Source organism: Orcinus orca, chromosome 1, assembly GCF_937001465.1.
Source record: "Orcinus orca chromosome 1, mOrcOrc1.1, whole genome shotgun sequence".
NCBI classification, from domain to species: Eukaryota; Metazoa; Chordata; class Mammalia; order Artiodactyla; family Delphinidae; genus Orcinus; species Orcinus orca.
This window is the reverse complement of record NC_064559.1, coordinates 26,219,870-26,291,958: the sequence shown is the minus strand read 5'-3', so window position 1 is coordinate 26,291,958 and position 72,089 is coordinate 26,219,870. Positions and strand designations below refer to the sequence as shown.

At 38.2% G+C, this 72,089-nt stretch overlaps 1 long non-coding RNA gene across 1 annotated transcript; it reads right to left on the bottom strand.

The window, feature by feature from the left end:
• Positions 1 to 41,278: 41,278 nt before the first annotated feature.
• On the bottom strand, positions 41,279 to 59,256 carry LOC117198497 (uncharacterized). The gene is made up of 8 exons (XR_004479699.2): positions 58,128 to 59,256; positions 56,556 to 56,626; positions 54,262 to 56,087; positions 53,568 to 53,592; positions 49,032 to 49,079; positions 44,135 to 44,187; positions 43,592 to 43,702; positions 41,279 to 42,078 (listed from the first exon to the last, which is right to left on the bottom strand). It is a non-coding gene; the product is annotated as an uncharacterized LOC117198497 (long non-coding RNA).
• Between the last annotated feature and the right edge of the window lie 12,833 nt (positions 59,257 to 72,089).

Here is a 72,089-nt window from a genome sequence, read left to right as displayed (position 1 = left end):
GGGATAAGGAAATTTTTAATAATTGTACTACAGCATTACAAAATTTAAATTGATTTGACTTCAGGGTGAGGGCTAAAAGCATATTCAATGTATTAAAATGCACAAATCTACATTCTAGTTTTCAACACACTGTTATTACTACTAGTACATCATTTTCCCTTCAGACTTACACTGTGGAAAGTTTTAAGAAAATGATTGCAATCAATCCTTTAACCTGAGTGTAGTTCTTCTAACGTCTAATACCTACAGCTGAGGGAAAGAGCGTTAGCCGTTCTTTGCCTCAGTTTTCTTATGTAAGTAGATAACAATTTTAATTAAATCACAAGTTCAAACTCTTTTTTTTTTTTTTTCCCCAGCAGTTATACCCTGACCCTCAAAACCAACAAGGGAAGAGGAGCCAGGAGGTGGTAATTTACTAACCTCCTGGCTTGTCATTTCAAACCCAGATGCTCTTGATACTTTTATTTCATTGTAAGTCTGCTTAAGATTTATTGTGAGTACTGGTTTCTGTGAAAAGAAAGAAAAAGAGGAAAGAGGAGGAAAGGAGGACAGCAATTTAAACCAGTAAAATAAATCATTTCTTGATATTTAAGACTGTTATTTAGTTAGTAACAAATTAGCAATTTTAGTTTTATTGTTATTTCCCAAATGAATGCTTTAGTCAACAAAGTACTCTGTGTTCTTTTCTTTTTTCAGCCATTTTTTAAAATTGACGTATGGTTAACTTACAATGTTGTGTTAGTTTCAGGTATACAGTAAAGTGATTCAGTTATATATATGCACATATGTGTATATATATATTCTTTTTCAGATTCTTTTCCATTATAGGTTATTACAAGATATTGAATATAGTTCCCTGTGCTATACAGTGGTTCCTTTGTGCTTATCTATTTTATTTATAGTAGTGTGTATCTGCTGATACCAAACTCCTAATTTATTCCCCCCCACCCCCTGCTATCCCCTTTGGTAACCATAAGTTTGTTTTCTGTAAGTCTATTTCTGTTTTGCAAATAAGTTCATTTGTATCATCATTTTAGATTCCATATATAAGTGATATCATATGATATTTGTCTCTCTCTGTCTAACTTAATACGATAATCTCTAGGTCTATCCATGGTGCTGCAAATGGCGTTATTTAATTCTTTTATGGCCAACAAGTTACTTATTTTTATATATAATTAGATATTATTTTTTTGTTTTTTTTTTTGTTTTTTTTTTTTGCAGTACGCGGGCCTCTCACTACCGTGGCCTCTCCTGTTGCGGAGCACAGGCTCCAGACGCGCAGGTTCAGCGGCCATGGCTCACGGGCCCAGCTGCTCCGCGGCATGTGGGATCCTCCCAGACTGGGGCACGAACCTGCGTCCCCCCGCATTGGCAGGTGGACTCTCAACCACTGCACCACCAAGGAAGCCCTAATTAGAGATTCTTTAAATGATAAAAAATATTTTATATATTTCAGTAATTTATTTTTTTCAGTAATAAAAATATATTTTATTTTTCATTAAAGAAAAGAGTAAATCAATATACATAACCTTTGTTGTAGGTCTTTTATATATTGTGCCTGAGCATAGTGCTTTCTGAGAATTTTTCTGAATCTTAGAGTAATGAATTGATCCCCCCTACCCCCATTATCTGGTATGGTCAGTAGACCAAGTGGAAGACATGAATTTATCTGAGAATAAAACACTGACCATCTCTCACCTTCAAAAAGTGATTGCAATTGCTTAAGGTACTAGCTGTCAAAGGGATTTGAGACATTAAAACAACCTAACAAAAACAAAACAACAATTTTAGTCCTAAATATTTTGTTTGAATGTCTCTGGACTCTTCAGAGATACTGCAGTAACCACCATAGTCCAGGCGTTATTTTTTCCTCTAATTTTTATGTCATTGCTAATTAGATTGAGTTATTTTTCAAATAGTCTCTTCTGGCTTAAATATAGGAAAAAAGAGCTTATTCTCTGTATTTGGAATAAAATTTCCCATGACAATTACAAATTCATAAAAATTCTGAATGGCACATTCAAAAAATTCAATATTTGAATGATATGCATATGTTTGTATATGTAAATAAAGATATATCTAAATATGTTTGCATATGTATAAATATTTATATATACATATATACTAACATAAATTATATACACATAAATTTTGCCATCTCCTCCTCCAGACATGCATGTTATGTGTTTTATTACATTTATATTTTTTATGGGTTAACCTTACTATTTTAATGAATATTCTAGCCCTCTAGGTCTTGTCCCTTCCACTTTAGACTTTATAGATTTATTAATTAATAATCTAAGATTAAGAAGTTGAATGTCTATACTTTTTCACCCCCCACCCCCGTTTTCCCATCTTCTTCTGGGTTAGAATGTGGCATAATTTCTCCTATGATTATCTTTTTTTCAGTCCAACCTCTTATCTAGGCCTTTAAAATTAACAGAATTGCCTTTAAATAGAGGAAAAATTATGATTTGTGTTTTCTAAGCTTAGTCCTTTAAAGCCATCACATTTTATTTCTGCAATCCCCTTGGCCACGCACAATAAGTACATTAGAAGCTGAGCATTGAAGGAAACATAATTTGGGATGGGAGAACAAATAAGTAGAATACATTAATTTATGATTTCTTTTATCAAAATTCTTTTCCTACTTACATCAATATTAATATTCCCTTAGATTTGTGCAATTGCTCTGTGATGGGAACGGGAAGGAAGGGAGATAGCATCTCGGGAAATTGATAGCAAGGTTGAACTATTTCCAGGATGTGTTGAAAGGCAAATTTAAGAGCAGCACGTTGGAGCATTCAGCAAAATTTTTGACTTACCATCACATTTGTTGTAAAGAGCCCTATGATTTTAAAAATATGGTATTAGAAAATATGTTTTCCATGATCATAACTAATATATAGTGGAATATAAATCCCAGTTGAGGAACTAAACTATTTTAATGGACTTAGTGACAATGCCTACGTCTTGCATGTTTAAATTAAGAAATGGGAAAGATGTTTTTTCAACAACTAGATCTGCATTTTAGTAACATCATTTCTAATACTGACACATGATGTGCCATGTGTTTGTTTTCATTTTTTATTAGGATATTATTTATTCTTCATAATCCTTACCAAGATTATATTTTCTTAAATCAGTATTTCAATCTTTTATATTTTTCTAATATAAAATGTTGAATAAATAAATTGAATCACCATGGGTTTTCACTGTAAATGTTAAATTCATATATACTTTATGGAAAATTTTAATATGAATAGACTATTATGAATCATGCTAAGTCAATACTGCATTATGTAATTTTAAATTATACCCTATCATATTTATTTATTTTCCTTTATGCTTGTCTTTTGTGATATAAGCTCCCCAGCTGATTTTTAAAATTCTAAATATTAAGGATCACTTTTGCAATTTTAGTACACATTTTATCCATTTACAGATGTTTATGAAAAATGCACGTTTCTCTTTTTGATATTACTGCCTTTTACCTGCTTGAGAGCAAAGGGTATGTATTTTTCAAATTTGCAAACTGAAGGTGTAGCCCCTGCTGGGTAGTCAATGATGTTTATGGATGAATAAATATTTCTCAAACCTCATTTATAAAAAAAAATGTAAACAGAGCTCCTGTCTTCCAAAATTGTAAAATGCTCTCAAATATAATTTTTCATGAATGTGTGAAAACAATGAGTATTGTACAAAATTATTTATAACATTTTGAATAAAAATAACGCTTTTGATCAGTTTCATAGGGAGGAAAACAAATCACGGTGATAAACCTCACTGTTCTCTAAAATACAAAACGTTTGCTAGAAAGCAGATGTCTGTAGATTAGTAAGTACAAGTGACATTGAACATGCCTTTCAGGGAAGATTATTTTAGAGACCTGGAGTTAGAGAGTTACAGGAATCATTGGGAGGGTATAGTTAAGAGACTTTCTCAGTGAGAAAAACTTCTCTGCCATATTTCACATCACTTTGGAAAGAAAAAAAAAAAGCAATTCAAAGTGTGTTTTCTTCTAAGACTGGGCTAGTTACCTCATCTTTGCATAGGAAGAAAATGAATTTTCCATTAATAACAGAATCACTGAGTAGCAGTGCCTAAAGGTAGAACAACCAGCACTTCAAATCTTTTTTTCTAGTATTCCTAGGCAGATGGATACCAACAAACAAGCAAATGGAACTCGGTAATTAATAAGCATACTGTTCTGAACATCAGGCCATACGTTTCATAAAGTCCATCATTCACTTACTCGTATAATAAATATTTACTTAGCCCCTAATCTTTAACAGGCAGTATGCTAGTTAATAAAAGGAATAAAGACAGGGATATACAATGTGGTGGGAAGACAAACACATATGAAATAATTACAGAAATAAATGCAAAATCAATATCTGAACAGTGACAGACGACAATAATAAGCTGTCATGAACATTTAATAAATGAACAAGAAGATATTATATGATTTACTTAGCCAAAGGTGTCAGAAATAGCCCTGTAAAACCTGGTAGCATAACATGTTTCATTTCTTAAATATGGTAATAGCTATGTTCATTTGCCTGTTAATTTGCTGAGTATTCACCACTCCAAGTACAGCTGAGAAATAAAGATAATTTGAAATACACACAATGCATCAAGTATCACACTGGAGATAAACTTCACTCCTGGAGTTCAGACACATGAGTACACATTGCAAACTGACTGTCATCTTGGTAGGAATCTATCCTCATAAAACAAATTTTGATCCCCAAACAAAGCCTTTGGTATCTCAGGATAATAGTGATTTTGAATGTAATGCCATTCAAGTTTATCTTCAGGCTAAATCTTTAAAAGTATACACAGGAAGGCTGGGAGGAAGTGGAGTGGGAAAAGTGGAGTAGGACAAACAGAGAGAAATATTCTATTAATAACTGTGAAACACCTGAGGCTAAGTGACATTTTATGAGCTCATGTCATACAAACTCAGGGGAGGAAAGGATGCCATGATTTTTCAGTTATCTCTGAAAATTTTAACTATAATGTAAATATAGGGCAGACCTATCAAACATTTAATTTAAATTGCTTAACTGTCTTGCTAGCTCCTCATCCTTTTTCCAAACTTGCATCTTCTCCTGAATTTCCCAGCAAAATTGAGTTGTCCCACTATTCACTCAACTACAGCAACTCAAAACCTGGGCTTCATACTTTGTTTTTCCTTTCTTTTGTTAGTCAAATGTTGATTAAGTTACTGGTTAACTTTCTACGCACTTACACCCCTCCAAATCCCTTACTATGTATAAAAAAATATTCTAGTTGACTTCTGAAATTTTCACCAAGCTCAGTACTTCCCAAACTCTCTGTGGTGAAGGATCAGTCACCCCTCCCAGGGATGGAAAAATAATTTTGTAAAATGTAACAGATATAAAGTACTAGAAAAATAAAATACAAACAATGAAGATATATAAAATGCAAATTCTATTTTTGTTAGATGCAAGAGAGAGAAAATCACATAACAGTAAAAATATTCAGGACAAATATAATATGAGAAGAACAAAGTATAAACATTTTATGTATTGTTCATGGAAATTATGCATACAGGGATTAATATAGATAATTGCTTTTACAATTGATATATTTTGCCCCCTGCAGTCATAAATGAAGAAAACAGTGATTCCTCATATCAAACATCTATGTGCATATATTAAACAAGCCCATTTGTCATAATAAAACTCAAAATATTCATGATCAGTTACTAGAATTACCAAGGTTTCAAACTAAAGCTTAAGGGAAGTTTGGACTTAGGTCAAAGGTATGATGCCTCCCTGTCTGACATTATTCTTACTTTGTTTTGAGGAGAAACCATTGCACACCTCATGTCATGTTAGTGCTGGATACTTCACATCTTCTCCAACAGCTGCATCTCTCCACCCTTGATGAACCTGTTTGGGCTCCCCAAACAACCCTTCAAAGACTGTGTAAGTGGCCTTGCTTTTAGGCTTTCTTGTTACGTTTTCTTCAGTGAAAGGCACTCACAGGAGATGAGAGAGGAGGGTGAGTTTGAGATATTTATCCCCCTGCTTCTAACCTGCAATGTCACCATGGCTACATCGCATCATGGCTCCTGCTAATCACGGCTCTTGTTAAGCAACCGTCTTTATAGAACTTTCTTTTTCTCTATGTTCCAATAATTGCTTCCAACTTTCGCCCCTTCAGGCTGAAAAAATGGTAAAGAAGAAAAATAAAACCCTACTGTGAATATTCCCAGAATAAATACTGCATTCATTCTTGAAGCTTCCCTATACTCTGCCAGCCATGTCTACGTAGTTAAATGCCCCACGAATTCCCTAGTTTCATTCTGCCGTATACACCTTGGCAGGTCACTGACTGATAAAGGAATTACTATGAGGATTGCCTCAGGGGAAAAAAAAATCTCAAAATTGAATTAAGTATGTGGGTTACATACCTGTTTTAAAGTCATACAAATAAATTTCTTATGAATTATTTTAAAGCTATGTTAACACAGTGTGGTATTGGCCCAAGTATAGAAAAACAGATCTATGAGAAAAAGGAGTAAAAAACTGATGAACATCTATACAGTCACCTGACTTATGACGAGGAAGCACTGAAACTCAGTGAGGAAAGAATGGTGTTTACAATATATATTTGACATGAATCACAGGCTCAAATGTGAAGGGATAAAAATAAAGTTTGTATATGAAGAAATTGGAGAATATCATAATGAGCTTTCTGTAGAAAAAATATTTTTACATAGCTCTAAAAATAGTACTATATAGAAATTAAAAGAATACTTGACATTGGTAGAACATAGTTGCAATGCATCAATTAGGATAAAAGACCAATATACACATTTATAAAGAATGTCTCCTAGTTAAAAATATAATGCCTGAATTTGATGGTTCTTTTTATGTATTAACTTGGCTAGGCTATAGTTCTCAGTTATTTATTCTAACACAAACTTAGGTGTTGCCGTAAAGGTGTTTTGTAGATATGGTTAACATCTACAATCAGTTTATTTTAAGTAAAGACTACCCTCAATAATGTGGCGGGCCTCATCCAATCACTTGAAGGGGCTTAGAGCAAAAAATGAGATTCCCCTGAAAATAAGAAATTCTCCCTCAACATTACAGCATCAACTCCTGCTGGAGCTTCCAGTCTGCTTGTTACCGAGTCCAAGCTCATAGAGCTCACCACACGACAGGCCAGTAAATCGAGAGACAAGCTGTTGGGGCAAGAAATAGTGACTTTATTTATAGCTGGCAGACCAAGAAGATGGTGGACTAGTGTCCTAAAGAAATAACTTGCCTGAGTTAGAATTCAGGCTTCTTTTATACTTAAAGGTAAGGGGCAAAGTCAAACATTTCCTGGTTCCTGACACCCTCCAGAGGGGATGTGTTAATTTCTTCCTTCCTGCAGCCATTCACAGGTGGGCCTGGTCAGGGTGTTTCCAGGGAGCCAAACACAGGTATCTGAGCTTCATGCCATTTCCTGGGAGGCAGGGTTCCCAGAGAGGGTCTGTAACGTATAATTTAAGCTTATAGGCAATGTCCCTTTAGGGATTAACTTGAAACAGAATACATGTCCCCTATTACATGCTGATAATACCCTACAAATCTCAAACTTGTCAGCCTCTGCAGACACGGGGGCCAGTTTCTCTGTAGAACCCTGTTTTCCTGGAGACCCCTCTCAAATACAGATTTCGTAGGAGAGATTCAGTATGCTTAACCATGGGCCACACAACCTGAGCTTCCCAACATAAACCAGTTATTGTTGGATACATGGAGACATAAAGTTCAGGATCACAGCAGCATCCATCAACACATGGAAGTGGAAGATACAAGGTCAGGTTCAAGCAGGCTCTGAAGGCACAAGCAAGTTACCTGAGAACGTGGCCAGAATGCCCACAGCCCTGACTCTTGCTATACTGCCTCCTCTCTGCCAGCCTGCACCTCTGGTTACATGGGGGGGTTCCTTACTGTTGACTGGTCTACAGGCGGTTCTGCATGACATCCAGGTACCATTCAATGGTGGACAGCTATCTTCTGGGACATCCCCAAGGACAGAGCTGAACGTCTCAAAACACTTCATGTTACGTAAAGGAGATTACTCTTGATAATATGGGTGGGCCTCAGCAAATCAGTTGAAGGCCTAAAAAGCATAAATGAAGATTTCCTAGAGAAAAAGGAGTTCTGTCTCAAGACTGTAACATAGAAATCCTGCCTAAGTTTCCAGCCTGCCAGACTGTCCTACAGCCTTACAATCACACGAGCCAGCTCCTTAACATAAATCTCTTAATGTGCACGTGCGCACGCACGCATGTGTGTGTGTGTGTGTGTGTGTGTGCGTGTTCTGTCTCTCTGGAGAATCCTGAATGCCATATACATCATCCAAAAGAAAGAGGGGGAAGGTGGGGACAAAAAAACTAAACATAGAAACATAAACAGGCATTTTAGAGAAAAGGATACACAAATGGCGCATAAACACATGAAAATGTGCTCCATCTCATCAGTCATCAGATAAATGCAAACGAAATGCAGTGAAATGTCACTGCGCACACCAACCAGAACATCCAAATTTAAAAAGACAATGGCAAGTGCCTCGAAGGTTTTTGAGTATCCGGAATGTTCATACATCACTGGTGGAAGTAAAAATTACCACATACATTTTGGAGAACGGTTTGGCAGTCTCTGAACATATGTCTATCCCAATGCTTAACCATATTTTTGGTGTCAGGTGCACTAGAATGAACGTGTCTATTCACCAAAAGGCATGTAAAAATGTACTTAGGAGTAGGTTCATTACAGCCAGAGCCACATGATACAACCTAAATGTTTATCAACATGATGTCTGATACATAGATATGTATTATACATATATATATACATATACCTGTATGCAGATATATAGATACACACACATACAGGGAATTCTACATAGTTATTTCAGATAACACACTACTATTAAGTGCAACCAGAGGAAAACAGTGGTAAGCAAAGAATGCCAGTCACCGAAGAATACATACTGCCTAATTCCTCTTACTTGAAGTTCAAAAAGAGGCGAACCCAACTTATGGTGATAGAGTTCAGACAGGTATTATCCCACAGTGATGTTTTAATTGCGGACCATGAGGAATCCTGACACTGTGCTGGGAAAGTTCATATTTTGACTTGAGCCACGTTCACCCTGATTTATTGGGTTGGCCAAAAAGTTAGTTCGGGTTTTTCCATAGCATCTTATGGAAAAACCCAAGCAAACTTTTTGGCCAACCCAATATAAATATGTAAATCTTATCTTATAGATGCCAACCTTTATTTATTTATTTATTTTGCGGTACGTGGGCCTCTCACTGTTGTGGCCTCTCCCATTGCGGAGCACAGGCTCTGGATGCGCAGGCTCAGCGGCCATGGCTCACGGGCCCAGCCGCTCCAAGGCATGTGGGATCTTCCCGGACTGGGGAACGAACCCGTGTCCCCTGCATCGGCAGGCGAACTCTCAACCACTGCGCCACCAGGGAAGCCCGCAACCTTTATTTATTACATGCAAATTTTATCTCAATTTAAAAAAGTAAAATTCAGACTTACCGTCTGACTGTTTGCGTTTGGAAAGTTAGGATTCCCAGAAGGTGTTGAAGAGAGCAGAAGAAGGCGCTCTTGCTATGCATCCCTGCTTCCCACAAGTGGGGTGGCCGTGAGCAGACAGGACCCTTCAAGCAAAGACCACAGCTATGTCAGTTGCCTCTCTTCCTCCACATCTGTCTCCTGTTGCCCAACTTTCAGTCTGAGCAGAATCCTCACCCCACTGCGACTCTCTCTGGGGTACCCAACTACTCTTATACACTTTCCGAACCTTTGTAAATATCTCCTCAATAATCTTTCCTCAGATTAACCAGTTTGAGCGTGCCTTATCTTTTCGACCAGGACACATGATAATATCCAAAGTTTCCCAAGTTTGAGCAGGAGCTTGCGATAGAATATTCCTGTGATAGGTTATTCCATATGCAGCATTCCATTCAAATGAACTAGACTGGCAATCTCACTTTGAATGTTGCCTGGTTTATACTCCACCCTACTTAGTTTTTATCTACTGTTTCAATATTTATCATTCAATATGAGGAATTACTGATTAAAAATTGATTAATAGTGTTAAATTGTTTTGACTGGTGGATGCTTTGCTTTTGAAACGTGGGTAGCTTTGAGGTTGGAAGGAAAAAATCACACATTTTATTAATTGAACTCATCAATGTGGAGGTATTCATTTCCTACATTCTACAAGAAAAAAATGAAGAGGAAAATATCTCCCCTAAATTCAAGTGTTGCTCAACATTGTACTCTTGAAAGTACTGTTTAATGTCTTTAAAGAATTAGCTTTAAGTTTCTACATTATGAAACAGAAGCAAAGATTGTAAGACAATCATTTTATTTTACAATATAAGTGCAAGGTGCATACCAGTTGGAAAACAAAACAAAAAAGATCACAACATTGAGATGTCCCCAGACTACCAAATGCTAGATGCTGAGGCTGAGAATAGACAGTGTGGTCAGCAAGCTTCTTCTCATTGTGACCTGCTACAAATGTTGGCACTAAAGCCATGTGCCTGGGGTGGGTGAGTATGGTGACTTAGTTGTGAAGACCCAGCAAAGGAAGATACCTGAAGTCCTGTCAGTTTTCAGATTTTGACATCACTAAATTAAAAACAGAACTACCATATGAGTCAGCAATCCCACTTCTGGGTATACAGTTGACCCCTGAACAACATAAGTTTGAACTTATACACAGATTATTTTTTCACTAGTAAATACTCCAAGGCTACCAGGTCTGTGGCCGGTTGACTCCTCAGATGCCCGACCTGGAGAGGGGGAAAACGAACCACCTATAAGGAGTTGCCAACTATAAATTTCATGTGGATTTTCCACTGGAGGGAGGGTGGGTGTCCCTAAGGCCTGCATTATTCAAGGTCAACTGTATATCCAAAGGAAAGTAAAGGTGGATCTCAAAGGTGTATCTGCACCCCATTATTCTGGCTTAGAAGGAAGGAAATCCGGTCATGTGAAACAACATGGATGAACCCGGAGGGCACTGTGCTAAGTGAAGTAAGCCAGACCCCGGAAGATAAAGACTGCATGAGCTCACTTACATGTGGAATCTAAAAGAGACTTGAGGAAGCTGAGAGCAGAATGGTGGTTGCCAGGGGGAAATGGGGAGATGCTGGTCTCAGGTACAAAGTTTCAGTTACGCATGATGAATGAGTTCTGGGGATCTAACTTACCTTACACTGACCATAGTTCATACTGAATTGTAAATTTGGAATTTGCTAAGAGGTTCTTAAATCTTTTCCACACACACATACACACACACACACACACATGCACACACACACTAAAAAAGTAACTATGTAGAGATGATAGACATGTTATTTAGCTTGACTGTGATGATCTTTTCACAATGTGTATATACATCAAAACATCAAGCTGTACACCTTAAACATATGCAATTTTTATATGTACAAAAAAAAGACAGCAGCACCACTGTGACTGTCCTTTCTATCCTTCCTACACTCGTCACTTTTATAGTCTCCACTTTTCTCAGAAAAAATGAAAGTGCGTGCATGTGTATGCCTGCGTGTTTGATAGAACCACTTTTTTTAACATCTTCTCTTCAACTTGAATTTAATGGCCACCTAATTTATGGACCAGGCACTCTTAGGCACTTATATTCTGGATACGTCAGGATGAATGAGAAATGATTTCCACCCTGCGCAAACACACAAGGTTCCGATCCTACACCAAGGCTTTGAAAATTCTTGAGCCAATAGAAAAATTAAATTTTCATCGACTGCTTTTAAAATTGCTTTAGAAAGAAAATAAATATGTATAGAACAGCAAACCAATTAACATAATGCAAACTAAGGACGTGCTTAATGCTAATAGTAATAACATTAAAATGATAGTTAAAATTATCTTCCATGTCCCTTAAGTTTGAACCTGTGACTTTTGTCTTCTATTTAAAACCTGGGAACCTTTCATCTGCAGGTCTGCTCTATCTTTGCCGTTAAAATCTTTAAGCTCTAGAGATCTGCTTACAGCACTTTTCCTATAGTCAACAGTAATGTATGACAGACTTAAAAATGTTTTAGGAGGGCAGACCTCATATTAAGAGTTATTACCACAATAAAATAACATTTAAAAATCCCAATTAATAACCTTTGCCTCAGGTCTAAAAATTATAACTTGCTTTTGATGTTATCTAGAAAAAAATAGCTTTAACTGTGTAATGAGATAGCGACCAGCAGCTGTACATATTAATTTTCCTGTTCTTAGTAATAGATCCTAATCTCATGGAAGGCAGTAAAATGCCCAGAAACAACACTTCATTTTCCCGTCTCCCATTTTACCCTGTGGGTATATTCTGACCAATGAGATAAAATAGGTTATGTGCTACTGCTCCTTAAAGGCAGGTATCTTTCTTTCCTTTCCTTGTTTCAGCTGCCTGGGATGTGAAACTGATGGCTGGATCTCAAGCAGATATTTTAATATCACCAGAATATAAGACACACACTAAAGAGAGTGAGATAAAACATAGGCAGTCATGAATATCTGATGTGTGTGGAACACTGCATTACCTGGCACTATAAACAAAGCAAAATTCTTTAAGTCTTTCTTATTATACTTCTTTTTTTAATGAGCTAAGAAAATTAATCTAAACTCATGTACATGTAGTAACCAATTCCACATAAACCTAAGTTTATTCCCCTTTTATCAAAGGATTATTTAATTACTAAAAATTATGTCTCTAGTACTAAATTTATAAAAATATATGAAATCCAAGTAATAAATAAATGAAGATAGTGTAAACTCTCTCCATAAGCTACAAATTCCCTTCTTTATTTGCAAGTGTGCCATTGGAACAAGAAATGAATATAAAGCATATAGCAAGCTGATTAATACATGGCATTTGTTCAATAGCTAGGATATATTATAATAATAAAAAGTGCAATTTAAATATACTGCATAATTAACAGTTATATAAAGGGAAATTCTGATCAATTATCATTCAGGATTGATACATTATATTTTCTTTTCTAGTGCTTTATACAAACTATGTAGTCTGAAAGTGATTATAACTATTGGCAAGGTGGTTCATATATAAATAAGACACCAACATCACAATCTAGTTATGGCCATATCAACATCCTCAAAAGTTTCCTGTGCTCCTTGGTGATTCTCATCCCTTCCTTTCCCTTCCCACCCCCAGGACATCAGTGGTCTGCCTTCTGTCACTGTACATTAGTTTGTATTTTCTAGAAATCTGTATGAATGAAATCGTATAGGATGCATTTATTTTTGTATTTTTCTATTTGTTCACTTTGCTCTTTGCTTTCTTGTTTCTCCTTCCCTGGTTTCTTTATAATTTAGTATTTTTTTCACAATTCCATTTATCTTCTTTTTTTGCTTATTAGCTCTCAGTTTGGGTTTTGCTATTTTAGTGGTTGCTTTAATGTATATAATATACATATTTAACTTACAAATGTTTGCCTTCAAGTAATATTACATTTCTTCACATATAGTAAAATGAGCTCCTTTTCTGGCCATGATGTTACTGCTTTCACACATTTTAGTTCTAATTTGGTTAGAAACCTCACATTTTACTGTTATCATTGTTATTTAAACAGTTAATATTTATTAAAGGATTTTTTTTTTTTTTTTTTGCAGTACGCAGGCCTCTCACTGTTGTAGCCTCTCCCGTTGCGGAGCACAGGCTCCGGACGCGCAGGCTCAGCGGCCATGGCTCACGGGCCCAGCCACTCCGTGGCATGTGGGGTCTTCCCAGACCGGGGCACGAACACGTGTCCCCTGCATCGGCAGGCGGATTCTCAACCACTGTGCCACCAGGGAAGCCCTATTAAAGGATTTTTAATGAAGATACACTAGTATGCATTTACCCACATAGTTAATATTATCATTAACTTTACAACCGAACCATTTCTTTTAACATTATATGAAGTGCAAGTTCGCTGGTTATCAATTCCTTAAGCTTTTATAGATATAAAACAGTTTTTATTTTATCAGACCCTGTGAATTTCACCATGTTGCAGACTGTATATGTCTGTGTCCCATAAATGCCACTGAACTTTTTCTCGAAATGCATTTGGTTTTCTTGGAAACAGTTTTATCCTTTCAGTTCTTGCTTTTAACATTGATTATGCAGAACCATAACAGGATTCGGTCTAAACCTAAACTTATGCCCCACTGCTGAAACCAGACTCTTCTGAGTACTCTACCCAAAGCCAAATGCATTATGAGGTTTTCCAGCCTGGCTGGTGGGAATAGACAGTATTTGCAGCCTTACGTGAATTCCAAGTACCATCTCCTCTCACTCACCTTTGGGATGGTTCTTTCTTCAGCTTGAATGAATACTCGGGTTTTTTGGTTCTTTTTAATTCTTCCAGTTCTATTGAGATACAAATGACATACAGCACAGTATTTTTAAGGTGTACAGCATAATGATTGGACTTATATACATCATGAAATGATTATCACAATAAGTTTAGTGAACACCCATCATCTCATATAGATAAAAAATCAAGGAAAAACAATTTTTCCTTGTGATGAGAATGTTTAGGATTTCCTCTTTTAACAACTTTCATGTATAACATACAGCAGTGTTGTATATTACATCCTTGGTACTTACTTTTCTTATAACTGGAAGTTTGTATATTTTGACTGCCTTCATCCAATTCCACCCGTCAACCCGCCTCTGGTAACCACAAATCTGAACTCTCCTTCTATGAGTTCCTTTGTTTTTGAAGAATAATAGACATAATATTATGAGAGCTGGAGGTGGACCCCACGCAGATCTCTGGTGCCCTCTCACCGTGCAGCTCTTTGGGTTCAGTTCTCTGCCATGTGAAACTAGCCAGGTTGGGCTCCCTGGACCCCCATCTCCATCTCTCAATTCAGGGAGTTCATCAGGTTCCATCTGGGTTTCTCCTCTGGAAGCTCTCAGAGCCATGGGCTGGGCCATCACAGGGCTCATCCCATTTCTCAGCTATCACTGTCCTTCATTGCTTGATACATCAGGTCTTCAAAACCATTGAGTCATAAGTTTTTCTTCATTTTTAAATTATCTCAGATGAGAAGTAAATCAACTCCTGGTTACTCCATCATGGCCAGGAGCAAAAGTCTTATTATTAATATTTGATAGTTCATGTTTTATTTATTAACTTCTTAGGAGACTTCAGTGAGAAAGGTATTAAATATGGGAAAACTAACTTGAAATTCAGTATTCTTTCAAGAGAGTCATAAAATTATTATTATAATGAAAACAGCATGTTAAATACATTATTCATGATACTTAATGTGAATGTCTAACATTAAATATAAATAGAATGTGCTGAACCTTTATGAAAAGCTTTCTAAAATTTTGTCAAAAGACACTGAAGCAAGCCAAATAATTGGAGAGATAATCTATAGTCACAGTTTAGAAAAGTGAATAGCATTAAGATTTAAATTTTCTTAAAATCCAGTCCTAGTTTAATGTAACTCCAATAAAAATTTATACATGGTTTATGAGATCCTTAACCTTATTCTGAAATGTATGTGGGACACTAAAAGTTGAAGTTTAGTCAAAGCATTAAAGGAGAGAAACAAGATGTAGGAAAATGTTTACTAGATATGTGCAATTAAGATAAATAATAACAATTAAGGTAGTGTGTCATCGGCCTACAGATGACCAAATACACCAAGGGAACAAGATAGGAAGCCCAGAAACAGACTCAACATGTACAAAATTTTATTTAAGATTTAATGTGGTACCAGAGAAAATATGGATTTTACAATAACTACTGTAGCAATTGTTTCAAATACCAAGAAAAAACCCAAAACAACAAAACAAATAGACCAACAACAAAAAAACAACCAAAAAACCCAACAACTATCAAGCTGCGGTATCAGTTCATATCATGTATGTACATAGGTGATAAGTAGTTAAGTAGATAGATGATAGATGGATAATATAGAGAATATAGAATATATGTATTATGATATAACATAGATTATATATAATGTAGAAGATACATATAATGTAGATTATATATGATTATATATAACAAATTATACATTACATACAGTCAGCTTAGGTAAACAAAATTTATATTCAAAAGAAAAAATACCTTAGGAAATCATATATGGACATTTACTATCTTTGGATATGAAGGAAAAATGATAACAGACATGCATATCAAAAAGAAAGACAACAGATATGATAAATTTGACTAAATGAAAAGTTTTTATTTATTATCAATAAAAAATTCTATAATAAAAGAAGAAGACACACCCTAACGTGGGAGAATGTATTTGAAAACCACATAACTGACAAAGGCATATATAAAACAAAAGACATATAGCAGTATATATAAACAACCTTTTTAAATTAGAAAATACTGTACAGAGAGAATCCTAAAGGCGCTACCAGAAAACTACTAGAGTTAATCAGTGAATTTAGGAAAGCTGCAGGAAACAAAATTAATACACAAAAATTTCTTCATTCCTATACACTAACAACGAAAGATTAGAAAGAGAAATTAAGGAAACAATCCCATCACCACTGCAACAAAAAGAATAAAATACCTAGGAATAAACCTACCTAAGGAGGCAAAAGACCTGTATGCAGAAAACTATAAGACACTGATGAAAGAAATCAAAGATGACACAAACAAATGGAGAGATATATACCATGTTCTTGGAATGGATGAATCAATATTGTGAAAATGACTATACTATCCAAAGCAATCTACAGATTCAATGCAATCTCTATCAAATTACCAATGGCATTTTTTGCAGAACTAAAACAAAAATTTTACAGTTTTTATGGAAACACAAAAGACCATGAATAGCCAAAGCAATCTTAAGAAAGAAAAATGGAGCTGGGGGAATCAGGCTCCCTGGCTTCAGGTAGCCTGATTACTACAAAGCTACAGTAATCAGAACAGTATGGTACTGGCACAGAAATAGAAATATAGATCAATGGAACAGGATAGAAAGCCCAGAGATAAACCCATGTACCTATGGTCAGCTAATCTATGACAAAGGAGGCCAGAATATACAATGGAGAAAAGACAGCTCTTCAATAAGTAGTGCTGAGAAAACTGAACAGCTACATGTAAAAGAATGAAATTAGAACACTCCCTAACACCATACACAAAAATAAACTCAAAATGGATTAAAGACCTAAATATAAGGCCATATATATAAAACTCTTAGAGGAAAACATAGGCAGAACACTCTTTGACATAAATCACAGCAAGATGTTTTGTGACCCACCTGCTAGAGTAATGGAAATAAAAACAAAAATAAACAAATGGGACCTAATTAAACTTAAAAGCTTTTGCATGGCAAAGGAAACCATAAACAAGATGAAAAGACAACACTCAGAAAGGGAGAAAATATCTGCAAATGAAGCAACTGAAAAAGGCATGAATCTCTAAAATATACAAACATCTCATGCAGCTCAATAGCAAAAAAACAAACAACCCAATCCAAAAATGGGCAGAAGACCTAAATAGACATTTGTCCAACAAAGTCATACAGATGACCAAGAGACACATGAAAAGATGTTCAACATCACTAATTATTAGAGAAATGCAAATCAAAACTACAATGAGGTATCACCTCACACCAGTCAGAATGGCCATCATCAAAAATCTACAAACAATAAATACTGGAGAGGGTGTGGAGAAAAGGGATCCTTTTTGCACTGTTGGTGGGAATGTAAATTGATACAGCCACTATGGAGAACAGTATGGAGGTTCCTAAAAAACTAAAAATGGAACTATTATATGACCCAACAATCCCACTAGGCATATACCCAGAGAAAACCATAATTCTAAAAGATGCATGCACCCCAATGTTCATTGCAGCACTATTTACAATAGCCAGGACATGGAAGCAACCTAAGTGTCCATCAACAGAGGAATGGATGAAGAAGAAGTGGTACATATATACAATGGAATATTACTCAGCAATAAAAAGGAACGAAAATGTGTCATTTGTAGAGACGTGGATGGACCTAGAGTGTGTCATACAGAGTAAAGTAAGTCAGAAAGAGAAAAACAAATATCGTATACTAACACATGTATGTGGAATCTAAAAAAATGATATAGATGATCTTATTTGCAAAGGAGAAATAGAAACACAGACATAGAGAACAAATGTATGGATACCAAGAGGGAAGCAGGGAGTGAGATGAATTGGGAGATTGGGATTGACATACATATACTATTGATACTATGTATAAAATAGATAACTAATGAGAACCTACTGTATAGCACAGGGAACTCTACTCAGTTCTCTGTGGTGACCTAAATGGGAAGGAAATCCAAAACAGAGGGGATATATGTATAGGTATAGCTGATTCACTTTGCTGTACAGCAGAAACTAACACAACAGTGTAAAGCAACTATACTCCAATAAAATTTTTTTTAATTAAAAATAGAAAAATATGGGGAAAACTTAATCAGGGATTTAGGGGAAAATATTTAAAGAATCATTACCATATGAAAAAGTGATTAGTGTCACTAATGATAAGGAACATACAAATTGAAAGCACAGAGAGATATCACTAAGAGATGGCAGGGAAGTAGCGCAACTGTTACACACATCAGTGTTCTGTTGGGTGTATATGGTGGTCCAAGAGATTAAGAAAATAATTTGGCACAATCGAATTTTTAAAAACTGAAAATATTACACTATGATGCAGACATTGGTATTAGTTGTTTGCCCAACTGTTCTTGCACATTTAACACTAGGATATATGTCAAGAAAAACAGAAAAGAAAAACATAAATTCTCTCAATTTATTTGGTAAAGCTTAAATTCATAGCAAACAAATTTTATTTTATTTTTTATTTTTTTATTTTATTTTTTTTTTTTTAGCGTACTGTTTAGCCTCCATGTGTTTGTGCTTTTTACGTTTTTTTCCCTGTAATTGATTTCTAATCTCATAGCGTTGTGGTCAGAAAAGATGCTTGATATGATTTTAATTTTCTTATATTTACTGAGGCTTGATTTGTGACCCAAGGTGTGATCTATCCTGGAGAGTGTTCTGTGCGCACTTGAGAACAAAGTGTAATCTGCTGTTTTTGGATGGAATGTCCTATAAATATCAATTAAATCTATCTGGTCTGTTGTGTCATTTAAAGCTTGTGTTTCCCTATTAATTGTCTGTTTGGATGATCTGTCCATTGGTGTAAGTGAGGTGTTAAAGTCCCTCACTATTATTGTGTTACTGTCAATTTCCTCTTTTATTGCTGTTAGCAGTTGCCTTATGTATTGAGGTGCTCCTATGTTGGGTGCATATATATTTATAATTGTTATATCTCCTTCTTGGATTGATCCCTTGATCATTGTGCAGTGTCCTTTCTTGTCTCTTGTAACATTCTTTATTTTAAAGTCTATTTTATCTGATGTGAGTATTGCTACTCCAGCTTTCTTTTGATTTCCATTTGCATGGAATATCTGTCCATCCCCTCGCTTTCAGTCTGAATGATTCCCTAGGTCTGAAATGGGTCTCTTATAGAGAGCATATTGATGGGTCTTGTTTTTGTATCCATTCAGCAAGCCTGTGTCTTTTGGTTGGAGCATTTAATCCATTCATGTTTAAGGTAATTATCGATATGTATGTTCCTATGACCATTTTCTTAATTGTTTTGGATTTGTTTTTGTGGGTCCTTTTCTTCTCTTGTGTTTCCTATTTAGAGAAGTTCCTTTAGCATTTTCTATAGAGCTGGTTTGGTGGTGCTGAATTGTCTTAGCTTTTGATTCTCTGTAAAGCTTTTGATTTCTCCATGGAATCTTAATGAGATCCTTGCTGGGCAGATTAATCTTGGTTGTACGTTCTTCCCTTTCATCACCTTAAGTATATCATGCCACTCCCTTCTGGCTTGTAGATTTTCTGCTGAGAAATCATCTGTTAACCTTATGGGAGTTCCCTTGTATGTTAAGTGTTGTTTTTCCCTTGCTGCTTTCAGTAATTTTTCTTTGTCTTTAATTTTTGCCAATTTGATTACGGTGTGTCTCGGCATGTTTCTCCTTGGGTTTATCCTGTATGGGACTCTCTGCACTTCCTGGACTTGGGTGGCTCTTTCCTTTCCCATGTTTGGGAAGTTTTCAACTATAATCTCTTCGGATATTTTCTCAGGTCCTTTCTCTCTCTCTTCTTCTTTTGGGACCCCTATCATGCGAACGTTGTTGGGTTTAATGTTGTCCCAGAGGTCTCTTAGGCTGTCTTCATTTCTTTTTGTTCTTTTTTCTTTATTCTGTTCCACAGCAGTGAATTCCACCATTCTGTCTTCCAGGTCACTTATCTGTTCTTCTGCCTCAATTATTCTGCTATTGATTCTTTCTAGTGTAGTTTTCATTTCAGTTATTGTGTTGTTCATCTCTGTTTGTTTGTTCTTTAATTCTTCTATGTCTCTGTTAAACATTTCTTGCATCTTCTCGATCTTTGCCTCCATTCTTTTTCTGAGGTCCTGGATCATCTTCACTATCATTATTCTGAATTTTTTTTCTGGAAGGTTTCCTATCTCCACTTCATTTAGTTGTTTTTCTGGGATTTTATCTTGTTCCTTCATCTGGTACATAGCCCTCTGCCTTTTCATCTTGTCCATCTTTCTGTGAATGTGGTTTTTGTTCCACAAGCTGCAGGATTGTAGTTCTTGCTTCTGCTGTCTACCCTCTCACAAACAAATTTTAAATGGAAAACTGAAGATAGTGGTTACCTCTGAGGGGATCAGAAAAGAGGAAAGGTCACCAGAGTCATGCAAGTGATATCAAGGTAAGAGTCATGTTCAGTTCTTAGAATGAATGGTGAGTCTTTGAAAAGATAATCTGGAAAATTAGAAGTCACTGCCTCTACCCTCAAGGTCAGAAAATATGTAAGAGACCCAGAGAGATTTTTTTTTACCACACGTGGTTGTAATTTTATAGATAATAAAAAATGAAATTGCATTCTTGCCATTAAATCAATGTTATTTTTTTAATTTGAAGAAAAATGAGGTTATATAAATCTTTACAGTGGTGAACCCTGTAAAACTGCTCCTTTGAACATTACAGTGGTAATTTCAAGTCTTTAAAAAAACAAGTTTAAAGAGATAGGAAAATCTATTACATGCTCTTTCATACTTTCATATAACTTAATATTAAAACAGAGATGAAGAACTGTAAATTAAAAGTCATTAAGGAGTCTACCTTTGGTAAGATTAACAAATAGCATTGCTGAGATGTTAATCCAGCTGTATTTTGGAGCAACATGGATGGACCTAGAGATTGTCATACTAAGTGAAGCCAGACAGAGAAAGACAAATATTATAACATATTGCTTATATGTGGAATCAAAAAAAAGAAGATACAAATGAACTTATATATGAAACAGAAACAGACCCACAGACATGGAAAACAAACTTATGGTTACCAAAGGGGAAAGAGGGGGGGAATAAATTAGGAGCTGGGGATTAAAATATACACACTACCATATGTAAAGTATACAACTAACAAGGTCCTACTATATACCACAGGGAACTATACTCAATATTTTTTAATAACTTATAAGGGAAAAGAATCTGAAAAAATAAATAGGTATATATGTATGTATAACTGAATCACTTTGCTGTATACCTAACACAACATTGTAAATCAACTATACTTCAATAAAAATTAATTACTTAATTAAAAAATAAACAAAAAAACTCCAAATGGCATACAGGTAATTTGACTCAAGGCAGAGTGAGCAATAATTGAAGTATCAAAATTTATATATCTCCACTACATAAGCCTCTTCGAATGATCTCTGCTCCCTATCAGCTCTGTGTTCCTACCTCTATCTTTAGTCTCAGGCCTAAGTCTAATGTCAAACAGTGCACGGTATATTGGAAAGAGGGTGTATTTTGGAGTCTGAGAGTATGAAAATCCCAGTTTTATTTTTTTAAAGCCATGTGAGTGTTATGAACTTAATATTGCCCTCCTAAATTTTTTTGTTGAAGTCTTAATTCCTAATAACTTACAATGTGACTGTATTTCTCGATAGGGCCTTTAAAGAGAAAATTAAGATTCACTGAGGTTATATGGGTGGGCCCTAATGCAATGTGACTGGTGTCCTTATAAGAAGAGGAAGAGTCACTAGGGATGTATCTGCACAGAGAAGAAGCCATAAGAGAACCCAGTGAGAAGGCAGCCCTCTCCAAGCCAAGGACAGAGGGCTCAGGAGAAACCAACTCCATCTTGTACTTCAGCCTCCAGAATATGAGAAAATAAAGTTCTGTCTTTTAAACAGCTTAGTCTGTGGTATTTTGTGATGGCAGCCCTAGCAAACTAAGACAAGACCTTAAAACATTTTACATGACCTCTTTGAATCTAAATTTCCTTAGTTATTATTATAGCTTATAATTATAATAGATTGTATTGACTAATAAGTGAAATAATCTAGAGTGCAATGAGGTACATATTCATAAATCTTATTTTCTCCTCGTATGTTTTTCTTGTGACTTTCAACTCCAATAAACTACTCATTAAGCTCATTCTCAGCAGTGGTTCATGAAACACATCTAAGGGCAGAGAAAATAGGAAGAGAAATTAATAGTCAAAAGCATCTCGAGAAAGTTCACTTGCATAAAATTCACAACACATTATTATTATTTTTACTTTCCTCAAGTTCTGGTCATCTTATTCTTGATGAATATGTCTGTGAGAATATTATTTTCTTCTTTAAATGGAGAAGTTCAAAATGGATCAACCCTTAGCATTTCTTAAATTCGGACAATATTTGAGTGAGTAAATAGAAAATGAAAATGATTTCATCTTGTTGTATAAGCAATTAATGCATTTGGGGTTTTTTTTGGTCTCAGAGATCTACATACCAATTTGTTTGTGTTCCTGAATCTTCTCCTTCAAACTTTTGAGTCATATTCAATTGTGTTGTCTACTCAACAGAAGGGATCTTTCTCTGCCCCAATTTGCTTCACTCCACAGTCCCACAGACTCCTTACAGGTTTTTTTTGGCAAAAAGCTGATAATCATGATTAACCCCTCCCTTTCTTTCACTTTCCATTTCACATCTGCTAGTTCAACCATCAGAATATCACCACCATCCCCACCTCCACCTCTACCAATTCTAAATTCAAATCTCCCCTGAATTTTTTTTTTTTTGCCGTACGCGGGCCTCTCACTGTTGTGGCCTCTCCCGTTGCGGAGCACAGGCTCCGGGCGCGCAGGCTCAGCGGCCATGGCTCATGGCCGCAGCCGCTTCGCAGCATGTGGGATCTTCTCGGACCGGGGCACGAACCCGTGTCCCCTTCATCGGGCAGGCGGACTCTCAACCACTGCGCCACCAGGGAAGCCCTCCCCTGAATTATTTTAATAGCGTTAGCTGTTAATTATTTTAATAGATACACAGCTGCTACTTCCCTTTCCCTCTTTCTCACCCCTTCCTTACCTTCAGTTCTTTTCAGGCCTTGAACCAGGAACTCTTCAAGGGATCAGACCACACACCTCCACTCTCCACTGGGAAGTGAGCTTTGCCTCACAGGGCAGGTCCTGCACATGCTTTCTTTTCTCCATCAATTTCCCCAAACCAGGTTGAATCCCCACGTGATCTCCATCTCTTCTAATTGAAGGAAGGGAGAAGACAGGAACTAATATTTGTTATCTTCATCTGGGAATTCTAGGCTAGCTTCCTTATATATGTTAATCTTTACATACATGATATTATTGTACTCATTTTACAGGCAGATGAAACTAATAAGTGCCTGGCATATTTGCATGACTATGTTAACAAGTGTTAACCTGGTCAACAAGCAGCAGTACTAGAATTCAAACCCAGATAAATCTGGGGCCAACTTCCAAGTCGTTTCTACCTTGTGTTTCTTTGAAGGCATACATTAGCACTTTTTGTTGGCCACCCTGGGATCCCAGAATGACTGTTTGGGCCGGTAGCAAGAGGATATGTTCAGGAAGCAGAAAAAAACAGAATTTGTGGACCATTTCTTCAACAGTAAAATAGAAATAAAAATTCCTAACAGAGAGTTCTTTTAAATAATAAAATCAAAAATTCCAGATAAAGAATTTAGTACTGTTTTTAGGAAAGAATAAACACACACGCAAATAGATACATACCTGCTACTTCTCTTCCCTCTTTCTCATTAAAAAAAAATTCTAAAATATCACTTAGGGATGGAGAGTTGAGGTGTGTGGCCTGAACACAGAGTTCCTAGTTCAAGGTAAATACATACACACACAGCAAATTAAGTCACTGCCAGTCGTCCTCTTGGTGACCCCTCCAACTTCACTGCCTACCACCTTACTTTATCTTCGCCCACTACATTGACGTCCTAACACTTCCAGGCACACACAATGCCCCTTGGGGCCTTTATTTATTGATTGATTGATTTAATCTATTTATTTATTTGTTTATTTATCTATCTATCTTAGGCCTTCTCTTTATCTATCTTAGGCCTTCTATTTATTTATTTATTTATTTATTTATCTATCTTAGGTCTTCTCTTTATTTGTCTATTTACTTATTTATTTAGTTAGTTTCCTTATTTTTTTTTGGCTGCGTCGGGTCTTAGTTGCAGCACGCGTGATCTTTTCGTTGTGGAGTGTGGGCTTCTCTCTAGTTGTGGCGCACGGGAACCAGGGTGCGTGGGCTCTGTAGTTTGCGGCCCTCAGGCTCTCTAGTTGAAGCACACAAGCTCAGTATTTGAGGTGCGCGGGCTTAGTTGCCCCGCGGCGTGTGGGATCTTAGCTCCCCGACCGGGGATTGAACCTGTGTCCCCTGCATTGGAAGGCAGATTCTTTACCACTAGACCAGCAGGAAAGTTCAGGACCTTTGCTTTAGGTATCCGCTCTGCCTGCCAAGTTCATCCTGGAGGCTTGGCTTGTTCATTTAATTTCTTCCAATGCCTTTCAAAGGTAGCTTTATTAGAGAAGTCACCCTCCATTATTCTATTAAAATAGCTCACCACATCTCACCACAGGGACTGTTACCCTCACTTATGTTTGTCCCCCTAGCTTTCATCACAATCTAACACACAACATGTTTACTTTTTTTTCCCCATAAATATCTGTCTTCTCAAAAGAATTCTTGTACCATAAGGTAAAGGGGTCTCTTTATGGTTTATTTACTTCTAGATCCCAAATGACTAGACTAGTGCCTAGGGCGTCTTAGCTGATAAATAAATATTCACTGGATAAGTTTAATGAAATAATCAAATATTTATATTTGTTACTGTGCAAATAAAGACTTTAAAAAATAAGATCATTAAATCTCTGGCCACTTCATCTGCCAGTCGTATCTTCTTCTTTTGTCTTTGTCACATGAAGGACTTTTAGTAGAAGCCTCAGCTGATTGATCATTTGCAGTAGAGGTCAAAATTGCAATTATTTGATTCCACAGATTGCCTTAGAGGGCAATGAAACAGAAAATTGATGCTGCTTGATCTTTTACACAGTTGTTCCTTTATGGAACATAAACCTTAAAAAATGTCGTTGTGGAATACGGTAAAGTGCTCTGAATATTTACAATTGTAAGAAAATGTCCAAGAATGGTGTATATGGCAAGTATTTCTACGTTGTACACAGTTTATTAAAATTTAATAAAATACCATTTGTTATCATTTTTTAAAAAATGTCCAAAAGGTTTCAAAAGTTGGTAATTTTTCTTAATCTCTCTGCTTTCAATATTGTTTGCAAACTAGAGTTTTTAAATTTAGTTATGATAAATACAATATCTTTTAAGGAATCTCTTTGACTTACGGATCACAAGGTACGTTTCACTTTATTTTTTATATTAGTTCAATATTAAAAAAGAATCACTGGCCCTTTGGCTCTGATCAATTAGATAAAAAATTCTGACTCCCTTTTTTTTAATCTGTCTAATTTTTGTACAGTTTTATGATAAGGCAAGTTTTAGGGCAATATTTATCTTGAAGATATTTGAGTTGTTAAAGTTACCACTTTTCTTAGAAATGTGTTTTCCACTGCCAAGAAAGGAGCACTGAGTAGTAGAGGGAAATTTTATTTTATTATTCTTTTTCTTTTCTTTTTTCCAGTGGACTATCTCAGCATAGTTGGAAATTCCCCAGATTTATAAAACATTAATATTAAATATATAATAAATGATTATGCTGCAAAATCCAATCACATAGGAATTGAAAAATACCCTTTCTCCATTAAAACTTTTCTTAGGAATGGAGAGTTTATAAAGGATTATCTCTTGAATGCAAGAGAAAAATCATGCCCCACACTCTGTAACCAAAAATAGCATTATCAAAGGCAAACACCATTATTCAGTGTAATGAAGATAAGGCTGACAATGCACAGGACAAATTCTATGAAAAAGTTAAATCATTTATGGCATTTTCTATTGCAGTGGAAGAGAGCTCAGCTATATATATGTATATATATTACCATCCAATTAGATCTATCACTTGGTGGTGTCAAAGAAAATTTTGATGGGACAGAAGAACTCTTAAACGTGATGCCCATGACAAGCACGACTGCGATCTGGGGTTTAATTAAGTCTTTTATTTTTTTTGGCACACTGCTTGGCTTGCGGGATCTTAGTTCCCCAACCAGGGATTGAACCCGGGCCCTCGGTAGGGAAAGCGTGGAGTCCTAACCACCGGACTGCCAGGGAATTCCCAAAATATCTTAAAAATGCTAATATGAGACTGGTCAAATTTAGGACATATGACTACTGAGAGTGCTCCCAAAATGGTCAAAGCTGTTAGACCATTAATTTAAACTGAGGTGGCAACATTTTTCAAGGACATGGAACTTAAGTCTATTCCTTGCATGACAGACCCAGAGTTATTCTCCACTAGAAAATTAAAATAGAAGACATACTGTTTGTAATAATTAAGTCTATGAACTTTGTGCCCTCCTAGGGCCAGACCACAGGCAATGCAGTTATGGTTGATGGATTAGATGAACAATAACAATCTGCTTACACATTGAGATTACGATGCTTCAGAAGTGGCATGTTCTGGAAACAACTGAAATTTTAAGAATTCAGTTCATTTGAATAGTTAACAATAAATAGTGGAGCAAAGTCTTGAACTTTGCAATTTCATTTATCATACTGAACTTAGTTTCATCAAATCAAAGTCATGACCAAACTAAATTACAAAATAGTGGGGTTAAAACTTATCCTTCTCCCTCCCACCAGAAAAAAAAAAAAAAAACAGCTTAAAAATTCTTCAGGCTGCTGTTCTCAATTGAAAGTTTGTAAAAAGACATACAACTGTGAAATTACTGAATTGAAATTTAAATACTGTACTGAAAGCTAAATATGGTAATGATGCAGCAATAGAGGAATTCTATCTTTATGTAACTGAGTTTTCTTAAAATTAATTTAAAATTAAAATAATTACCCTAGTTCTATCAATATTTGGAATTACATTCTAAATTCCTTCCTCTTGATAAAAAAAAGAATGAAATTATTATATACAATTAAAGGATAAAAGAGTTTACTATAGGTCAGATACTCTTATTGTTATTTACATGTTCCATGATAATCTAACTGAATTATCATAACAATTCTGTGAGGTAGATGGTATTATTATCTCCATCTTATCTATAAGGCTACTGAAGCACATGCTAAGTAGTTAGCCTATGTCTCACAAAGAGCAAAATGTAGGGTTAGAATTTGAATCTAGACAATCTTGTTCTAGGATAAAAGTTTTCAGGTACTAGACTATAGCTACATTACTAAATAAATAAATAAATAAATAAGGTCTGCATCCAAATTAAAGTAAAAAAGAATTAATAAAATTTCATTTCTGGGCTTCCCTGGTGGCGCAGTGGTTAAGAATCCACCTGCCAATGCAGGGGACACGGGTTCGAGCCCTGGTCTGGGAAGATCTCACATGCCACAGAGCAACTAAGCTCGTGCGCCACAACTACTGAGCCTGAGCTCTAGGGCCCGTGAACCTCACCTACTGAGCCCACGTGCCACAGCTACTGAAGCCCGCGCGCCTAGAGCCCAAGCTCCGCAACAAGAGAAGCCACCACAATGAGAAGCCCGCGCACCGCAACGAAGAGTAGCCCCAGCTTGCCGCAACTAAAGCCCGCGCGCAGCAACAAAGACCCATCGCAGCCAAAAATAAAATAAATTTATTTTAAAAAAAAAGAAAACTTCATTTCACGAGAAACCACTAAGCACTTATCAGAATGGCTAAACTCCAAAACATGGAAAACACCAAATATTGGTGAAGATATAGAGCAACAGGAAGTCTCGTTAATTGCTGTTAGAATGCAAAATGGTACAGGCACTTTGTAAATTTCTTATGAAGCTAAATATAGGCTTACCTATCATACAATCCAGCAGTCACACACTCCTAGTTAATTATCCAAATGCATTGAAAACATGAAAGCCTATACACAGATTTTTAGAGCAGCTTTATTCATAATTGCCAAAAATTTGAAGTAATCAAGATGTCCTTCAATAGGTGAGTAAACTGTGATACAACCATACAGCAGGCTATTATTCAGCAATAAAAAGTAATGAGTTATTGAGCCTTGAAAAGACATGGAGAAGCTTTAAATAGATATTGCTAAGTGAAAGAAGTCGTTCTCAAAAGCCTGGATAAATATATGCTTTCACCTATATGACTTTCTGGAAAAGGCAAAGCTCTACAGATGTTAAAAAGATCAGGGATTGCCAGAAGTTTGTTGGAAGGGGAGGGGAAACAGGGGTAAATAGGTGGGGGAGTCTTTAGGGTGATGCAACTATCCACACAATATTATACTGGTGGACACATGGCATTATGCATTTGTCAAAACCCATAGAACTGTACAACACAAAGAGTGGACCCTAACATAAATTATGGTGCTTAATTAATAATCATGTGACAACATTGGTTCATCAATGGTAAAAATTGTAATTTATAAAAAATAAAAATGTAATTAATAAAAAATGCTTTCTGTGGTGTCAGAGATAATCTCTAGTATCGTGTGTACTTTTGTGCACAAAATTTCGATAAACGAAATCCAATATTTATTACAAGGGATTGGTTCACACATTTGTGGTAGCTGGTTAAACAAGAGGAAGCTGGCAAGGCATATAGTCAGGAAGAAAGAATCATGACTGGAAACTCACTATCATGAACTGAAGCTTGGACTCTCTGGACATAGATAGGGCCTACCCTCTTTTAAAGGCCTTTTGATTAATTAAATCAGGCCCACCCAGGATGATATATCTCTTAATAAAGTCAACTGATTAGGAACTTTAATTACAGCTGCAAAATTCCTACACAGAAGTACATAGATGAACATGTAACTGAGTCTTTGGGAGGTGTGTGTGCACTGTAAAATAACTCTTTTATAGCCTCCTTGAATTTTCACAGGAGTGTAGCTCTTGTAGCCTACCCTATGTAGAAACATACTAGAAAGGGAATTCTGGAAGATTTAGTTCAGAAGTAATGCTGTGTGGGATACCATGACAGTGGATATGGCAGTCACGGTAGTCTGGGTGGAAGCATTGTGGGCAAGGAAAGCAAAACCATTTCCTGAGTAAGTGTTATATTCCAGTAAAAACAAGATGTCATCCAATTCCATAAAGAAAGTGCTTTAAGGTAGTCAACCTGCCACCAAGTAGCTGGCTCATCACCTCAGAGAATGGTACCATATCAGAACTGAACCCTGACTCTCACATCAGGGTCAGTCTCTATTGTTGGGATACTGGACATTCAACAGTGGCTATAGCCAGGCCAGCCTTGGTGAACAGAATTCAATGTTGCTAAGTTCATGCTGAACTCCCATCCTTGTCACCATGGCTGCTTTGTTCATGAGTCACTGGGCAATGACAGAGATGGTTGGGGAAGATGCTGACAGACATTCATAAAATAGGCCATCTTAGTTACTTGATTGTTAAAATCCCCCTCTTTTTTTTTTTTAATAATTCACATGGAACACAAATGTCTTCATACCTGTTTCCAAAGAGGTCTATCCACATACCTTCCTCAAGACTCTATTTTCATGAATTTTACAATGGTGTCCCTGATATTTAACCAAACCATTGGCCACATTTCATGAATTGACATAGATTTGGTCATTTGGCATCTCTCCTTCTAGGCAAAAATAAACAGCTTCACTGATTGAAGTTCTGCCTACTGAGAGAATCACCCTTCACCCTGTCCTTAGAGATGCCCCCACAAAGAAACTATATTGCCACAGCTGTCAGCTTTTTGGTGGTCTCTTTATATCACGCAGTACTGTCTTTACTGGGCTTAAGACTGAAATATATGAAGAGTACGAGCTATGGGCGTTGGAGCTACTTTTTCATGCAACCCACTTTTCCCCTCAGTACCTGCTCAAGTCCCGTCTCATCCATAGCACTTCCATTTGATAATGGAGCACAGTCATACATGCCTACCTTTGTGCCTTGGTAGGTCAGAAAATCCTGCTTCATGATGGACAGCTCAGGATGCATGGTAACTCTATGGTCTACGATTAAGCTTTAGTCTTTGCTGAGACCCAGTAGCAAGCCAAAAGCCGTTGTTTAGAAAGACACTAGTTATCCACAGATGATGTCTGGGCTTTGTTCCAAAACCCTAAGGGTGGGAGATGTGATTCACCTATAGAGACCTGCCAATGGCACTGAACAACATCTCTATCTGCCAATGATGCTTCAAGCACCATTAGATCTGTTGGCTCATATGGCTTAAGCAGCAGAGCAGTTTCAGCTGGTGCCCCTTGGCGTCCAGTCTGCTGTGGTCTTTCCATTCTGACCATTGCCTGTAGACATTAAGTTTCAGCCCAGTGATGAACATTCTCTGAATCTCAATGAATATTGCCTTTATATGTGAGTAGAAATATGATATTTAAATTATTTTGCATTTTACTATTGTTATTACCTATTGTCCTGTTCCTGTTCTCAAGCAGACACTCCCCTAGTGAAAAGGATGCTACTTTTTTACCCGTAGTTTACCATCATCTAACATTAATGCCTGGTGTACAACAGGCATTTTAAATAAATGTATTGAATTCATCTGAATTTAATATATATTTCTGGTAATACTAATTATCCATGTACATATTCAGACTTCCCATATGCACACATGCACACATACACACACACATGTGCACGCATGAGCACATTCATGTACACAGAGCCCTGAAGAAAGAAATTACCAAGTAATAACCTCTTCATTCATTACCTCCATATGAAGCTGTGTCTAATACTCTTTCTTTGGGCCAATCCCTGATAATTAAATATTTAAAAAATCACTTTATCTCACCAATATCATGTCTGCTTATCTATACATCTGCTTTAAAAATCCTATTCTGTCTACTTACCATAACCTACTCTCCCTGCAACATACATGGATTCCGTTTCCTTGTTGAACTAAGGTCATTGCAAAACCACAAGGTTAGACATTAGCAGTTTCTCATGAACATATTTTAGATGATTAATATAATTAGTCTTGAGTAGTTATGGGATTGATACATTCACAGATTGGTCTAATTAGCCTTTGAACAGACTGATGGCTCAATTGAAGAGCTAATAAATTATCTGGCTGATCTCCACACACCTTTTATCCTTGGTTTGATTAATACTCAGGCTTTTGGCAAAGTACCTGGGAAAAGGGCTGAAGCTTAGCCTATCAATTTCAATAATTGCATTATTTAAATGGGTATTTATCTCTCCTGAGTATTTGATTCTTTTGGTTTTAATATACACAATATATATTTTGTGGTGCTTATGAAAATTATCAAAATTTTCCATTTATTTGCACATAGGCTAATGCTATTAGAAGGCTTCTGTAAGACTGTTTCTGTGATATAAGTGAGTAATTCTGGGAAATCTAGAAATACTGTATAAAAATGCATGAAATTAAACAATAATTTTAGTTCTCTGTCATCTGGTGATTCCCTGGAGAATTTATGACAAAACTTCCTCTGCTTTTGACAAATAATGTTGACTTCCTCCAAATCTTCATTTTTACCTCATTCTATGTATAGGTACCATAATAAATAAAGACTGGTTTTAAAGTTATTTGCATGTCTTTGTAATGAAATCAAAATAATAACATGATAATTAATAGTAATATATGTGTATAATCTCTGGTATTGTTTCTATTCCACAGAGTAAAGCTACCTATACTGTATTTACATTTAATTAAATCTTTAAAAATGTAGCTATATTATATACAGAAGTCTCCTTGACATTAAGGTCATTTACTGTGATAAATCCACTGATGCATACACTCAGCTCAGGCAGTAAATGAAAACTATTAAAGTGTAAGCTAATTATAATGTAAAAGCTAGTGTATGATCAGATCTCATTCACCTTGTTGTGAGTAATACAGATTTTTATTCACTCCTGTTACCTGAAACCTAACTAAATGTGTACCTATTCTAAAAATATATTCTCATAGCAACTTATATAAATTGTGTGTTATGCATTTAACTGCAGAAAGTATTGATCAGTTATAATCATACACTGTTTTCTTTTATCAGAAACATATTTTAATTTGATGCCATTCTTCAATATAGAAGTAATCGTTAGTAGTCCAGTGGCATGTTTGGTAGAATTCTCATTAGTGCCTTGGTAACTTGCCCTTCTCATAGACATTATTATCACCCAAGACTTAATTTTGCCCATCACACATTATTTTCCAGATAGATGGATAATCATACACTACTCAAACTTTTCATCAAGCACAGAGATTTAGAGTGCATTTTCTACTTTCCAATACTCTCATCAACCATGTTTGTTAGCATTATGGTTTTCTTTTCTTTTAAAAATATGGTTTTCTTTTCTTTTACAACTTCTTTATCTCCAGTATCTTGTGCAACTTTGTTTAGTTAAACCACAACAAGTTTTGCCTATTGACCAATGACATCATATTTAGACAATTTTGTCACAGTGTGTCAGTTTCACATCAATTCTCTCTTTATCTCTATTGACTCTTAACCTGAGAACTATATATGGAGTTCTTTGCTTCAATTCCACTGTACCTATAGGTTCTAAATTCTCCCTTCTCACTTTGGTATCCAAATCCAGCTACTACTTATCCCAAATAAAACCTAGTAACATACCTTTGAATCCACTAATATATCATGAGCTTGTATATATTATCTCTTTTAAATTTTATTTCTTCCATACATTCTAAAACAGTGCTTTAAATGTGGAAGGTATTTACTAGACATTAAAATAAATAACATTGAAAGCTATAATAAAACACAATTTTATCTTCAAATCGGCGACCCTTGATTTTATTTTTAATTTTATATAAATTTTTGTAAAACACAATGTGTCCAGACCCTTATAAGAGTCAAATTTTACTACAGAATTTTAATGACAAGAAGCATTTGCACATCTTTCTGCTCAACAGATAGCGCTTTCAGATAGTGGTTGTAGGCAATTCTTTTTTTATTTTTTAAAAAATTTATTTATTTAATATATTTATTTTTGGCTACGTTGGGTCTTCGTTGCTGCGTGCGGGCTTTTCTCTAGTTGCAGCGAGCGGGAGCTACTCTTCATGACGGTGCGCAGGCTTCTCGTTGCGGTGGCTTCTCTTGTTGCAGAGCACGGGCTCTAGGCACTTGGGCTTCAGTAGTTGTGGCCCGCGGGCTCTAGAGCACAGGCTCAGTAATTGTGGTGCACGGGCTTAGTTGCTCCGTGGCATGTGCGATCTTCCAGACCAGGGCTCGAACCCATGTCCCTTGCATTGGCAGGCAGATTCTTAACCACTGAGCCACCAGGGAAGCCCCTTGTAGACAATTCTTGCTCTTCCTTGGCTGGTTCATGATCTCTTTTATGTCTACCTCCATCTTCACATAATGTTGTCCCCTGCATGTGTGCTGTCACTGTGCGTCCCCTCCTCTTCTTATAAAGACATGAGTACTTGGATTTAGGGCCCTCTCTAATCTAGTATGACCATATCTCAACTAATTATATCAATATAGACCCTATTTCCAGATACGGTCACATTCTGAGGCTTAGGGTAGACATGATTTTGGAGGGATAATATGCAACTCCATCATCTATTCCTAACTTGCTGAAGATTCTTATGACAAATTTGTGTTACATCTTGTCAGATGCCTTATCTGTTTCCACAGAGATGACAGTATGATTTTGCTCTTTTAGTCTGATTACTATGAAATCACATTGATTGGTTTTCAAAAGTGAAACCAATCTTGCATTCTTGGAAATAAACTTATCTTTTCATGGGGAATTAATACATTTATGTATTGCTGGATTTAATTTTCTAATATGTCATTAAGGATTTTTATGGCTAAGTTCAAGAAGAGATTTTTTAGGTAGTATTTTTTTAATGTCTTTTTTGGTTACTTTTATATTGAGATAATTTGACATACCATAAAATTCACCCTTTTTAAGTGTACAATCCAGCGGTTTTTAGCATACAGTTGACCCTTGAACAACGAGGGGTCTGTAACCTAGGAATTGTTAGTTATATTTTTTATACGTTATCTTCCTAGTCTAGGAAATAATAACATCTATTTCACAGAGTTGTGAAGAGTAAATTATGTGTGTGTGCTTAAAACCATTGGTACATCTAACAGCTGTAAAAGTAGTTATTATTATTCCTGTACACAAGAGAAAATATAAAGAAGAAATAATACAGAATTAACTTTACAAGTATAATTAAACGCATTTTTATGATGAACAATAAAGGCAAAATAAAATAGCACTTCTGTTGATCACTCAGGATCTGAACCAAGAAGTTCTGAAATAAGACAAAAGTGTGACCAAGTAGAAGAATAGAGTATCACTTGTGCCTCTCTACAAAGCTAGAGTATATTTTTCTGTAAGATTCCTGTGTCTATATAGACCTTGTAAAAGGTCAGGACTCCCACTTGTCCAGGTGAGAGAAAGAGACCCCAAGGGCCCTGATTGAGAAATGATGCAAAGCACTTTAATTCTCTGAAAAGGAGTAAGGCATGTATCAAAGAGCAGATTTTAAAACAAGATATCTCATTTTCATAGAAAGAAACATAAGAATTGGAGAATGCTCATTCCCGCTTCGAAAACACATAATGAGCTAGTAACTGTCACTAGTCCTGCTTTCCACCTGGGATCATTTTTGCTGTTGCTCCTTTTGTTATTTTTATCCCTTCCGTGCTTTTTGTTCTTATAAGTTTATGCATTAAGAAATTGCATTATGTTCGTTACATTTGAATTTGGGGGTATGTGGAGCTAAATTAATGTATTTAATCTGTCACCTTTAAGTGGAAGTCTTGCTTACATTCCCTCTTCTGAAAAAGTACTGACTAAACCTTTATTTCAGAACATCAGTATAATGCAGAAAATAACTGCTTTATGGGGTGTTTCTAAACCTTTTCTTTTTTAAATCAATAGCCCAACCAAAATAAAACAGGCTATTATTTATTGCTTGGTAAGTCAGCTATACCCTGCTATCTTACCTAATTTGCCTAACACAGTTAAAGGTTGTTATTCAGGGGAATTCATGGCTGACATTAGTTTAGGATAATGAGGTAGCAGAATATGTAATTTGTTTTGCATAGACTGAGCACTGTTGTAAGTAATGGAGATTTATGTTAATAGCAAAGTCAGCATAACTGACATTGCAGACAAAGAGTAAACGAAATTTATGCACCATCGAGCTATTATTTTGATAAAGTAGATTTTCCTCCCAGAGATATTTAAAGGCCTTAGTAAAATAGTATCAATACATAGAAGCAGCCATTACATACTCCAGTTTGTTATCAAATTATGTTTTCTTAAAACTGGCTTATCTGATGGGAGTAATCCAATCACAGCATACAGTATTAGGTAAGAAATAATCAGGTTAAAAAATTATAGCAGTTACTTAAATTTGAATATAAGTTTTAACTGTTAATGTAGGAGTTTTACAGTTTATCTACAATGCTTAATGTCAAAAAATTGTATCAATTTACTTATAAATTTTTATTGTCTCAACAATGCATTCCAATTTGCTGTGAGACTTTATAAACAAATGTCACAAGTCTGCTCCTTGTTTTTCTTAGTTCTAAGATAAGGTATTTGACTAGGTAGTACTTACTGTTAAACAAACAGATCAGAATTCATGGATACTTGAATACAATTATCAGATGAACACTAATGATAGCTGAAAGCTTAAGTAGAGTCTTTCCCAAGAATGTCTGTTTTTTTTTTAATTAATTTTTATTGGAGTATAGTTGCTTTACAATGTTGCGTTAGTTTCTAGTACAGCAAAGTGAATCAGCTGTATGTATTCATATATCCCCTCTTTTTTGGATTTCCTTCCCGTTTAGATCATCACAGAGCATTGAGTAGAGCTCCCTGTGCTGTACAGTAGGTTTTCATTAGTTATCTATTTTATGCATAGTATCAATAGTGTATATGCATCTATCCCAATCTCCCAATTCATCCCACCCCGCCTTTTACCCCTTGGTATCCATACATTTGTTCTCTACATCTGTGTCTCAACTTCTGCCCTGCAAACCGGTTCATCTGTACCATTTTTCTAGGTTCCACATACATGCGTTAATATATGATATTTATTTTTCTCTTTCTGACTTACTTCACTCTGTATGACAGTCTCTAGATCCACCCACATCTCTACAAATGACCCAATTTTGTTCATTTTTATGTCTGAGTAATATTCCATTGCATATATGTACCACATCTTCTTTATGCATTCCTCTATTGATGGACATTTAGGTTGCTTCCATGTCTTGGCTATTGTAAATAGTGCTGCAGTGAACACTGAGGTGCACGTTTCTTTTTGAGTTATGTTTTTCTCTGGGTATATGCCCAGTAGTGGGATTGCTGGGTCATATGGTAGTTCTATTTTTAGCTTTTTCAGGAACCTCCATACTGAGATCCTTCAACTTCTAGGAATGCCCTGTCCCAGAACTCCCTCATAAATGCACTATATGGGATGCATGGGTCCATGCACCCTCACTGCAATGTCAGGACAGCTCTAGACAGTCGGTGTTTCTAAATTGAAAGGAGTGGGTGGATATAGAAGGAGAAGTTGAGACCATGCAACAACACAGGATTGCAGGCTCTGCAAAAGTATTGTGCTATGATAGAAGTGGTTTTCCACTCTGATTTTCATGCTCTTTGAGCATTTTAGGAACCAATATTGCATCTCCACTGCAAGGAGAACTATGCTTTTTATTGTTTTGAAGGACATGTGCGTGTGTGTTTAGTCTAAAATCGCATCTGCTACTCGGAAATAGATAAGCATCTAATCACGGTGTTCGTCTCGCTATATACCCCCATGTCTAAACGACAAAAAGATTTTCTTTCTTATCTCTATTCAATTGTTCATTTATTTTGGTCACAGGATAAAAAAGGGGAGTGTGTGTGTGTGTATGTATGTGTGTGTGTGTGTGTGTGTGTCTGTGTGTGTGTATGTGTGTGTAGAAGTTAGAAAACATATTGTAATTTTAGCAGCATCTATGTTTCCTATTCATGCCACACCTTTAAACAATAAGAGATCCTTCAACTTCTAGGAATGCCCCGTCCCAGAACTCCCTCATAAATCGCTCCCTTCCATTAATTTATATTGAAAAAAATTTTCTCAAGTTTTAAGATAAAAGCCATTCTAATTTTCTACAGGCTATTTTCCTTTATTCCTTTAGTTTGGGTCACATTTTTATTAAGGGCTCAGTAACACTCAGACATTACATTTGTCATCATTCTATTCAAGCTTTAGATATGAAATCCTTCCTTCCATTTACCTCTGCTCCATGTCCCCTGCGGCCAAGGAATGGTTGTTTATTTCTGGATAGTTATGGGATCTAACACAGTTGGCCACTGTTACATTCACTATATGCTTTTATATTTGGCTTTCTAATTTATGAATATTTGAATTAAAAAGTATGATTAAAATAATGGCTAACTTATCTACATTTAATCTAAATAGAAAATAAACCCTGTTAAGGGCTGTGACTTCTTTAACAAGATTTTTCTTCAATCTTCCACTATTTAAGAGAAATAATTAATTTATGATTCTGTCATGAAACTAATTCCAAAAGAGAATAAAATTACTAAGTCTACATATTTTAGAGGCATATCATGTACAGATACTGAGACCATTTTAATGTTGAAAATGTATTCCATCTACCATCGGAAGGCTGATATACAGTGAAATAATTGTATTTTGACTATTAGAAATATGTTGACTATTAAATATGTTGTAATCTGTAATTTAAAAGTGGTTTTGTGGTTCCAAATATTTTTTTTAAATAATATCCAAGGTATCCAATATTTATTGAAGAATTATTTTCTACATGTTTCACTAACTTAGTATTATTTCCTTTAACACTACAATATTTTCTTATCATGGTGATTAAATAGTATATAAGCTTACATTTTTCTCTGGGATATGAAGCCAAGTAAAGATATAGATCACATTAAAGGTTTTTTTTAATTAAAAGTAAAGATAAAAAGCACATCTGGTAGGAGATGGTAGCCAAAGGGAAGAAACCAGAGAATAATATAATAAGCAGTAAAAATACCACCTGCTCACAATTTCTTTCTCTTTTTTGAGCAGTAGTTCCTTAGAATATTAAGAATTTGGCAAAAAACTCTACTTTATGTATTCTAGGCAGCTGTGCCACCCTGGATATCTTCAAATATATTAGTCAAGTATAGTCATTATATTTTTTACTCATATAATTTTCTTGGTACATAAAAGTATATTTAATGCTTATAAGCAGTTATATGTAAGTACCTTCAATCTGTTTGAAAATTGTGACTATATTATTAGGATACTTAAATATGTATGTGACTTTTATAATTTTCAAATATTTGTATTTAGTATGGTATTATTAAATTTTTTTTTTTTTTTTGCGGTACGCGGGCCTCTCACTGTTGTGGCCTCTCCCGTTGCGGAGCACAGGCTCCGGACGCGCAGGCTCAGCAGCCATGGCTCACGGGCCCAGCCGCTCCGCGGCATGTGGGATCTTCCCGGACCGGGGCACGAACCCGTGTCCCCTGCATCGGCAGGCGGACTCTCAACCACTGCGTCACCAGGGAAGCCCTAAAATGTTTTTCTTATAATATCACAGGTGAGTATACGTACTGGGGAGAATAGAGTTCAGGAAACATTTCCTCAATGTCCTAAAAGCTGCTAATGTGAGGCATTAACCATTTTTCTTATTGAAAATAAATAAGTTGTCTAGTTTCATACGGAGTTTATGTCTGTAACGACTACCTCTGGACTCATGAATCATGAAAGGTAAAAACAGCAGAACATACGGTGGTTTTTGCATATTTTCTCCAGAGAGCTCATTTCTAAAGTTTTTCAGAATTTGTCTTAAATTTGCCAGCATTACTCATCCAATTTTCATGGAGAAAGAAAAATATCCCTTTTTTTCTTCTTTTTAGAGATTGGAGAGGAAAACTGCAAAGTAAATTTTGGTATTATATGTATATATACACATTTGTGTAGTATTTTGTATTCTGCTAAAATATTAACATTATCTGAGCCTTCAGTATAACCATCTGATTAGGTAGAGTCTATTTATTATAAAGATTAGTAAACACAATTTTAGCACTAAGCATTGCCTAGGTTTAGATTACATGAAAACTGGCCTGTCCCTAACAAGTCATGAACAACTCAGAATCTTCCTTAATGAGCTCACAATGTCTCAGAAGTGGGAGACAGGAAAATTCAATAATCCTATTACAATAAACTAAATAGATGTATAACACTATTAACAGTAGTCATCAGACCTTCTAATGTTTCTAAGCTTAATCATTACCTAATTTAATCATCACAATGCATTTATCATCCCCTTTACACAGTTGAAAATTGAGAAGTTAAATTATTTTCCCATTAGTAATAGTAGAACATAAAGACTAAGACCAACAGAATCCAAAATTCCATGGAAAGGGACACTTGGTTTATGTTGAAATTACTTTTAGTGCCATGGAGGACAAGGTGGAAGGTAAATGTGAGAATAATAAGAGTGAAACACAAGCTGATTCTTGAAGCGTAACTAAGAATTTCATGTGAAGGTGGTGCGATAGACATTGCAAACCAAAAATCAACTCATACACAGGTCTCGGATAAATATGACGTAGTCATTGTTTGCTACGCAGTACAAGTAACTTATGTTTACAATATGTAAAAAAATGTGGTGAAAGTGAGGATGAAATGTTAGAGTGAGCTAAGTTATATGAATGGAAAATGTGTAATTAGATGCAAAATTGACAGAACTTGGTGACTAATATGAAAAAGGTGAGAACCTTGAAATTATTGTTATATACTCTTATTGTCAATGTTTAACTCTAAAAGTGATATAGACACAGTCTCCCATTTAATCTTAATGTAGTAAGACGCATTACTAGGTAATATCTTACATTACTCCATACATTAAGTATGGAGTATGGAGTTTAAGTATATTAAGTATTAAGTATGGAGTTTTCCCTAAAAAAATAGAAATACCATATGATCCAGCAATTCCACTTATGGGTTTTTCAAAGCATCTTATCAAGTGATGAATGGATAAGAAGATGTGGGGGTGTGTGTGTGTGTGTGTGTGTGTGTATATGCATATATATATATGGATAATATTCCATATATATATATTACTCAGGCATAAAGAAGAATGAAATCTTGTCATTTGTGACAACATGGATGGACCTAGAGGGTATTATGCTAAGTGACATAAGTCAGACAAAGACAATTACAGTATGATGTCACTTACACGTGGCAACAAAAAAGTTAACCAACATAACAAAATAGTAAGGCAGTCATAGATACAGAGAACAATGAAGTGGTTGCCAGAGGGGAGAAGGGTGCGGTGTTGAGAGAAATAGCTGAGAGAGATTAAGACTTACAAACTTCCAGTTACAAAATAAATGCATCCTGGGGACAAAATGTACACCATGGAGAATACAGTCAATGATATTATAATAATTTAGTTACAGATGGTATTTAGAGTTATTGTGGTGATCATTTTGTTATGTATAGAAATATCAAATCACTATATTGTGTACCTGGAACTCTGTGTTGTAGTTCAATTAAATTAAAAATATACTTCAATTAGATAAAAAAACAACACTCCTGGCAAAAATGAATTAAGCAAGAAATTGTAAAATATTTGATCAATGTGTTAAAAGTGGAAGATCATCATAAGAGATCTGACATATGAATGTTGAGGTCCCTGAAAGAGTAAAATCAAAGCAAAGATACAAAGCAAATATTAAACATTATGATACAAAGTTTTCTGGAAAAAAAAGGCTTTGAAATTGTTTATTAAAAAGAACAATGAGCATTCAATTGCAATGACCAATAGCAAATGATACTGTGGAAAAATTACTAGGCTTTAAAAATAAAAATACTTTGGGCAGCTAGAATTAAAGCGCAGGAGAAATAGAAGGGAATAAAAATTAGAATTTTAAGAGCCTTTTCGGAGAGAAATTCTCTGTGTCGGAAGAAAATAGAGAAACATATTTAAGATATGCAAGGAGAGAAATGATGAATCATGAAATTTTTACCAGCCAAGCAGACTGAATATCGAAAGTCCTGACATCAAGTCATGAAAGATCTAGGGTAATATTGTTCCCATGAACAATGGAATGAACAGACTTCAGAAAACAGAATCCTTAGAAAGTGACATAAGGACAGATGGTAAATAGAAAATTTTCAGTTCCTTACTCAACTTAGACTGAATAAGGATTGTGTGTGAGAGAGAGAGCGCGATCTTGGTGGTAGATACCAGGGTGACTACCTTACAACAATTCATTAAGTTCTACCTCTGTTGAGGGTGCTTTTCTATACACGTGTTTTATTTTATAGAAAATTATTTTTAAAGCAACTAGATAGATAATATAATTTAATAAAAAAACATACAAATATCAAACATATAGATACATATTGAACATAGAGAACATATATATATAAATAACAGATAAAACTGTAGCTAAAACTAATACTAAATCTGTGCAATGAAACAACCGAGCTTGTATTAAATGAAGAGGCCTCAGGAGACTAGAAGTGACGTCGCTCCCGATCTCGGTTCAGATGACGCTCCTGGGCTCCAGGTCCAGGCCTTTCCAGGCGTGAGTCCAGAACCTGCAGCACAAACACAGGCGATGGAGTCACTGGGGAGGTGCAGAGTCAGATGGAAGAGGGCTCGCTGGGGAGGGTGAGCAAGGTCCGGAAGGCTCCTCAGGCCCTGGACTTGGCCTTGGGCCCTCATGTCCCCAGGGGTCAGATCCACAGGGCACTGGAGTCTGTTTGCTGCTCTTTGCTGAACGTGTGCTCTGCTAGCAGGGAGTATCTAGAAATGTCCTACAGGAGCAATTATACCTGGGCTTTTGGCCGGGCAGCCTTCAACTGACAGGTCCCTGGACGGTGAGACTGAGGCAGAGGAAAGCAGGGGGGCTCAGGGATCCGGGACTAAAAGGCTGATTCCCATCCACCCTGGGCCCTGGGAGCAGCGGGAGGTCTGATGACACAGTGGGTGGGTGAACCTGCCCCTCCATCCTACACTCAGTGTAACTGCTCATAAGACCTGCACACTGGAAATGGACAGACACCTGGAGTTTCTGTTTTCCCTTATAATTCTTTCTAACTCCCAGCCAAACTCTCCTGAGGTTCATAATTTTAAAATGTTATTATGCTGCTGTAATGAAAACATACATTTTCTCTGTTTAGCATATTGCAACATTAAAAGTGGACAGAAGACACTGCTTTTAAAACTGTAATAAGACAAGTTATATTTATGTTATTTAATGACAGAATTGGAAAAACAAATAAAAGGAACATGAGTAACTTGAACCCTGCCCCTTTAACTCATCCCAAATGAGCACTGTACTGAACTGCTTTCTGGTTTTCCTTAACTTGAACTGAACACATACACAAAAGAATCTACAGAACCTCCAACCCCAGGTTGAGAACCTCCACCCCGTGAAGTGACCCAGGCCCCCCAGGGGCCCCACAGAGGGTGAGGGACCCCCAGGGCTTGGGCAACTCCCAGGCAGGCTGGAATCCTGCCGTGGCCCTACCTGATGCCAGGACTATGAAACACCCACAGGGATGCCGAGCTGGGCTAGGTGAGCTCTCTGCTTGCAAGAGCACTGGGTGCCTGTGTCTTCTTCATGCTTTTCCAAGGAGCGCTGGGACTGGGGAGGTCGAAGCCCCCCCAACCTCTCACCACAGCTAGCGATTAATTGGGGATGCTCCCTGCTGCCTTTAGGGGGGTTGGGAGGGCGGGGCTGGGTCCTGCAGAGAGAGGTGATGAACACTCCAGTGGGGCTCTTCAAAGGGAACACGCTGGAACAGCACCTCCTAGAGTCATGCACATGGTGGCCCCGCAGTGCCCTACAGCCTCCCCTGCAGATGTAACAGCTGCCAGAGGATGCAGCCCAGCAACCATGGGGGCTTGTGTGGATGGGTACGTGTGCCCTGGGGAGATGTGCTCCTGGCATCCTCCACTTGTCTGCAGGGTTTATTACCATCCTCTTGTCACCACCTTTGTGGTCACGCTCAACAGCAGTCCCCACTGTTTTGGCTGGTGTTTCTGAAGCACCAAAAAGTAAGCTGGGGACGTATGGATGGAGAACACGTGCACTGTCTGCCCCACCTTTTCACCCCCAGTCCTCCACGTTCATGCTTCCTCTTCCTGGTCTTCCTCTTCATCAGCAGTGACTTCCCCCAAAATTTCTCTCAAGACAAGCAGAGAATATCTTGACATCTGGAAGGAAGAGAATAGGAAGAGAACAGTCAGACAGGTCCAAGGCCACCCAGGGCAGGAAAACAACCATATGGGGTAGCTCAGGGCAGAGCCAGACTTCACGGTGGGCCCCTAAGGCTGGGTGGGCCCAGACCTGTTGACTTGAGCCCCATCTCCTGCTCAGGCCACTCACGGTGACAAAGACAGATTCAATGGTGTGGACCTCTGGTCAGGAGCCAGGGACATGCTAAGAAAGTGTGGGAGGAGGCCGGCAGAGAGAGTTCACAGATCTAATATAAGATCCCAGGACCCCTGGAGCCTGGATGAGACCAGGTCCTCCAGAACGACAATCATAAAAAGAGGGAAAGAGGAGACGGGGAAGGGTTACAAGGAAGAGTCTATGGATCTGAAAAAGAAAATTTAGAAAAAGACTTGCAAGAGGAAATATATTACCATCAGCTCGTTGCTCTCTTTGTTAGAAGCTTCGTCATCTGCCATGTAGTATTCTGGTGTCCAAGGGCAGCAGCCATGTTGGGGTGGCCGTGGGAAAGGAAAGGGGAGATTCAGAGTCGGGATGTGACCTCGAGACCCCTGTGTCCTCATCTCCACGGACCTCCCAGGGCCTCAATGGTGCCACCTCTGCAATGAAGTAGTGGGTCTCTGACCTCCAACATAAGGTTGCCACCCTCAACTTCCCTACATGTGACCAGGAATGAGGCCCATGTCACCCTGTGCCTCCTGCAGGTGGTCACGGTTTCCATGCGATTCTGCCATGACCGTGCCTCCCTCCTGCTCTCCCTCTGCTTGCTCACTACTTCCTTCCTCATGTCTCTTCTCTAATTACTGCTCCTTTCCTTCCTCTTTGTACCACCACTAATCCTAGAGTTCTCCAAAGTGGGCACATCGCCACCGTCTCCAATCAGTCGATTGTTTAATTAACCAATCCATGCCTCCCAGGGAGCACCTGGCATGGGACTGATAGTGTGTTGGGCTCTGGGGAGGGAAGGACAAAAAACTCCATATAACAGGGATTCTCCTATTTCCTGGGGTGACCTTAGTTATCTGGGAGATAATTAATGCTCACACCACTGTAAGTTTCCCAGAGGAAGAAAAAAAATCAGAGGGAAAGTAACATGTCCAATTTCATTTAGCCAGAATATTGCAACAAGGGTCCTCCATAAATGGTACCTGCTGGGAATTACCCTGAGATTTAGAAGGACTGGGACAAATGAGACCTGATAAGGTGTGAAGAAAGGTCCCAGGGTGGGCAGGACTGGGACGTGGGGAGCAGAGGCAGGGCTGTCTGGATGGAGTAGTGGGTTCTGAGAGGTGCAGTGACCTCGGGTCCTGCTGCCCTGAGTCTCTGTCCTGGGCCTGGTCAACCCCAGGAGACCAGGTCAGCAGGGCTATGAAAGCAAGTGTGAAGAAGCCCAGCAGCCCCTTCACACAGTCCTCTAGAATTTTTGAAACCCATGGAGGGTCTCTAGGGGCAGCTGGACGTGGACCCCTCTCAAATGGAAGCATGTCAGCACATCAGCCTTGGGGAAGTGCAGAGGCTGAGATGAGCTCAAGGAGACTGACTGAGCACATGCAGTGATCCCAGAGCACGTGTTCTGTGACTCATCCACCTCTGGGACTGTCCTTTACATGAGGAACAAACAGTGAGGACAAAACATGAGGTGAAGCCACAAGTCCTGAAAGTGCAGAGGGAGAGAGTTCACTTCTCATCCACCACCTGACACTTTCTAGAAAAACTTGGTCTCCAGTTTCAAGGGCCCATGAGAGTTTTGACCCACAGGTTCTGTCCATCATAGGTCAATACGCAAAAGAAAACAAAGTCTCCTGTGCACAATACCCTAGATGTGCTAACCAGAAACCAAACTTCCATATTAGGCGGTGACAAGCACAAGAAAGAGCAGCTCATGTGGAAAAGACAATTTTGGATGAGCAAATCAAGAAAAGGTGATTATAGAGCACAGTCACGTCTAAGGACACAATTTCTCTCATTAAAATATGAAAAAAACAAGTCAGAACTCTACACATATTTTATTCTTCTTTCTGATTTCATATCCACCTTCCTCAGTCTCCAAAGCAGGAGATATAACCCTAAAGTTCCAGGAACCCTCTGCCATTAGATCCTACCTAAGTGTTGTTCCTACCTGTACCCTCTTCCTCATCATTGCCACAAATTTTATCCAAAACCGATTCTGTAGAAACATGAACATGAGTTTACAAGTCTTATGGATACATTTAAAATGTGACTAATGTGACTGAGTAATTGGATATTTTATTTTGTTTTACTTTAATACATTGACTTAATCATTGATTGAATTAAATAAATTATAACAGGCACATCTAGCTAGTGGCTACCACACTGTAATACACATCCCTCTCTCTCTCTTTCCATATATATATATATATATATATATATATATATATATATATAAATATAATATATGGAGGATGTTACCACCCCTCCCCTGGTTATTCCCTTGTGTATGGTCTACCCATTCAAGATGGCTGTTTGCTGATGGTTTACCAAAGGAAAAACCTCTGCCCCGTGAAGGTACGTAGCCCAAGGGGGTAAGGGGGATGTGTCCCTCTGCTGGTTTCCCTGGTAACTGATGAGCCCATCTGCTGTCAATTCCCCCTATAACTGGTAGCCTCCCTATTCCGCCCAGAGTGAAGAATGATGCTACTGCTGCTGCTGTGTTCTGCCTGCCATCGGCTATCTACAGTGGGATGTCTCTCCAGGACCACTTTGCTTCTGACGTGAAAGATCTTCCATCTATTAAACCATTAATGTCTCTGTCCCTGACTCCAGGCTCTTTCTTTAGCCCTGAGGCTGAGCAAGTACAGGGCTTGCAGGCGTGAGAGGTGCAGCCCAACACCTTCTGCAGGGCAGTTTGCTGGCCAGATTTGATGATTCATTTGTAGGTGTTTCCTAGGCTCATGCACACTTGCCAGGCACTCATGAGACCTTGGGGACACTTAAACAGTAATGTCAACACCCAGATCCTAGAGGAATTCCCGACAGGTGTTCCACTTGAGGGGAGAGGTAATGAGCATGGCCCAGTGCACCTGTGCTTAGACATAATCAGCGAGCAGGTGCAGAAGGGAGGGAGGGACATTCACTCACTTCATGAGGCCATCCTTCTCACCACTGACTCTGTAAAATCCAGGGAAGGAAGGGACAAAATGCCCTTAGAAGGTAAATGGCCTGTACACTGAAAACTACAAACCACTGCTGAAAGAATTAAACAAGGAACAAATAATTGAAATGACATATCATATTCATAGACTGGAGACTTATTATTGTTGACATTTCTACACTACCCAAAGCTAAGTATAAATTCATTGTAATACCTGTCAAAATCCCAATGTCATTTTCAAAGAAATAGAAAAAAAAAAAAGATCCTAAAATACATATGGAACCACTAAGGACTCCAAACAGACAAAAAAATCCTGAGAATAAAGAACATAGATGGAAGCTTCTCACTTCCTGACTTCAAAACACATTACAAAGCCACAGGAATCAAAATTGTATGCTATTGACATAGAAACAGATACATAGCCCTAAAGACCAGAATAAATAACCACCAAGAAAACTCATAGATACATGGCCAAATGAAATTCACCAAGGTTCTAAGAGAACAAATAGGGAAAGTATAGCTTTTTCAACAGTCAATAGGATGAAAATATAACTTACAGAAAGATTACAAACATATATCAGAAAAGGAGCTAATGTTCAAAACATATAAGAAAAACACTACAACTCAAATGCAAAACAAGTTAAAAAATTAAAAAGGGTAAATAACTGGGTTCAGAAATGTGCAAAGACTTAAATAATACATTTCCTGAAAAAGACATACAAATGGCTAACAGATATAGGAAAAGGTTTTCAACCTCACTAATCATCAGGGCAATGCAAATCAACACCTCACACCTGTTAGGCTGTGTATTATAAAGAAAAAAATTAACAGTTTAAGGCCAAGATGTGGGGAATTGGAAACTTTGTACACTGCTGGCGGGAATGTAAAATGGTGCAGCTATTATGAAAAAGAGTATGGGGGTTCCTTATAAAATTATAAACAGAAATATCATATGATTCAGCAATCACAGTTCTGGGTATATATCCAAAGGAAATTAAATCAGTATCACAATGAGATGAACTTGGGTTCATTGCAGCATTTTCCACAGTAGCCTAGATATGCAACCAACTTCACATAACAAGTAAGGGTCCTGTGCCTGAGCTAACCTTAGGTACTTCAAAACAACTCCGTAAGTCTCTTACCCCCTTAGAGAGGATGAAAGCAGTATTAGAGTTAAAAGTAACTTGTCCCAATTCCTTTAGTCTGGAATACTGAAACAAAAGTTCTACAGCAGGGGAAGCCTCCTAAACACACAGTACCTGCCAGGGTTTACCCCAGCCTTGGAAGAACTGGGAAGGATAAGACCAAGGTAGGCCTGAGGATAAGACCAGAGCGTAGGCAGGACTGGGGTGTGGGGAGAAGAGCAGTGACCCTGGGTCCTGCTGCCCTGAGTCTCTGTCCTGGGCCTGGTCAATCCCAGGAGACCAGGTTAGCAGGGCTGTGAGAGCCAGTGTGTGAAGCAAGCCCAGCAGCCCCTTCACACGGTCCTCTAGAATCCCTGCCGGCCATGGAGGGTCTCTAGGGGCAGCTGGACGTGGACCCCTCTCAAATGGAAGCACCTTCAGCACATCAGCCTTGGGGAGGTGCTGAGGCTGAAACGAGCAGACTGAGCACATGCAGTGATCCCAAAGCATGTGTTCTGTGACTCAACCACCTCTGGGAGCGCCCTTTCCATGAGGAATAAACAGTGAGGACAAAAGTAAGGTGAAGCTGCACATCCTGAAAGTGTAGAGGGAGAGAGTTCAAGTCTCATCCACCACCTGACACTCACTATAAGAACTTGTTCTCCAATGTCAAGTGACTATGAGAGTTTTGTTCCCACTAGGATATGGCCATCATATGTGAATGTAAAAATGAAACCAAAATCCCTTGTGCAAAATACCCTCCAGGTACCAAACAGAAACCAAGCTTTCATATTTGGCAGTGAATAAGCAATGAAATAGCAGTCTTGTGAGAAAGAAAATTTCTGAATGGCAAAGCAAGAAAAGATGACTATAAGCACAGTATGGTCAAAGGACATGGACACAATAACTCTATTGTATCATTAAAATATGGAAAGAACAAATCAGAATTCTACACATATTTCCTTCTTCTTCCTGATTTCATATTCACCTTCCTTAGTCTCCAAAGAAGCAGGTGGAACCCAAGTGTTCTAGGAATCGTCTCGCTTTAGATCCTACCTGAGAGTTGTTCCCTACCTGAATTGTCATCAGCATCACTGCTACGTATGCTCTCCAGGATCCATTCTGTACAAACACAACCATGAGCATAAAGTTATTATACAAGTTGACCCACCCATTTCTCCTACTTGACTTGCTGGCTCACAGAGCATCACTCTGGTCTTCCCTCCAGATTCTCAGACCTCCCCTGTGCTCTGTGCAGACAGAGTCCTTCAATAAGACATTGATCACAGTTGAAAATTTCAAATGAGGGAGAGATGCTGAGAAAATCACCTTTCGACCCCTCACTTCTATAGACCCATTTATAGCTTTCACCTTCAAGCTTACCACCCTGAAATTCCGGATGTTACAGACACACTTGAAATATGGCTAGTGTGACAAAGCAATTGTGTGTTTTTTGCATTTTTTTAATAGAATGAGTTAATTATTGTTTGAACTAAATTAATTATAAATAGGCACATTTGGTTAGTGGCTACCACACTGGAAAGCTCAGCTCTAAGAAATCCAAAGATGAGAAAGAGGCAACCAGCCACCCCTCCCCTGGTTGTTCTTTACTGAAGAAAATTTGATGGCCTGACCTGATCATTCGTATGTAGGTATATCTTTGGCTCTTGGACCCATGCCAGGCATTGGGAGAGTCCTTGTGGACCCGGAAATAGTACGGTCAACACTCAGATCCAAGAGGAATTACCAGCAAGGGGCCCACTTGTAGACAGAGGTGAAGGGCATGGCCCAGTACACCTGTACTAGACATAATCAGAGAGCAGGTGCAGAGGGGAGGGAGGGATTTCACTTTCTTCATGAGTCCATCCTTCTCACCCCTGACTCTAGAAGACCTGAGGAAGGCAGTGGAAAAGGCCCCGTAGGAGGTAAAAGATTTGTATACTGAAAACTACAGGACGTTGCTGAAAGAAATTAAAGAAGAGACAAGTAATTGGAATGACATACCACGTTCATAGACTGGATTATTAAATACTGTTGACATTTCTATACTACATAAAGTGATGTACACATATATTGCAACAACCCACAAAATTCCTTGTCGTTATTATAGAAGTGGACAGAATCCTAAAATACATATGGAACCCCCCCAAGTAGATAAAACAATCTTGAGAGCAAAGAGCAATGATGGAGATTAATACTTCCTGAACTCAAAACACATAACAATGCCACAGCAGTCAAAACAGTCTGCTACTGGCATCAAGACAGTGAGATAGACCAATGAAATATAATAGAGAGACCCCAAATAAACGCACATATATATGGCCAACTGATCTTTGCCAAGGTTCTAAGATTACCAAGTGAAGAAAGGATAGTCTCTTCAACAATTAACAGAATGAAAAGGCAACCTATAGGATGGGAGGAAATACGTGTAAACCTTGTATCTGAATAAGGGACCAATATCCAGAATATATAAGAAACTACTAAAAGGCAATTTCAAAAAAAACAGCGGGCAAATAACTGAGTTTAAAAATGGGTAAAAAGCTTCACTAGACATTTCTCCATAAAGACATACAAGTGGTCAATCTACATATGAAAAGATGCTCAACATCACTAAGCATCAGGGAAATGGAAATCAAGCCACAAGGAGATACCACTCACACTTGTTAGGATGTGTATTATAAAAAAATTAGGGCTTCCCTGGTGGCACAGTGGTTGAGAGTCCGCCTGCCGATGCAGGGGACACGGGTTCGTGCCCCAGTCCAGGAAGATCCCACATGCCGTGGAGTGGCTGGGCCCGTGAGCCATGGCCGCTGAGCCTGCGCGCCCGGAGCCTGTGCTCCGCAACGGGAGATGCCACAGCAGTGAGAGGCCCGCGTACCGCAAAAAAAAAAAAAGAAAGAAAATTAACGGATGTTGGCAAGGATGTGAAGAAGTGTAACTTTTGTACCCTGTTTTGTATCCTGTTGTAATGTAAAATGGTGTAGCCATTATGGAAAACAGAATGGAAGTCCCCAAAAAATTATTAAGAGAACTATCATAAAATCCAGCAATCACTCATTTAGGTTTATATACAAAGGAGATAAAACAAGAATGTCCAAGAGATATCTACAATCTCATGTCCACTGCAGCATTATACACAGTAGACAACATAGGAAAACTGCCCAGTGTCCATGGGAAGATGAATTAATAAAGAAAATGTGGTGTATACATACAGTGGAATGTCATTCAGTCTTTGAAAAAGAAGGAAATCCTGCCATCTGCAGCAACATGAAAGAACTTGGAGGACATTTGTAAGAATGAAGCAAGCCAGTCACAGAAGGTCAAAAACTGAAAGAAAACTCCGAGAAGCTGAGAGTAGAAGAGTAGTTCTAAGAGCTGGCAGGAGGTTGACACGGGAAGTCTCTGTTCAGTGGTTATAATGTGTTATTTGCAAAATGGAAAAGTTCTAGACACATGCTGTACAACAAGGTGCATGTAGTCAACAGGACTGACTGGACACTTCAAAACTTGTTAAGATGTTGGATTTCATTGTATGTGTACTTTTACAACAATAAAATATACATACGTAAAATAAATACAAAGTGGAAAAAAGGGAAAAAAGAAGAAAAATAAGGAAAGGGAGTCAACAGAGGGAAAGAAGAAAGGAGGAAGGAAGGGTCTCGAATGTACACAGGTATAAGTAGATAATGGGAGAGAAGCTCCTCTCCCCAGGCTTTAAAGAAGACACCTCTCCAGAGTTCACTCCAGCAAGAAGGGGATGTCCTTTCTCTTCCCCATTCAACCAGAAGCACCAATAGCATCCTAAATGTGGGCCAGGCTGCGCTCAGGTGTACACTTTTCCTTGATCTCTAAACCAACCACCCCTGACACCCCCATGGCTCAGGTGCCCTTCCTGTATCTCCTTCCACTTCTCTAAAGCATTTCCCTCTTCAAGTCCAGCTTGAGGCTCCAATCCTGTCCTCACACGTGGGGTCCACTGGGCGGGCCTCTGAGTTCTTAGAGCCTCCCTGTGAGTAGCAGGCACTGAATCACACACCAGGGTTCCCCTCAGCACTTTCAGGAAACTACGACCTAGGGATGGAGGATTTCTAGAACAACTTTACTCATGGACAGTTTCTTGGGTAAACAAGTGACATTTTACAATCAAGCATTTTCAGTTTTTTCTTTGGTGGGGAAAATATTGACACATATAAGGCAATCATATTCTACTAAAGTATGTATTTCTCAAAGGACTCACTATCGAAAAAAAATTTTTAAGTATAACTTTCCATGTTTTAATTGACTTTACTCCCAGACTTGTTTTCTTGCAAAAGCCTTCAGAAAATACCAAGAACCTACTTCATCTGGCAGTTTGCACAGCAACATGAGTGGAGATGCTCTTGTCACACTGCTTGGTTTCTCTGTCCCACCTTGCAAAGCATAACCTCCTCTCCGCCCTCCTGGGAAGGGAGTCAGTGCCTACCCTAAGCTCAATCCCTGGGGTAGATCTCTTGGTTCTGTCTTCACTGTATTCAGTGTTTCTTGCCCAGCACACAGAAACAGGGCCGGCACAAGTGATGGAAGACAGACTTTCCACAGGAGAAGGACATTTTGTTTTCTTAGCACAGAATCTGATAGTGAATATTAGCCTCAAAGCAGAAAGGTGGAGTGAATTTCCTCCATCTACTCCTGGAGGCTCCTCCTTTCTCGGACTCCTCCAGAACTGGGTGTGGAATGTGGGTACAACCAGGGGCTCCCTGCAAAAGGAAGGAGGCCTGCCCAGCAATAGGTGCTTCAGGTAAGGGGGGAGGACTCATCCCAAGGCTTTAATAGGAAACAGAATGAGGGAAGTGGCAGAGAGATGTATCATAACCATTCAGAATGCTATGAGACCTACTAAGAGATGAGATTTATTATTAAATGAAGTTGTAATTGACCCAGTAGTAGGGATTCTGAAACCCAGTTTTGTTCATTAAGAATGCAGCCATGGAGCAACTAAGCCCGTGCGCCACAACTACTGAAGCCCGTGCACCTAGAGCCCGTGCTCCGCAACAAGAGAAGCCACCGAAATGAGAAGCCCGCGGACTGCAACGAAGACCCAACGCAGCCAAAAAAAACAAAAAAAAGAATTCAGTAAACATTTGCCTGAGTGGTGATAGGATTTGTTTTCCAGGTGAAATGAGGCTCACTTGGTATAAAATCAATGCACACACTGAAAGTGTACAGTTTATTTACTTTTATATCCATACCCATTCATGATGCAACGGTGATGGGAATATTTTTTAGAAAGTTGGCACCAGTAACAGTGACGTTTAGGGGAACATAAATCGAGGGAAACACAACACAAAAAATTCACATACACACACAGAATCATACCACTCATTTCACATACGGACACACCCAGTCCCATGCACACAAACCTACACCACCTAACCGTAATACAGCTTCTTCCTGGGACTATAGTAATTGGTTACATTACTTGTAAATCACTTTCTATCACCAGGACCCCTACTCTCATTCGCAGCACAAATTTGGAATCAGTTTGGCCTCTACATTAAAACCAGCAAGAATGTCCCACTTTCTCATCTTCAAAGTTTTTCCTCCCCAAGTGACTGATTCCAGAATACATACCATTTTCATGTTCTGTGAAGACCACCTGCAATTACAGAAGAGAAAACACTATGAGGATAAGATCACAGTGATGCTCACGTCTTTTGTTCATTTGGTGACAGTAGAAAACCTGATAAGAAACAGTGGTCCAGGGAACCCAGCAAGGGCTATCAGAGCAAACCTACTCAGGCTGAAAGGCAAGAACTTTGCTTGGAGGATGGAACTTCCAAGTCCATTTAGGTTGGAAATTACAGAATTCTTTTCCTAGAGAGAGCTCCGTACTCTACAGGCTGTAATGGATGCTGTCAATTTTTTTTTTTTTTTTTTTTTTTACGGTACACGGGCCTCTCACTGTTGTGGCATCTCCCGTTGCAGAGCACAGGCTCCGGACATGCGGGCTCAGCGGCCATGGCTCACGGGCCCAGCCACTCCGCGGCATGTGGGATATTCCCAGACCGGGGCACGAATCCGTGTCCCCTGCATCGGCAGGCGGACTCTCAACCACTGCGCCACCAGGGAAGCCCGCATGCTGTCAATTTTAATGTCCTGTGGAATCAGGCACCATGAGTTGGTAACAGACTCTCACTCCACATTCTCCCAACCAAGGGAACTGTATGTATCTGGAATGAATACCCTCAAATATTCGTAACTTAATTCTATTGAAAGAGAAATAAAGCAATATTTCTATCTCAGACCAGAAAAAAATCCAGCTTACCTTGTGGATACACAGCACCTCTTCTTCTGTCCTATCACAGTGCAGGTCATCCGCCACATCCTCAGGGAGAGCTGGAGGGGCACAGAGTAAGTGTCAGGACACTGGTGATGCTGCTCAGGAGTTACTCAGGGGCTTTCTTCTCGATGAGGACGTGGGGTGGTGTGTATGGATGTGGGAGGTTAGTAAGTGTGGGCTGAGCTGGTGTTGGGCCATCCTCTTTGGGGGATGAAGGAAGGCAAAGGACAAGAGGAAGGAAATGAAAACAGAGCTTTGGCTTTCTAGCTAAGGGGAGCCTAATCAAAAGGGAAGAGTCGATCTAAAAAATGGTAAATCCTAAAATGCATGCTCTGTTTCAATGACAGAGACCCATGACCCATCCTGCCTGTTTTGAGCTTCTGCTAAATTGCCACTGTCTCCTGATTTTTCCCAGATCACTCTTCCCCCAGCATCCACAATTCCAGCTACTGTATTTATCATGTCTTCTAGTGTATAATATTTTATAGTTGATTAACAGCAACCTCTATTAAAGGACTGAATTCAATCCTAGACAAAATATGCTATATTTATTCACTAATCACTTGTCTTAAAGAAAATCAAATACACAAGATTTGACAAAACTGAAATCCTACCATTTAGATACAGCCACTATCAATCATATCATATTTTTCTCCCAGTCTTTGTTTTCTATACAATGTACATATGTCCACTGAGTCAGGGGCTGTCCATACTCTAGAGGGCTGTTCCATAGGTGGGACACTTCATTATGAAGAGGGAGCACGGACTGAGCACAGCCTGTCTCTAACCCAGCTGTGCAGGAGATTTGTACAGGCTAACAATCAGGTTGCACTTTGAGTCCTTGGGTGTGGGCTACAGGAGATGACCAATTCTAAGGCTTATGGTAATGTTATCCAATACAATAAAATATCTCCCTGATTCTTATCTGCTTTTGGCCTTGTTTAAGCAATGACACCAGCACTGACAGATATGACCTGTACTGTACACATGGGGTCTCACACCTCTCAGAATCTGTGAGCTGACCAGGAGAATGCAGGTCCTGAGGTGAATTTCACACTAATGACTGTGCCAAAGTCAACTGATAAGTCCACCCATAGCTGCCCTGGGTTCTGTGACCACTAAGGCCACCTGATGGGCAAGGTCTGGACCTTTGGAGATGCTAGTGCTTCCAGTCATGGACACGGATGCAGGGACTCCCTTGCTCCATGACTGAGGATCCCTTGGCTGAGTGGTAAGTGCAGGTCAGGGGTCCAGAGCATCCACATTGGGACCCACCCCTGGGTTCTCAGTTTGGCTTTTCCACTTAGGAGGTCAACAGCTTAGAACATTTATCTCTGCACCATCTCCTTCTGAGGAAAAGGAATATTAACCAAACCTGGGCAACAGGTGTGCTGAGGGAAGAACAAGGTAATGTACAGACAGTGTGCAGTGGTGATGAGATTTTGACAGGCGAATTGTGCTGTGTAAGAGGGAAATATCTCCTGAGAAAACACACACACACTCACGCATGCAGGTTCACAATCACACCACATAGGCTCACACATGGACCCCACCCCAACCCTGATACACACAAACCCACATCATCTAAATGATGCAGTTACTTCCAGGAACATAGAACTTGGGCATAGCTCTTTACTGGGAAATCAGTCTCTAGCTCTACACCCCCAGCCCTCATCCCTGTAGGGACCATGAATCAGGGTGTCTCTCCAAGCAAAGCCAGCAAGAGTCCCACCTTCTTCATCAACTAGATTGTTCCTCAGCAGAGGGGGGATCTCTGAATACATACTGTTTTTCTTTGCTGTCCCATCCACCTGTGATTAGAGAATAGAAAACAGTGTAAGGATCTCAGCATCCTGTGCTCTGTGGACACAGGTATTTCATCACATTTTTGTCCTCAGAAAACCAAATGGGAAACTGTTGTTGAGTCAATGGTCCCGAAAGAAAACAGAGAAGACAGCTGTGGGAAAGGCTGGAGCTTTGCCTGGAAAATCTCTCAGGTCCATTTTGAGGAGCAAATACAAAATTCTATTTCAAAGAGGGAAATTTTCTGCTGAAGAAAGTGTGTCTGACTATACAGTTTCTAACCGATGTTGTCATTTTTTAAATGGCCTTTTGAATGAGTTATCTGTTGGGAAAGACCTTCAATCAACATTCATCCAACCAAGCAAAATTGTATACATCAGCTGTCTTGAACATTGTAGATCTTCATATCTGAAATCAATTGGAAAAGAAAAGAAATGAAGCAAACTTTTAATCTCTGATAAATAAGGGGAGCTTACCCTGGAGGGAGATGAAGCCTCTTCCTCTGCCCTCACATAGGGCAGTTCCTCCAATAGGTCCTCAGGGGGCTCTAGGAGGACACAGAGTAAGTGTCAGGACACTGGTGATGCTGTTCAGGAATTACTCATAGAGCCTCCTTAATGTGGACACAGGGTGGGAGTGTATGGATGCAGGTGGTTAATGAGTGTGGACTGAGGTGCTGTTGGACAAACCTCCATGGTGGGTGGAGGAAGGCAAAGGGGAGGAACATTTCAGAAATGAGGAAGAGAACCTTTAGCTTTCTAGCTGTAGGGAACCTAATCCATTTGAAAGGGTCAGTCTGAAAAAGCTTAAACACTAACATTGCACTCTGCTTCAGTATAGAGTCCCACGGCTCCTCTGCCCATTTTAAAGTCCCTCCAAATCCCCCTTCTCCTTGAAATGTTACAAGACTATTTCAGCTTCCTTATAATCAAATATGTTGCTCCTTCATTCATCGTCCATTCTGTTGGATTTTTGACTTATTTTATTGTGATGAAATATACATAATATTTATGCTTTTCATAATTTTTAAGTATACAGTTCAGTAGCATTTCTTACTTTCACAATGCTGTGTACCCATCAACACAATCTACATCTTAATCTTTTTCATCATTTCAACATAACCTCTGTACCCATTAAATCGTAATCCACCTTACTCCTGGCTCCTGGCCTTGGTAATTTCTACTTCCGGTGTCTGTGAGTTTGCCTACACTAGGTACCTCATACAAGTGGAATCATATAATATTTGTCTTTCTGTGCCTGCCTTATTTCACTAACAGTAATATATTTTTTATATTATTTGGATCATTCATTTTGTAGCGTAAGTCAATCTTTAATTCCTTTTTATGGTTGAAAATTATTCCATTCTGTGTATATATCACATTTTATTTATCCATTCATCACCTGATGGACTTTGGATTGTTTCTATCTTTTGGCTACTAAGAATAATGCTACTATGAACATTAGTGTACAGATTTCTGTATGGCAACATAATGGTGACAAATAATATTGTACATATTTCAAATATCATTGAATACAACAACACAAGTGTGACTTTTAGGTGAACTATGGACTTTTAATTAATAAAAATATACTTACATTGTTTCACTAATTGTAACAAATGTATCTCACATATGTTATATATTATTAATAGCTGAAACTGGAGTGATAGGATACAGGAATTTTCTGTATTGCCTGTACAACTTTTATGTCAATATAATCCTGTTCTAAATAATGTCTAATAATTTAAAGAAATCTCGAAACATGGTTTCAGGGAGGGATGTGTTGTTGCTAATGTTCAAAAATCAGCTAATGTCTAAACCATAACTAGAGACCATCTTCACTCTTAAACATGAACCAAATGTTGAATTTTAAATGCATGTTTACTTCCATGGTTAAAACAGTACCAGCTGGCTTAGTAAGTTTCAATTTGAACACATGAAATAAAAGACTACTACTTAATATTTCATAGTTTTTTCTTAAATATGAGGCACTGAATAAACTAGAATAATTATTCTTGAGTGAACCTAATGAGAAATTTTCCACATTACCTTCAGCTGGGTCATTTATAGGGTGCACCCTAAAATGTGGCCGGATGTGGATCCTTTTCACCCAGCCTGGGGTTGATATTCTTGACCTCCGATCAGTGTTTCTTCTTCTCGCATTCTGGAAGCAGAATCCTGGGAAATGCATTACAATAGAGACAACTATTGACATCTTGCTGGCAGAAGACCATGGGGAAATTAGCAATAATTTATTCACAGTTCAATCCTTTGGTCCCTTTTCTCACCAGCTGCCCAGCAGAGCCTCCTGAATCAAAGTTGGACTTAGGAAGATCTTGCAGTTTGGTGTGTAATGAAAACACCCAACAGACAGGTTTTGTGGGCAAATATCTTTATTTAACTGAGAACGTCTAGAAACTCAGCAAACCATTGGGACCATGACTGATGGACTGGATTCAAATCCCGTTTAGAATAAGCATGTACTTGGGAAAGATATGTAGATCCCTCTTTGGCTCAGTTCCCTGTTCTGAGATGTATAAATGTTAATATGGCCTACTTTTAGCATTATGTCATGCTATGCCAAAAATGATTAAATATAGGTAAAATGTTTGAAAAATAAAGGACCGGTGCTTCACAAATGCTCTATAAGTGTTCAATCCTGAATGATGGCAGAATAAGCTGGACATTTCGTAGCTGTTGAAAGCAGGGAAGGGATTTGATGGCTCCAAGTAAAGGGGGGATTCAAGCTTACTCTTCAGCTTTTTCATGGGAACAATGCTTTACAGCTCATGGAGAATATCTATTATCATGTCTGACACCCAGCCCTGTTGGGGGTGAAGGGGAGGGCAAAGTGGGGGCTGTAACCCATATGTTATGGTGGAGGGTGTGGAAATTTAGAGAGATAAGTGACTGTCCAAGAGTCACAACCATGATGAATGATGGATCTGGGACAGGACAGACCCCTGGACCCCTGAACCAGGAGTTGCCCTCACTCTCTCTCTCAAGTTCTCCTGCCCCAAGTTTTCTGTGGGTGAGAGCTGATGCCCTGGAGGAGCTGCCTGAGCCTAGAAAAGAACCCAAATCCTTACCCTACTTTTCGTCTCTATATTTCAATCCCTCATCCAAAATACAACAGTTTCTTCCGAACAAAGCCCCCCTGAAGGACTACAGGAATTCCAACTGTGTCCATTCTCCCCAGCCTCTTCATGTTGCCAACTATCTCACAAGCATCCTTCACAATGACCAGCTCACCATGCTGAGTGACCAGTGGTCTGTTACGCTGTTAGGTTGGCTCAGAGTTCAGAACCTTCTAAGCAAAAGGCCACATGACGGCTCTACCAAGAATCAGCTTCCCTTCAGTTGACCAAGTGTGGATGAGTAGTTATCATGAATTAACTGGGGAGGTGGCCATCTGTGCTGGGCTTTGGTGGCTTAATTAAGTCTGTGATGCTCTAAGTCTCACTGACAATTGATCTGAGCACCCATTCGAGCAGCCTGGACCAAGGGCTTGCTAAGAATGGGCAAGCGTTCAAGTCTTTCCTCACTAAAATTCCGGCTCTATAAACTCATCATTCTCTAGACCCTGTAGTGGAAGGCAATAGAATCCCACATTCTTTTTGAAAGTCATCTCCATACTCAGAGGCTGGAGACCCCACCCCAGGATTCTCCTTGAGAATCACCAGACAGACCCTCCTTCCCTCAGTGACCAAATGTTCATTCCACTAATGTGATGGCACTGGCCCTTCTCACCAAACTCACTGGCAGCCGCCAAACAGCCAGTGATCTTGTCCACAGCAACCCATCGAAATCCAACCAGTGAATCCCAGTTTCTTTCCTTTATGAAACTTTCTGGATTTAGACCTTGAATATTGGTTTCAGATTTTGACAGCTACATTTAGAAGAGCTGAGCTGTAATTCCCCTTTCCTCCTATAATGACCATTGCTGAGGAGATATTAAGATTCTCCTGCTTCAGTAAAAGCATAATGAGTGAGTTCCCTTTATCTGTTCTCTGGTAGAATGTGTACAAAATTGGCATTTGGAGATAGTATGTTTTTCTAAATTTAGGAAAATATTTAAGGCAGCTGGCTTGACAGAAGAATCAAAAATATAACTTAAATAATATAACTATAAAATATATTTATAACTCTGTAGATAAATGTGGTAGAAATGAAAAAAGAAAAAAAAAGATGAGGAACATATATCGTAAAAGTTAACCAGCCCATTTGAAGGAAAAGCCTTCAGAGGATGAATATGAACCTACCTCCAGAACAATTCAGATTGCCCATTTTCAAACTCTCAAGGGGTGGAAGTGAGAGCTTCTCACCTGTCACCGTATGTGAACCTCTCAGTTCACTGAGTGGTGGTTGGAATGGAATGCCAAGATGTGCATTATCATATTACCATAGTGACAGGTCACAATAAAACTTTCAGAATGAACTGGACTCTGCACAGGATGGGTCCAACTGCTGCTGTCTAGAAGGTGTGCTTCCAAGGACAAATTTGGCTCTTCAGAGTAAACATTTTATTTCCGAAATTGAATCTCAGGCGCACAATTTACTCTCTGATTAAGAAAATAATTTATATGGGAGAAAATGATCTGCCCCCCAAATACAGTTTATAGTGAACATTTCAGGGTAAAGATGGACAAAGGTAACACGTTGAGAATAAAAAGAGGTTCTATTCTTGACTGAAATATCCTGTTGCTGAACGCAAGTCCATGTGCCTGACAAACAGTGAGGCCAAACAATACCAACATGTCGAGTTTGAAGCATTGGAGCAAAGAAAGGTTTACTGCAGGGCCAGGCGAGGAGACGGGTGGCTCATGCCTTAGAAAACCCTGAACTACCCAAAAGCTTTCAGCAAAGCCCTTTCATGGGAAAGGTAAGGGAGGGGTGTGGTTAGTTGCTTCAAACTTCTAAGGTCAGATCCTTTTTTCTTGAGGTCAGGTCATGGTCAGGTCACAATGCTCCTGTAAGCCTCCATCAAAACAAATGTTACTCTCTGTACTGACAAGAAAGGGCAAGGTCCCAAGGCTCAACTCTTGCCCTCCAGGGTCCAGGTCCTGGCCAAGAGGAGGGGGTCGGTGTGCAGGCTGGTTACCCTGCCCGGGAGTGTCCATCCATCAACCAGTCTGGGTCCTCCCACCAGTGCCCAGGCCTGCTTGAAGAAGCAGATCTCAGGTGGCAGTGCCCTCCAGGCCAGGTCCCCAGACCCTGCCCAGCCTTCATCACTGAGGGAGCCAGGTGCCCAGGACCCTGCGGGCCCTCAGGCTTTTCCTTTAAACTGGAGAGAATCATTTGTAGCAAATACCAGTCAGGTGAATTCCCAGCTGCCAACAATTGCCCTTCTTCGAGAACAGCCCAACCACAGAGGCGGACCTGAAGTAATGCTGTGCAAAGTCCTTGCAACTGAACCCTGACCTCTGGCCACCTCCTGGGGTGGACAACTTATCAAAGCTGGACCAAGTTTTGAAACTTCAGCAGAGTCTTAAGCTGGCTGAAGCTCTTACCTGGATGACAGTGTCCGTGTATTCCAGGTGCTGAGGCCTCTCTGCACCACGACCCATGGGGACCGCTGCTGCCATTAGGTCGCCGAGGCAGGGACGGGGTGAGGTTCACGACTGCTTCGAGGCCTGGGCCTGGTGGGTGGGCCAAAGTGCCGAGGGCTCTGGAGCTCCGCGGGACACGGCCCTCAGCCTGTCACCAGCTCACCCGGCTGCCAGAGGCCGAAAGGCCTGGAGGGCCCCGGGGAGGAGGCTGCAATCTTCCTCTCACTGCCCTCTGCCATAAGGACCACGGCCAGGTAGAGGAGGACCTCCAACCGCGGCGCTAAGGGTCTTGCAGTAAGGGTCTCGCGCTGATAGGGGTTGGACGCCTGCCCCGCCCCTATTACAATCTCCACCCATTTCTACTCTTCCTCCCCACAATTTTCTAGATAAAACAATTTAAAATGTAAGATTTAATCTTATTATAAACAAAGTTAAGTTTTCATGTCTAATGTCCAGTTGTATTCTTAGTGTCCTATAAATTCGGTTTTTCTCCTCACAGAAATTAATATTTTTGCCACGTATTGCAAGTATATTTCCAATTTGTCACTGTCTTTTTATCAGTTACTTTTACTTATATCATGAAGACATTTATTTTATTTTCAAAAATCAGTAATTCAAATATTTTTATTTGTTATTTTTGGCTGTGAGAAAGGTAAGGAGGAAGAATATTATGACTAATATTCATATTAAGGGCTAAATATTCCTTTAAGGAAATATTTTACTAATTAGGAAAATAACTACAGGTGCTTCAAGACAAAACTTTCCTATTAAACAATTTTGAATATTTCTAAAGGTATATGTCAAAATGGGCTAATTAATTTTTTAGGATAATGATACAACTTTTTCCCCAGAAATAATACATAGTCATAATTATCCTGATATATTCATAAAGTGAGCTGAGTGTTTTGTAAAGCACATGTGGTAATTTATATCTCAAATAAAAAGCTCAGAACATTTTGGAAGTGATAATGATGGTACATCAATGATTCATTCATTTGAACAGATTAGATTCATGATGTGTCTATTTATCCGATAATGAACTTGTAGGTGTTTGCTGAGAAAAAAGGGGCATATTCAATAAACGTTAGTTAAAGAGCATTAAATGAATTTGTGATTAAAATAAATTTGTAATGTCCTATTCATGATTTCAATGGTGGAAAATTAACTGAGTTTTAACATAGCTCCAATTTGCTAAGTAGATTTGTATTTCTTTGACCAAGCAACATATCGGTGTTTTGAAATTTTTCCTGTAGCGGATTCAACAACTGTTTATAAATGTTGGTGAATATTTATAATAATTAAACGGGGTAAATCATGTAAAAACAATGAAATAAGGCCAACTTAGGGAACATCACTCTGTTAAAGACATAGTACCATGAACATTCTAACTAAGTCCTGCTGACTATAAAAAGCATGATCTATTACTGTTATGGACTGCATCTTTGTGTCCCCCCCCCAAATTTATATATTGAAACCCTAACCTTCAGTGGGATGGTCCCAGGAGGTGGGGCCTTTGGGAGGTAATTAGGGCATGAGAATATATGTCACCCCATGGTGACATTAGTGTCCTTATAAAAAGAGGAATAGAGCTAGACTTTTCTTTCTTTTTGTCATGTGAGGATAAATGAGAAGATGGCCATGGGTAAACTAGTAAGAAGGCATTCACCAGAACCTGACCTTGCCACACTTGATCTTGAACTTTCAACCTTTAGAACTATGAGAAACAAATAATTATTGTTTAAGCCACCTCATCCATGGTACTGTGTTACAGCAGCCCAGACTGACCAAAGCAGCTATCATTATGGATTTTGAGAGTAATATTTCTTTCTTTAGTTATTAATTAACAGAAAAGAGTCACAGATCTTTAAAAAACATTGCACTAGAAAGAAGTAAATAGGCAAGGGGAACTTTATTCAAGACATTGTGATAAAGATCGAGACTATTACAAGGAGAGAGTTTGAATTCAACTCCCCTGAAACAAATGATTGTGGGGATTTGTAAACACTGAGTGAGCTAATGAAAAAGTACTACAGGCCCTTAGCCTGAAGGTTGGCCATCTTTGCTTACTAATTGTCACTTATGGAAGTTAGGTTCCCACCTTTCCACAGAGACTAGGATAAAGGGACCTTATCTTTCTTGATTAGGAAGGAGGGCTCCCAGGTTCTCAAGAAAGACATTCCTGGGTTGTAAAACATTCACATATCGACAGGGTAGAGAAGGAATTTACATGTTTTCTAAAGTAGATGCTCGAAGAATGAGGAGATCAAGAAAAAAAATGTCTGGGATAAATTGGGAGATTGGGATTGACAAATACACACTACTATATATAAAATAGATAACTGATAAGAACCTACTGTACAGCACAGGGAACTCTGTTCAATACTCTGTAATGGGAATAGAATCTAAAAAGAGTGAATATATGTATATGTGTAACTGATTCACTTTGCTGTACAGCAGAAACTAATACACCATAGTTGTAAAAAAAACCTAATACATATAGTTGTAAATCAACTACATGCCAATAAAAATTAATTTTAAAAAATGTCTGAAGTATAGTCAAGCTGTGGGGACTGTTAAGGCCCTTTTGCTAAAGTCCTCGTTCTTGCTTATAAATACGTGAGAGAAAGGCAAAAATAAACAGAAGAAAATCTGTTGAGCTGATAAGGGATGCACTGCTGATCATTTTACCTTGTGGGTTATTCATGAGGAACATCTGAATTAATGAAGTAGCAAAAATAATCCCTAAACATTCCACATAATACCTTTTTATTAATACATAATTTACAATTCTACATTTTAATGAGGAATAAGTACAATAATGAAAACATATCACAGCTTCTGGATGTTTTTCTATATGACAATTATAGTATATTTTATAACGACTATTCTGGTAGTGGTAACTGTGAGGGGCTGGAAATAACATTTAGGCATGCCAAACTTCTTCTATTGGCTTGAGATCCCACCCAGACACCCAGATCCCTGAACACATATAGATATCTGCTTATACCTATTTGCAAGAATATTAGTCAGGGAAAAGTTAAAGAAAGTTTATTAAAATATAATGGTATATGCTATATGGCATTAGGATCATGATTAAATCCATTAGTGATTTCCTGGCATCACTTATTTCTCACTGAAAATATTTCCTAAATAATACAACTTGCTGGCTGTGAGAGTATAATAAAATACATCTTGGTCTCAGTTTTAAATCTAAAAATTTTTAGTTACTGTGTGACACTGTATACATTATTGAATGCTTTTATGATGAGTATTTTACACATAAAATTGAATTAACCATGTCACCTACTTTCATAAATGTTCTGAGTATTACATGATATTTTGTATGAATGCTGATTACATTTGCAGTGTATATTAGGGGCTCAATATATAAGAGCTAGCTAGTAGTTGTTGTAATAACTGTGACAATAGTAGCAACACTCAATAATCTCTCAAAAATATTTTTTGCACTATATTTTGATATTATGTTTAGAGAGTTAATTCCTTGATTGTTTTGTTTCAAATATGTGGCCTTCACATGTAATATACTTGGTTGAAGTCTTCAAACACTTTATGATAATCTGTAATATTCCATAGATAATCTTGAATTATGAAATTAGAACTTGTTTTTCCCTTCTTGACTAGCAAAGAGTATGTTCTTTATCAGGCAGTCTGTGAGTTTATCCTCTACCCTTTTTATAAGATGTAAAATCAGAGAATCTTTATGAGAAGCTGACCATCTATATAAAAAAATTCAACTCTTGGATAATACTTTATTCTCGTTTGTGGTCATGGTCAACTATAGTAGTTTTAGAAGAATTCAATATGGCAGGAGGGAATGAGAATGCATGAAGGGCATCCCATGGCATTAAAAACAAACAAACAAATAAACAAACAAAAACTTTTATTTATGACTTTCCTAAGTAGAATCAGAAATTTCCTAAGTAGAAATTCACCAAATAACTTGATTGAATTAACAGAAAAATTGCATTTATCTTAGCAGAATGAAGAAAATCAAAGGTTAGTGTTTGACTTTTTTACTTACTTACCTAACTTACTAAATATACTTAATATATATATGTACACATATATATCACATAGAAATTTGAAGCTATACCTTAATAAAGAAGGCACTTATTAAAGCTTTTATATTGAAGAAAACTGCGTATAACCACGATTAATATCTGATAAACCTACCTTAATAAATGGTGTTCTAACAGCTAGATGGCCTCTTCAATAAAAAAGAGATAAGATTAGCAGAAAATGTAGCCTGAACTTTAGATGTTAAATTATAATTGCATCAAAAATAATGAAATACCTAGGAGTAAATTTAGTAAAGAAAAGTGAGAGATCTTTACACTGCAAACTATAAGACATTAATAAAAGAAATTGAGAAAGCCAAAAAGAAATGAATATTCTGTGCTCATGGATTAGAAGAATTAATATTGCTGAAACGTCCATGTTACCCAAAGCAATCCACAGATTCAATGAAATCCCTATCAAAATTCCAATGGCATTTTTCACAGAAGTAGAACAAACAATCCTGTTATGTGTACAGAACCATGAAAGACCCAAATAGCCAAAACAATCTTAAGAAAGACAAACAAAGCTGGATGCTTCATGCTCTTTGATTTAAAATTATATTACAAAGTTATAGCAGTCAAAACAATATGGTATTGACATTAAAACAGGCATAGATCAATGAAACAGAATAGAGAACCCGGAAATAAACCCACATATCAGTGGTCAATTAATTTATGACAAAGGAGCCAAGAATATAATGTGGAAAGGATAGTCTCTTCAATATGTTGGGGAAAATGGACAGGCACATGCAAAAATGAAACTGGACCTCTATCTTATGCCATGCACAAAAATCAACTCAAAATGGATTAAATATCCCAGGTGCCATTTTTGGTGGTCTTTTCCTTAGAAACACTTTGATGCTCTAGTCTATTTCATTCATAGTCGTGTGAAGAAACCACAACCTACTTGGGTACCTCAAGCAAAAATATTTTTAATATAGATAATTGGTACTTACAAAAGCATCAGTAGGCATGGATGAGTGAAAGTCACCAGATTCTTGTGTGTTATTTTTTTAGTTGTGATCTAAATAATTAGAAATTTCATCTTATGACGCATGTCATAAACTAATGGAAATCTCCACTGATTTTTGAGACTTTCCTATTTCTATAGTTAAGAGAGAATAACTTGCAGCCCATGTAATGGGTGGGATCAACAGAAGGGGAAGAAACAATTCCATTTAAATAAAAGGAAAAGGAAAGAAAAAACCTCAACATAGCCTCAGAGGTATCCACCTCAGGGTTATGACATAAAATGACATGGAAAATATAAAGATTGTTGTATTTTGATTCAGATTTTTATAAATATTTCCCAAATGATAGAATGTGAACAATACTTTAGTTAACCCTGGGAATGTTACAGCAAACCAGCAAACATTATCCTACTCTGCCCACATTTCAGAGTCTAGGGAGAAATACAGATGAATAAGCAGAGTTACAACCTAATGTCTTATCTGTATTGTTGATGAAGATATGGGAGAGTAATATTACTTAGAAAGTTAATTTTAAATTAAATTTTAAAACCCATCAAATTTCTATGTCTTAGTTTTTGTTTTTTTATCATATAACTTGATATTCTAAGGACTGACAGGTTTCAAGAAAGGCTGGGTCCACGGATTGATCAATGTTGTCATGACTCTGTCACCTGCTCTCCATCTTTTCATTCTATTTCCTATTATTGGCTACTTTTTATAACATTTTCTTTATCATTTTTGTAAAAATTTTGCAAAAAAAATTTTGACTGCTGATCCATGGACCTGATGCCTTTTCTTGGAATGACCACTGGCTTCAGGGGGATAAGTGGCTCTTCAGAGGCAGCCTGGCCAATATGCTGGCCCTGGTGGGGGAGGAATCGCTTTATTAACAAATCCACCAGAACCACGTGGAATGAGTGGAGGCACAGGCCACGAATGGGAAAGAGGTAATTACCACAAGGAGGGAAACTGGGCCAACAAAATCTAAAGGTGTCAGTTGGAGTCATTTCTGTGTTAAGGATGGCTTTCCAAAGAATGAAACTACTCAGATGTTTGAGGTGTGAAGAGATATTAGTAGTCACCTTTTAAATGTAAGGGGGCAACACAGAGGGATAAAATAGTTCAGGCAGAGGGAACTCTATGAGTAAAGGCACAAAGTTAAAAGACAAAATTCTGTGAAAAGCATTGGTGTGCCTTATGAAGGGAGGACCAATCAAGGTTAAAATAAGCTCTAAGTGAGAAATGACGGGGCATTAGATTAGCAGTCTGGAGAAACATAGATGGAGCTGAGAGAGTTTCACTGGGAAATGATTTCTTCTCTGGGCAACCTAGACACTAAACCACAATTACTATATCCTCCCCGTACCATGACCCCTGCATTTTGATTCTCTTTTACATTTACATGTACTACATCATCTGTAAAAACGTTATTTATGGGGCTACCATACCTCTTTATCTAATGTAGTAATTCCCATCAATTTTTCTCCCCTTACTGTGGTTTATTTTTCTTCATAGTCCTTACAAAAAATTCAGTTATTCTATAATACAGCTTTGCCCAACATTTCTGGGACCAGGCACGGGTTCAGGCGGTCACGTGAACAATGGGGAGTGAAGGGGAGCAGCAGATGAAGCTTCGCTCACCTCCTGCTGTGCGGCCCTGGGGTTGGGAACCCCTGTTATAACACATGTTAATTTGCTTATCTGTTTGTCAGTATTTCCTGTAATTCTTTTGAAAGCAAGCTTTGAACACTTTGTTCACTGCTAGATCCCAGCTAGAACAGCGCTGCTACCCATTGCTTAAATAACAATGTTTCAAATGGTGTAATCACAGGCTGCATCTCAAAACACAGGTATTAACAGGCACTGAGGGATGATAACTATGCACCACCAGGGACTGGTAAGATGCAGCTGCACCACCTACATGGCTTCACACTGTCTTGTGCCTGGAAGAGCTCTTTATGGTCATCAGAAGTGGTGGAAGCTGACTCTGCTTATCTGACCACTTGTGTTTCGCCCTTACCTCCTGTCAAGACATCATTCTGGTTCATCGGAAACTCTGGCTGCAAAAGTACATGCAAGCCATTCACTGCAATTGTTTTTAGTCCCTAGTATCCTGTAGGAAGAACGTGAGTGTGGAAGGAACTTGGGGCTAGTTTGTGGGTGGGTCCTCTCTCTTCAGAGGACCAGTCCTCTCCTGGACAGGAGGCAGATGCAGGGACAATGCCAGCAGCCCTTCCCCACAGCCCACAGATTGCAACTAATCAGCTGTAGTGGGTGGCGTCTTGAAAATTTGCTAATGAAGTTCTTTGCCATTATTTCATATGGAAAAATCACTTTTGAAAAGCTTTTCTAAGATCAGCACTTTTTCAGGAATGCTTCTTCAGTTGTCAAGATGTACCTGGCTATCATACTAAGGTTCCCCTCTTCTTATTTACAGCCCTTAGCATCATTCTTACGGACCCTTTTTTTTTTAACCCTTAACATTGCTGTTTCAGAGACAATCTACATTTATGGTTGGACTGGAAATAATAGAAGCCAAGTAAAATCATATCAAAATATGAGTTTTCAAAATATTTTTGAGACTCTTTACTAAATGGAGAATTGATATTTTACCTTATGTTCTTCCAGGAAGCTGCCTCTTTTCTCTCTTGCATTAATAATTGTTTATAGTCAGAAATTGTTTTATAAGTTCTATGCCTTGACAATCATGCGATTTTTATCATTGCATGTAAAAAGCTATTTACTTACAGCAGAAAGATTCATCATGAATATTGTGACTTTTAAATACCTTGAATATCAGTTGCCCCTAATATGGTGAGTTTCACTCATTTTGAATAGGGTGTTTCTCTAATACTCTTGTACATTGTAGAGCTTGTTAAAATGCTCAGCATGAATGGTGGTCTGCAGATTTCTTATCCCCCAGCATTTCAAGAGTTTCTCAATATTGTGTGTTCCAATGTTCCAAGAGTTTTTATGGGTTTTTTTTGCGGTACGTGGGCCTCTCACTGTTGTGGCCTCTGCCGTTGTGGAGCACCGGCTCCGGACGCGCAGGCTCAGCGGCCATGGCTCACGGGCCCAGCCGCTCCGCGGCATGTGGGATCCTCCCGGTCCACGGCACGAACCCCTGTCCCCTGCATCGGCAGGCGGACTCTCAACCACTGCACCACCAGGGAAGCCCAAGTGCTCAAGTTTTTATGTTTTCTTTACTCTAATAGCAATGCCAAGTTTAATTTGATTCAAATAATAGTTCATTTTTTAAATGCCATACTATCTTCTCCTCAAATTAAAATATTATCTTATCAAATCTTCCAACAAAATGTATGTAATTTCCTTTCATAATTATTGCAAATTAAGTCAATCAAGGAAATATTCTGCTAAGGAAAAAAAAAAGGTACGTTTTAGACTCCAACGATTCAAATATAAAATCCAACACAGTGAAGTATGTTAGGGCTAAACTGAATTACTTGTAGCTTTATAGACTTTGACATTAAAGACTCATGCCTTTTATAAGTTTTGCCTGCAATAATATTCCGTTATACATTTTTTACAGATTGTATTCCTTAATACAACTGTAATCAGAATCAGTTGTAATGTTCTTAATGAATTGATAAACAAACATTTTCAGGAGTATAAAACAGGAATCTACCCTGGCTCTTTTCTTATGCATTTGTGCATCAATACATTGAAATAACTTTAAATATGCTAAAAAATAATGTCCTCCTTCATACAGATACCAGATATTTTTGAAACATTCTAGTGGTAACCTCATATCTGTTAGGCCTTAATATTGAACTTACACCATAAATAACACCTTTAGGTTAACTACTGTCATTAAAGAATATTGAATTGGTTGAAATAAAGAACATTATATAGCAAAAATGTAGCAGTTCATACATAGTATCAGGAGAATCATTTGGCCTGCGTTTGGAAACCATGTTGCCTGATACATGCATCCCATGGGGTGAGGTATAATCATATCCATTTTAGGGGATTAAGCAAGCAAATATGAATGATGTGCTTCACAATGCATATGTGAATAACGTCTGGAATTTCAAAGTTCTAATGAAGTGTGTGATATTATTTTTACAAGTATTAACTCTCTGGCTTCAGTTCCCATCTCTATTCACTAGATTCCTGCCATTCATGACACATTTATATGAAAGAAATACATTGGATTCCTGAGAAGTGACAGCTTTAATCTTCCTGCTCTATCTCTTGAGGATGCCTGATTCTGTTGCCCCTTAAGGAAAGGGAGGGGGAGAGAGGGAGAAGGAGAAAGAGAAGGAGACAGAGAGATTTAAATAGCATGGAAGGAACTATTTACCATTCTTTCTGCTTCTACTCAAGGCGACTCTACCTTAGAGTGAGCCTGTGGTGGAAGATACAATTGCACTTCCTTCCCATGTCCTAGTTTCTCCACAGCTTTCACAGAATGAGCTTCACACATTACTGAGACTGATCTTTTGTTTTAGAAAAGCCATTTTCTATTAAATATGGTTTTAAACCCAAGCCAGTGGCCTCATCTCAGGTTCAAACGAAGACGAATTTATCTGTTTCAACACTGGAGGAAAACAGGACTGAGTTGAATTGCTTAAGAAATGCACATCATTGGGCTTCCCTGGTGACGCGGTGGTTGAGAGTCCGCCTGCCGATGCAGGGGACACGGGTTCGTGCCCCGGTCCGGGAGGATCCCACATGCCGCGGAGCGGCTGGGCCCGTGAGCCATGGCTGCTGAGCCTGCGCGTCCGCAGCCTGTGCTCCGCAACGGGAGAGGCCGCAACAGTGAGAGGCCCGCGTACCGAAAAAAAAAAAAGAAAAAAAGAAAAGAAATGCACATCATTAATTAATGTAAGGCAGGAGTATAAACATGTATTCAGTTTAGGTGATTTAATAAACTCTCAAGATAATTCTACTTAAACATATTCAGTGCTTTACAAACTGAATGTGTATCTATATCTTGAATGAGAGCTATCTTCACTATGGTCCCAAGTCTTTTTACTATTATGAATTCAGTAGAGAAAGGTGGCTCTATTTAATTAAAATTATTTATTTTTACAGGATTTATAAGGTAGGAAAAATATATTGTCATTTTTTGTGTGTAGAAACACTCATAAAATAAGCTCCTGGAAAGAAATGCTTTTTTTCAAATGCATTTATTAATCTGTCTAATCAGAATGCTGTTTATAACTTGGTTAAGTTTTACTTATTGATCACAGAAAATGTGCCAAGAATTTTTTTTCTAGGTCCCCACTCTTGGTTAGGTTCTGTTTTATATGCATATGGAACATGTGAACTTGCTCTGTCTTTGAACTCCTTACAATGTATTGAAATTACATATTTTCTTGACTCTCTCACTCACCAAGCTATAAGCTCCCTGAGGAAAGCAGTCTGGCCTTGTTAACTACTGAATGT